The following is a 68,982-nucleotide window of genomic DNA, read 5'->3' as shown; positions in this document are numbered from 1 at the left end:
CCCTGCCAGTCGCTGTGAGAATAAAAGAAAGTTATGTTTTTTGTCAAGTATCAGGGGGTAGCCGTGTTAGTCTGTATCTACAAAAACAACAAGGAGTCACCTTAAAGACTAACAGATTTATTTGGGCATAAGCTTTCGTGGGTAAAAACCTCACTTCTTCAGATGCTGAAGAAGTGAGGTTTTTACCCACGAAAGCTTATGCCCAAATAAATCTGTTAGTCTTTAAGGTGCCACCAGACTCCTTGTTGTTTATGTTTTTTGTGGCATGCCTGCGTGAGGTCTGCCGGTCCCGCAGCTTCGGCAGTAATTCGGTGGTGGGTACGCCGAAGGCGCGGGACTGGTGGACCTCCCGCAGGCATGCCGCTGAATCCGCATTACCAGCGGACCTCCCGCAGGCATGCCGCCGAAGGCTGCCTGACTGCCGTGCTTGGGGTGACAAAATACATAGAGCTGCCCCTGGGTTTTAGCCCACCATGACAAATTTCCTGTAACCAAGGTGGAAGGCAAAACAAAGACAGAGTCACCTGCAGTTTGCTTTAGTCCTCGACCCACACGTGCAGGCAGCCTCTGAGGGACCTGCTGCTTCTCACCGTGGAGCTGTCAGACCCGTCAATGGCTGGGGGGTTAAACGGCCTGTGACCACAGCGTATCCTGTGGTAACTGAACCCTTCTGCAGGGTGGGGTCGACAGAACAAGGGCCGGGTTCCGTATCCAGGGGTCCCTCTTAACAACACAGCACAGAGCCGGCACGAGCCCCCACCCCGGGGGAGGGCTGTGCAGAAGGTGACGTTGGTCTCTCCATAGATAATACTAGCCAGGGAGAAGCATAATCTGGTGATTAGAACAGCAGAGGTTGGGAGCCAGGACTCCTGGGTTCTATCCCCAGCTCTGGGAGGGGAATGGGGTCTAGTGGTTAGAGCTGATGGGGTTGAAAGCCTGGAATGCTGGGTTCTCTCCCTGCCTTTGCCACTGACTGTTGGGGTGACTTTGAGTCACTCAGTTCACAGCCTTTGTGTCTCCATTTTTCCATCTATAAAATAAATTGTGATGCTTGTTTATAACTGCAGCCAGGTTCTCTGGGGTCCCGGGGCAGTGGGGGATGGGGAACTGCAGCTGGGATCTCTGGGTAGCCGGGGACGAGAGCCTGGGCAGCAGCCAGGTTCTGTACCCCAACTCTGTTTTCCTTTCAGGGCTCATCACAGCTGACTTGCCCCTCACCGCTCGGTTTGGGGGGGACATCACCCTGAGCTGCCTCTTCCCGTGGTGACATTGCTAAGTGACTAAGTCCCGTGATGAAATTTTCAAAAGTGTATGGATCCATTGGCCAGAGCTGGCTCCAGGCACCAGCCGAGCAAGCTGGTGCTTGGGGCGGCAGCTTGTAGGAGGCGGCATTCCGCCCAATCCTAGGGCAGCACGGCCGCTTTTTTTTTTGTTCCGCTCTGGCCGCTCCCCTTCTCTCTCTCCCCCTGCTCCCTCCCCCTCCCCCCCACATCTGCAACATAGGGAGTCCCCCTGCACCCTGGCTCTGGCCGCCCCGTTGTCGGTTTTTTTTGTTTTTTTTTGCTTGGGGGCGGCCAAAAAGCCAGAGCCGGCCCTGCCACTGGCCTTGCTTCAGAAAGACCCAGTGTGGATAGCTTTGAGGAAATTTCAGATGGAATAAAAATTATTAGGGAATTTAACTAGCCCTATGATCTTGACCAGCTTGTTGGGGAGAGACAGTGTTGTTGGAACACAAATGTCTCCAGGCTGATTGATTCATGGAGAAAGTGAAAAAGGAAGTGTTGTTTACTCCTTCACATAACACACTGACCAGGGATTATTAATGAAATTAATAGACAGCAAGTTTAAAACAAACAAAAGGAAATACTTCTTCAAACAATACATAGTCAACCTGTGGAACTCCTTGCCAGGGGATGTTGTAAAGGCCAAAAGTATAACTGGGTTCAAAAAAGAACTAGATCAGTTGCTGAAGGATAGGTCCATCAATGGCTATTAGCCAGGATGAGCAGGGATGCAACCCCATGCTCTGAAGTGACCCTAGCCTCTGTTTGCCAGAAGCTGGGAATGGGCGACAGGGGATGGATCACTTGATGATGACCTGTTAGGTTCACTCCCTCTGGGGCACTTGGCATTGGCCACTGTGGGAAGACAGGATACTGGGCTAGATGGACCTTTGGACTGACCGAGTATGGACGTTCTTATGGTCTAAGATTCTGCAGTCTAAGAAATCAAGTTGTATAATGTTGCAACTTTCCAGCTGCATATTTAAAGTTTGATCTAACTTCTCCGCCTGTGCCCGGAACACTGCAGGCTCAACTGGAGATGCAGACCGGCTCTCCAGTGTGACACTGCACCCCATATTCTTCATAGTGATATTAGTATGATCAAATTATATCATAATTATGATGTATTTTATGCAAGATAAGGCATGTGAGGTGTCATTGGAAAGGTTATGGTTTGCAGAATATGATTATCCTCTTTTTATGCATGTATCATTTTTGTATCTGAAGTTATGAATATTGACGGTATCTATTTCACATGTAGCTATTCCTGGGCAAAATGCTCAGTCTAGATGACTGGCTGGGAAGGGCCCATGCAGGTTAATGAGCCATTAGGAAGAATCAATAGGCCTTAGGAGAAGCTTATCTCCCACCTGCTGAGCCTTCCTGTAAGCGCTCCAAACAGCCAGTGGGGGATGGCTGCTGTGACTCTACAGGGACATGTGACCAGGTCACCTGGTGCTGGACTCCGTCTTGGGATGTCAGTATTTTTTCCACCGACCCGGTACCTCCCCATACTGTGTGGTAACCGGTCCCCTTTTCGACCAGACTTTCCAGTCGAAAACTGGGCACCTGGCAACCCTAGTTTGGATAGGCAAAGCGGTCTGCTCCCCGCAGCCTTCTACCCCTCAGTCCGGTTCCCACATCCAGCGTCGCTCCATTCTCCGAGACCTCACTTTCCAACTGCTCCCAAGGCCCTTGTTTGAAAGCTCCCGGGGTCCCCAGCTGGGGACTTTCCTTCCCCACCCCCAGCAAGCCCCCAGCCCACAGGTATGGCAGCACCGTCCAAAGGAATTAACACCCCCTTGTCCGATGCCGGCACCTGGAACCTCTGTACGGCCCCAGGCTGGTCTCTGGCAGCCGAATTTAGCTCAGATTGACTGAACTCCTTCCTTAGCATTGGTCTTGTCTAGCACCTACGGGCTCCAGGCACAGACCAGGCCCCGTGGTGCCAGGCACTGGAGAGACACCACAAAAGGACGGTTGCCCTTTAGCCAGCAACACAGTCACATACAATTAACCCAGCCGGCCCCATGTCCAGCATGCAGTGCTACAGTCTGAATGCACCAGACAGGATTATTATCCCTGCTCTGCAGGTGGGGAAACTGAGGCACATGGCATGCTGGATCTCCCAGAGTTCAGACCCCATGTAGGCAAGCGGCAAGATTTCCCCAGGCACCCTGCACCCAAGCCCTGCTGGAAACCGGGCCCTGTTTCATCGGTGTATCCCCAATGAAACCAAGGTCAGCGTGAGGTTTTGGGCGGCGGGGGGAGAACGTCGCCCTCCCAGCCAGGACGCTTTGCAAACAGGGGAGAAAAGCAACGTCTGGAATTGAGTGTTTTATGGGTCATTTATTGATGTGGGTCGTGAAACCTATCAGCAAAGGCAACAGCGTCCCCGCATTTCCCAAGGGCCTTTAGGCTGGGCCTAGCTGCGGTGAGACCCTGATCTGCACCTGCTGCATCTCCACTCTGGGTCGTCCTCTCCCTCACCCCTGCTCTCCCACTTCTTAGACTTTATGGCTTCAGGGGAATATTAGCTCATCTAATCTGATCTCCCATAGATCATAGACCGATGTAGCTCAGCGCTGCCAACCCAGCTCAGAAATCATGAGTCCGGCCTAAAAAAAACCATGAGATTGGCTTAAGATTGAAAACAAAAAAAACACTTTACTTTCTGGTTTCGGAGCCGTCGGAGTCACACTCAGGGCCAGGGCTCTGGCTTTTCCTTGTAACACTGGGTTAGAAACATTTTTTGTTACGAAAGGGGAGTGGAATATTTCAGGCAGCCGTTTCCCAGCCCTGCATGAGCCGTTCATCAACCTTTGCCAGGGCTGGGTGGGTGGCCGCCGGGCATCCAGAACTGCACCAGTGCCTCCATACCCAGCAAAACCACTCGGGTGCCCTAATGCTCGTTGGTAGCTGGCGTGATGGGGAGCAGGGGCTGGGCTGCGGTCCGCAGCCAGGCTGACAAGATCGTGAACAAACCTTGTGGAAGTGAGAGAGGCTCTGCTGCAGAAGATCAGCCCAGCGAGCCAGGCTCGAGGCAGAGCAGCAGCAGCGCTGAGGCCGAGTGGTGACACTGGGGCTGGAGCCGGAGCTGGGTGCGGTGAGCAGCTGGGGAGAGCGAGGGGGGATCCTGAGCAGTGGTCCCAGCACAGGGAGACACACCCAGCCAAGAGGCCTTGCAGGACAACTGGGAGGGGGATCATACCCCTGACAGGGGGTGACGCTGGGCAGAAGGGTCCTGCCACCCAGAGTCTGAGGGCGTGTGGCCACCACCAGAGCAAGTGTCCGAACCGCAGCATCAGCACAGCCAGGGCCTGGGCAGGGGCCTGGGACGTGTGAGGAACAGGCTGTGAACTTTCCTTACATCCCACAGACACTGGTTGTGGTGTCCCCGTGCCACAGAGCGGGGTGACGGGTTTTCCTTTCACCTTCTCATTTTTTCCTTAATTTTTAATTGGTTGCTATTTAATAAATTGTATTTGCTTTGAACTGTATGAAATGATCAGTGGGTCAGGGAAGCATCCAGAGCAGATAGAGCACCCCGGAGTGGGCACACCCTAGCCCCTGTCCTACGTGACCACGACAAGGTTGAGAGTTGAGCCCCCCAGGAATCCTGGGCCCAGCCTTGTTGGGTTACGAGGACTCTGACACACACAAGATGGAAGGGGAGTCCCAAGGTCAGGCAGGCCTCTGGGTAAAGGGAGAGGGAGCCAGTCCCACCAGGGTAGCATATAAGCCAGGAAAGTGCCCCACAATTGCGGGACCATTTCCCCGCTTACACAGGCTTGCATAGGCTGGGCTGGGGAGTGGCTTAAAACTGCTGTGATCCCTCTGTCCTCAGCCTGGGAAGAGAAAGCCAGGCCGTGTCCCAAGCATCCTGTCTGTGCTGGGAAATGCCCAGTGCAGGCAGGGAAAGGTGCAGCCCAACACTCCCCCGCTCTGAAGGGAGAGAGACGCGGGTCTCCAGGCAGAAAGGCGGGAGCTGGGAGCCGAGTGGGGTGGGTGCCCTGCTGGATCAGTGAGGAGAGATACGGGGGCAGTTGCCCCGAACTGTGACAATCAGGCATCACCCAGCTCCCCAGCAGGCCCAGCTGCGAAACGGGCAGGTGAATCCCTGATCCTATGGGAGTTGTCTCAGGCCTTGGCTACACTTGCAGATGTACAGCGCTGTGAGTTAAACCTGACTTCGTGCAGCTGAGTAGGGAAAGCGCTGCAGTCTGTCCACACTGACAGCTGCCCAGCGCACTGTCATGGCCACATTTGCAGCAATTGCAGCGCTATTGGGAGCGGTGCATTATGGGCAGCTATCCCACAGAGCACCTCTTCCCATTCTGGCGCCGTGGGTTCTGGGAAGGGGGCGTAAGTGCGGGGCATTCTGGGTCCTGTCCCAACGCCCCGTGATGCATCGCTTCACATCCCAGAAATCCCTTTGTTTCCGTCCACCTTTGGCGCCATCTTTCAACGGTTTCTGTGCAGCGCGATCTGTCTGCGGGAAATGGAGCCCGAACTGCTGAGGCGTATGCTGATGAGTCTCGCCAGCACGTCACGTTTGACTGTCGAACTATTCCTTAAGATCCAAAGTGACAGTGAGAGTGAGGAGTCCGACGATGCTATCGAGCCGCGTAACGCGTACGACACGAAATTGCTTGTGGCATTCACGGACATGCTTAGCACCGTGGAACGCCGCTTTTGGGCTCGGGAAACAAACACCGAGTGGTGGGATCACATCGTCATGGAAGTCTGGGATGACGAGCAGTGGCTGCAGAACTTTCGGATGAGAAAAGCCACTTTCATGGGACTGTGTGAGGAGCTCGCCCCCACCCTGTGGCGCAAGGACACGAGATTGAGAGCTGCCCTGCCAGTGGAGAAGCGGGTGGCTATTGCAATCTGGAAGCTGGCAACTCCAGACAGCTACTGGTCGGTCGCAAACCAGTTTGGAGTGGGAAAGTCGACCGTTGGAATCGTGTTGATGCAAGTTTGCAGGGCCATTAATCGCATCCTACTCAGAAGAACCGTGACTCTGGGTAACGTGCAGGACATAGTGGATGGCTTTGCACAAATGGGGTTCCCTAACTGTGGAGGGGCGATAGATGGGACGTACATTCCTATTCTGGCACCACCCCACCTAGGATCTGAGTATGTTAATCGGAAGGGGTATTTCTCTATGGTTCTCCAGGCGCTTGTGGATCACCGTGGGCGTTTCATTGACATTAACACAGGCTGGCCCAGAAAGGTGCATGACGCACACATCTTTCGGAACACTTGGCTGTTCAGGAAGATGCAGGCCGGGACTTTTTTCCCAGAGTGGAAGATCATGGTAGGGGAAGTTGAAATGCCCATTGTGATCCTTGGAGATCCCACTTACCCGTTAATGCCGTGGCTCATGAAACCCTACACAGGGAGCCTTGACAGCAGCAAGGAACAGTTCAACTACAGGCTGAGCCGGTGCTGAATGACTGTGGAGGGTGCCTTTGGCCATTTAAAGGGCCGCTGGCGATCTCTGTATGGGAAGCTGGACTTGGCCGAAAACAGCATCCCCGCGGTTATATCCACGTGCTGTGCCCTCCATAATATTTGTGAAGGGAAGGGTGAAAGCTTCACTCAGGCATGGACCTCCGAGGTTCAACACCTGGAGGCTGAACTTGCACAGCCAGAGAGCAGGGCTATTACAGGGGCCCAGCGCAGGGCTGCAAGGATTAGGGATGCCTTGAGGGAGCAATTTGAGGCTGAAAACCAGCAGTAATATCTGGTGCCCTGCACAGGAGTGAAGTGCAGTAATTCCAATCTTTAGGAATCAGTGTTTGCTAAGCAGACAAGCAGACTTGCAGTGCCTGTTTATTTCCTGGGCTAAGGTATCTTTTACTTTATGCAATAATAAAGAATGTTTTCAAAGCCAAAAAATCCATTTATTGAAAAGAAAATTCATTTATTGAAAAGAAACACAACTGCTTGGAAAACAGAAAGGGCAAGGGGGTGGGGTGGGGAACGGTACAATCACAGATTCGCGTATGTCCTGTCTGGTGTACTGTGCAGTGAGTGCTGCACTTCAGGACAGCTATACTGCATGGTGATGGGGGTTGAGTGCAGAGGGTAAGGGTCGTGGTTTTCAGGAGTGGGTGGTGAAGATACTGGTGTTGGAGGCAGCGGGTGGCGTGAAGAACACAGAAGTTGGGGAAAGTGGGTTGGAGGTGATAGTGGGGCACAACGGAAAGAGTTTTGGGACAAGGGCTATAGGGGGGGGTGGCGTTTGCGGTACTGCTCCTCTTTCTGCATGGCTATGAGCTCCTGGATAGCGTCTGCTTGGCGCTCCAGGATGCTTATGAGCCTATCAGTGCTTTGCTGCCGGTGCTCCGTGCTTTGCCGCCGGTGCGCTGCGTTTTCCTGGCGGATCCTGCTTTCTCTCTCCCTCCAGTTCTGTGCTTTCTCATTCTCTTTAATAGATTGCCGCATCACTTCTTGCAGCATGTCTTCTTTGCTTTTTCGTGGTCTCTTCCTGAGTCTTTGCAGTCTCTGAGCAGGCGATAAGAGGGACGGCTGAGGTCTCAAGGTTGATGCTGCTGTATAGGCAAAATGCAACATTTAACAGAGGCAGCATTGTTTATACCAGACAGAGTAATGATTCCCCCTGCACTTAAGGAGTAGAAAACACACAGGGTCTACACAATAGCATAATTTTCCCATCTGAAACAGAGCACACATATCCCACGGGAGCCTCAAAATGGTGAGTAAGGGGGACTGATTGTTTCAGGGCTGCCCTGTCCTCTGGGTTTCTGTGCCTTGGGGAGAGCCAACAGCTTCAGGGGGCACCTACACTGAACACTATCCCAACATTTTCCACAGGAGTTCGTCCTGGACGATATCTCGCTGCTGAGGGTGACCTGGGAAGCAAGGGAGGGTCTTCTACTGCAATGCGGCTTCCGCCCTGGCCCGGAACGCCCAGCCAGTGAGATCAGGAAACACATAGGGGATGGGGGAGGAGCAGGGCAGAGGGACCCCCAGACCCTCCAAGCAGGGGGCGGTACTCACTCCACATGGCCCCCCACACGGCCAGCAGGGACAGGAGGCAGCCAGGGCCTGGGTCATCGCACTGCAGAGGGGTGAGATCAGCTGGAAGAGACAAGGGCGGAGTCGCTCAGAAGAAGGAGCCAGGCTAAGCATCTGCCAGCAGCAGCTGGGACAGTGCCAGTGAGAGAAGGGGGACTGGGCTCTGCAATAGCTGCCCCCAACCCCCTCCCCCCAGATCCCCATAGACTCCCCCACCTTACCAGTCATCTGCCCCAGCCCCATATGCACCTTTCGGCCTCTCCAAAGAGTGTGTCAGTCCTATGGTTGGGAATGTGACTCTGTCGTGTAAGAGCCTATTGGACAATCTCCACCCAGCAGCCCTGCACCCTGCCTTCTCCCTCCCTTGGGGCAACAGTTTCGAACTTTGATACTTTGTTTCTGGTTTGGCTCCTCCCACCTCCTGCTGGCCCTACCCACACATCCTAGCAGCAATAATAAAATAAGAGAACGGGCACACCCTGACCCGAGAAGAGCTCGGTGCGGTTCCAGAAGGGATCTCTCCGGGCAGATCACCTGCCCCTCCAGCCCCCATGCCCGGACCGCCCAGCCAGTGAGAAGGGGAAACACACAGGGAATGGGGAGAGGAGCAGGGCAGATGGACCCCAGACCCCCCAGCAGGGGGCGGTACACACCCACGCGGCCAGCAGGGGCAGGGGGCAGCCAGGGCCTGGGGTCATCGCGCTACAGAGGTGCGAGATCAGCTGGAAGAGACAAGGGCGGAGTTGCTCAGAACAAGGGGGGTGACCCTGTTAGCAGGAGCCAGGCTAAGCATCTGCCAGCAGCAGCTGGGACAGTGCCAGTGAAGGGAGAGGGACCTGGCTCTGCAATAGCTGCCCCAAACCGCCTCCCCCCAGATCCCCATAGACTCCCCCCACCTTACCAGTCATCTGCCCCAGCCCCATATGCACCTGCCAGCTTTTCCAAGAGAATCCCAGCCCTTCCCCAGTGGCATCTCACACCCGACCCGCAGCCCTCCCGCCGTTATCCCAGCCCTGATCTCCCCCCTCCCCAGCTGGTGCCCCTCAGTCGTGACCCACGGCCCCCATTGCCCCAGCCATGGGCTCCCCCACACCTCTTGTGTGCCTCAGTTCTCCTCAGCCCATGCCACAGCCGCCACACGTGTGTGTCCTCCTAGCATAGGAGGCAGAAAGCAGCACAGTGGGTGAAGGCTGTTTACATTGACCCCTCCCGTCCTGTAAAGCAGGGCTGCCAGATTTAGAATACTAGAATCACGTCCTCGTCCTCTGCACTCCTGGCAGGACTAAGTATTACTAGACCACCCCCGACAGGGGTTTGTCCAACCTGCTCTTACAAATCGCCAATGACAGAGATTCCACAACCTCCCTAGGCAATTTATTCCAGTGCTTAACCACCCTGAGAGTTAGGAAGTTTTTCCTAATGTCCAACCTAAACCTCCCTTGCTGCAATTTAAGCCCATTGCTTCTTGTCCTAGCCCGGAGGCTAAGGAAAACTATTTTTCTCCCTCCTCCAAGTACATAAAAGGTTGTTACAAGAAAACTGTTATCATGTCGCCTCTCAGTCTTCTCGTCTCCAGACTAAATAAACCCAATTTTTTCAATATTCCCTTATAGGTCATGTTTTCTAGACTTTTAATCATTTTATTGCTCTTTTCTGGACCCTCTCCAATTTGTCCACATCTTTCCTGAAATGAATTTAAAAATGGCCATAGTGGGTCAGACCAAAGGTCCATCTAGCCCAGTATCCTGTCTTCTGACAGTGGCCAATGCCAGGTGTCCCAGAGGAAATGAACAGAACAGGTAATCATCAAGTGATCCATCCCCTATCACCCATTCCCAGATTCTGGCAAACAGAGGCTAGGGACACCACCCCTGCCCATCCTGACTAATAGCCATTGATGGACCTATCCTCCATGAATGTATCTAGTTCTTTTTTGAACGCTGTTATAGTCTTGGCCTTCACAACATCCTCTGACAAAGAGTTCTACAGGTTGACTATGTGTTGTGTGAAAAAATACTTCCTTTTGTTTGTTTTAAACCTGCTGCCTATTAATTTCATTTGGTGACCCCTAGTTCTTGTGTTATGAGAAGGAGTAAATAACACTTCCTTATTTACTTTCTCTACACCTGTCATAATTTTATAGACCTCAATCATATCCCCCTTAGTCATTTCTTTTCCAAGCTGGAAAGTCCCAGTCTTTTTAATCTCTCCTCATATGGAAGCCGTTCCATATGCCTAATCATTTTTTTTGCCCTTTTCTGAACCTTTTCCAATCCCAATATATCTTTTTCGAGATGGGGCGACCACATCTGCATGCAGTATACAAGATGTGGGCGTACCATGGATTTATATAGAGGCAATATGATATTTTCTGTCTTATTGTCTATCCCTTTCTTGATGATTCCCAACATTCTGTGGCATCCAGAACTGGACATAATACCCCAGTTGAGGCTGTATCAGCGCAGAGTAGAGCGGAAGAATTACTTCTTGGGTCTTGCTTACAATACTCCTGCTAATACATCCCAGAATTATGTTCAGGTTTTATTTTTTTTGTAACAGTGTTACACTGTTAACTCATATTTAGCTTGTGATCCATTATGACCCCCAGATCCCTTTCCACCATACTCATTCCTAGGCAATCATTTCCCATTTTGTATGTGTGCAGTAGATTGTTCCTTCCTAAGTGGAGTACTTTGCATTTGTCCTTATTTAATTTCATCCTATTTACTTCAGACCATTTTTAATTTTAATCCTATCCTCCAAAGCTCTTGCAACCCCTCCCATCTTGGTATCGTCCGCAAACGTTGTAAGTGTACAGTACTCTCTATGCCATGATCTAAATCATTGATGAAGATATTGAACAGAACTGGACCCAGAACTGATTCCTGTGGGATCCCACTCTTTATGTCCTTCCAGCATGACTCTAAGTCCCTAATAACTACTCTCTGGGAATGGCTTTCCACCCAGTTATACACCCACCTTATAGCAGTTCCATCTAGGTTGTATTTCCCCAGGCTATACATCTTTTAGCGACATGACTGTGTCGCTACAGCTGTGCCGTTAAAAGTCATGCAGTGTAGCAGCTGTTTGTCAGCTGTCCTGACAACAAAAAACTTGCACCCCCAACAAGCGGCGTTTGCGTTGTCGGCAGGAGAGCGCTCCTGCCAACAAAGCACTGTTCACACTGGTGCTTGTCGCTGGCAAAACTTTTGTCTTTCGGGGGTGGAGGGTTTAACACCTCTGAAAGACAAAAGTTTTGTCGTTCAGTTGCCAGTGTAGACATAGCCCTCATTTGTTTATGAGTTGGTCATGTGAGACCGTATCAAAAGCCTTACTAAAGTCAATATATACCACAATATATGCCCCAACCACAAGGCTTGTTATCCTGTCAAAGATAGCTATTAGGTTGGTTTGACACTGCATTTCTACTGCATTAATAGCCCAAAGTCACTTAAAAAACAGCCCCAAAGTAGCCCAATCTATTTATTGAAACAAAGTTTTCTTATTAACACATTGGTCTATACATCAAACAACAAATGAAAGCTTCCCTTAGATACCTAGTACAGATTTGATTAAAAAAAAAAAAAAGCTACAAGCCTCAAATCCAAAATCAACCCCCTAAGACTGGTACTTGTATCCCAGTCCAGGGGTGGCAGATGTTTCAAACAAAAAACAGCAAATAACAACGTTTAAAATAGTCCCAAAGTAGTTTTAAGAAATGTCAGCAAACGTGTGATTCATTCATCTCCACCCGGCAAAGCAATCGTGTCACCAAGCATTGATAAAATTTGCTTCTGTGTCATACTATGGTACCTCAGAACCACACACAACTGTTTGTTGGTTGTTATATCGGCACTTTCATCGGCCCCTCTTTCATTTTCGTCAGCCCCTCTGTCCTTCAAGTGGGAGGGCCAACAAAAACAGAAAAAAGAACAGGAGTACTTGTGGCACCTTAGAGACTAACAAATACAGAGTAATTTCAGATTTTCAAAGCTGTATATTTTGGAAATTTCGGATCTGCATTATATTTAGGGCCCTACCAAATTCACGTCCATGAAAAATGTGTCACGGACCATGAAATCTGGTCTCCTGCCGTGAAATCTTGTCTTTTGTGTGCTTTTACCCTCTACTATACAGATTTCAGGGAGGAGACCAGCCTTTCTCAAATTGGGGATCCTGACCCAAAAGGGAGTTGCTGGGGGGGTCGCGGTATTGTCATCCTTACTTCAGAGCTGGGCGGCTGGAGAGCGGCAGCTGTTGGCAGGGCGCCCAGCTATGAAAGCAGCACCACCGCCAGCAACTGCGCAGAAGTGAGGGTAGCAGTACTGCAACGCCCCCCACCCCCCCAATAACCTTGTGACCCCCCCCAACTCCTTTTTGGGTCAGGATCCCTACAATTACAACAGCTGGGAGCGGGGCCGAGGCGCGACCCCATCCGCTCTGCAGCACGAGGAGGGAGCTCCGCACCCCGCTGCCAAGCGCCCGCCCAGGGAAGCTCCGCGGGGCTCGCCCAAGCCGGGCCCCTGGGAGGGGAGAAGTTGGCTCCGCCCCCAGGCTCCGCCCAGCGCCCGGCCCCTGGGGAGGAGTCAGGGCGAGCCCCGCCCACCCGCGGATCGCGATCCAGCCTGGAGGAGACGCTACTTGGCGTCTTGCAAACTAACCAGCCGAGGGGCGGGGCACATTGCGTGGGCGGGGCCAGGAAGGGGCGGGGCAGCAGCTTGGAACGGTCGGGGCTGGGCTCCGACAAATGGGGGGAAAGTCCCCGCCCCACTTCTGCGTAGGAGACTGAGAAGGACCAGGAATCACGTGCTCCGCGCAAAGGCCAATGGGAGCTCCGTCCTCCTGGACCCGCCCCATGGTGGGGGACCTCCAAGCCACGCCCTCTTCCTGCCTAGGAAAGCGCCGGCCGCCCCACCGTTCCCGCGCGCCCTTCTGTCACGTCATAAACGCGCGCCGGAAATGGCGCGGGGCTAATCCCTCAGCGGCGCCTTTAGCGTCCCGCGCCGGAAGGTGCTTTACGTCATTGGCGTCCCGCCGGAAGCGGGTGTGTCGGGCCGCAGCGCGCTGCGGCGGAGGCTGAGCCCGGACCCCGCCATGGCGGCTCCGCCCGCCCCGCCCCCCGCCGGGGGGACCCCAGCCCCAGGACCCGGCCCCGCGGGGGGCGCCGCGGCTGCGGGGGGGCCCAAGAGTGGGGAGGAGCGACTGAAAGAGATGGAGGCGGAGATGGCGCTGTGAGCGCGGGGGGAGGGGACCGGGTCCGGGCCCTGGGGTGACCGTGGGGGGCCGGGAGGAGGTTTGGGGGGTGAGGTACAGCGGGGAGGGGAGGATTTGTGGGGAGACCAGGGTAAAAGGGGGCGAGGCCTGTGGGTGGGGAGACTTGGGGGCTGGGTTGCGGGGAAAGGCCGGGAGAGCCCGGGAAGGGGGTTTGGAATCGGGGGTGGGTGGGAAGAGGATAAAGGGGTTGGCAGGAAGCGGGTGGGGTATCTGGGAGGATGACTGGGGGAGGGAGCAGGAGGGTTCAGCTGAGGAATTAGGGCTGGCGGTGGTGGGCCTGTGATGAGCAGAGCCCAGGACAGAGGGGTGGCAGATCTGGAGCAGAAAGGGGCTGTAGGTCAGTAAAGACTTGGTGGGGGGGAGGTGGCCTGGGGGGAGATTGATGGGCAAAGGGATGGGAACTTTTTAGAGGGTTCAGGGAGGGGGGAGCAACTGGAATCCTTGGGGTGTCCTGGTGAGGGTGACAGGGAGCCCTTGGAAGGGAACGGGGAGCTGGGTGGAAGAAGGCTTTGGGTGGGCAGAGACCAGGGCAAAGCCCCTGCATCGAAGGAGATGTGGGCCTTGTGGCAGGAGGGGGACCTGAGGAACTGGGACCTGTGGGGGGCCCTCAAGGCAACGGCATGGAAAACTCTGGATGGTGGCAGGGAGGCCTCAATGTGCTTCCATTTGTCATCCCTCACTCTGTACAGGTTTGAGCAGGAGGTGCTGGGGGCCCCTGTCTCCCTGCCCTCCGGGGCCCCGGTGGTGGAGGCCGTCCCGGTAGCTCTGGCAGTGCCGGCCGTGTCCACGGTACCCCCCGTCCCAGTGATCCGGCCCATCATCGCCACTAACACCTACCAGCAGGTGAGGCGTCAGCTTATCCCTCACCATGGGGCATGAGCAGCATGTGGGTGATGCTGGGTGCCGCTGCATTCATTGGCCCAGAAACGCAATGAGGGAATGTAGTTTGGTGGCAGCTGAGTGGTTAAAACCAGAGATGCCCTGGGCACGTGCTGGCCACAGTCCTGACTTGGGCTCTCTGTGACTGCACTCCCCCGCCCCCCTCCCACCCCCCAATCAACACCCTGCCATCTCTGCTGTGTGACCATCTGCCTGTCTCATTAGGGGACAGTGTTGGCACTCATGACTAGGGAGTGAGTTGTCCGTCCCTCCCGGTTACTAGATGAAATATTCACAACCAAGGTACCTTTGCCCCCAGGTTAATAGATCAACATAGTGAGGTCCCTAATAGACCTCAGGGATCTCCGGCTGCTCTCCCTTATTGGCTTTTAGGGAGCTGTACATGGGTAGGATGCTTTTTGGGTGGTGGAGCAGATTATGGTGGAAATATCATTAAATGCAAAGCACCTCTCTCCACTGTGACATTCCCTTATTTGTGTTGGGGTAGCTCCTGGGGCCCTAGTCATCTTAGGCTGGGAAGGGTTCCATTTTTGTTGTTCAACATCGATTTCACTGTGCACTTGCAAATCCTGAAAAAATATTTCCTTCCATGATAATTAAAATTTACATGCAATGTAAGCAAAATGCTGCTTCAAAACGTACGAGTTTGATTTAAGGATATTTACTTTGTATATTTTGACATGTGATGTTGGCAATTTGGTTTTAATGGTTATAAACTCTTAGACTCTCAACATCTGCTGTCATTAAATTATTGTCTGACCTCCCACAATAACATCCCGCAACTGTGAAAATTTAAATGGATAGAAATTGGTGAAAAAATTCTTAAAAACATCAATATTAGCCTCTGAAAATTATTTTAAAAAATTCTGCCAAGTGTCCTCATAGACCAGGGCTCCCTGCTTGGTGCTGTACAAACACACAGTGAAAAAGACATTCCTTCCCCTGGAGATTTTACAATTATGCCTTGTTTATGCCTGGAACTATTTAGGAATAGTTGATCCTAATTATCTTCATGTGGGAACACTCATATCGGAATAAGGTCAGCCACATAGGGAGTTAATCAGGAATAGCTATTGCACTTTAAATTCACACCCTACCTCAGTGGTTTTCAACCTGTGGTCCGAAGACCCCTGGCGGGGGGTCTACAGACTGTCTAAAATTTCCAAAGGGGTCTGTGCCTCCAACATTTTTAGGGGATCACAAATGAGAAAAGGTTGAAAACCACTCCCTTATTCTAGGCTTATCTACACTGAGAAGTTAATTCAGATTAAGGGTGTCTTGTTCCTGTTTAGCTTAACCCAAACAAACCATTGGAACAAACTCACCAGGGCAGTGGCGGATTGTACATCTCTTGATGTCTCCAAATCCAGACTGGATGCCTTACTGGAGGAAGTTTTAGTCAAACCCACGTGATTGGGCTCAGTACAGTGGGAACTGTCTGAAATTTTCTGGCCTGTGTTATACAGGAGGTCAGACTTGATGATCTAATGCTCCCTTCTGGCCTTGGAATCTATGAAAACTGCTCTGCATGAAAAGCAGTAGCGACAGTTACCATGTCCTTCCTCTAACCATCTGTGGTCTAAATCCCAGGTTGGCAGGGGGTCACAGACGGAATGTAGCTGGGACCCCGTTCCCTAATGGGCTGTTCCCGGAGTGGGTGTCTGGCTCTCCATTTGCTCTCATTTCTGTGCGGGTGTCGTCCGTCTCCCCTGCCTGTCTGTGCTGATGGGTGTGGTGGTGTTAGAGGCCAGTGGTGTGACTGAGCTAAAACTAAATTAACCCTCCACTCCTATGCCAGGCTTGTGGGTCTCACTGCCTCAGCTGCCCTGTCAAATCCCACTGCTCGGCCTCTTTCCTGGTCCTGCTATGCCCTTTATCTAGCTGGTCCTTTCTGCAGCTGCACAGATGTTTCCTGGGGTGGTGGGGGCTGTGTTACCTGAGGCCCATTTGCCTCTGGACAGATGTTTCAGGGCAGGGGGTGTGAGGAGGGGTGGTATTCCTTCTGCACTGGCCCATGTGCCTCTCCCCCGGGATATTATAGAGGTCTGCATTGATTCATGTTTCCGTTCTGCTCCAGGTCCAGCAGAGCTTAGAAGCCCGAGCGGCTGCCGCAGCCACCGTCGTGGCCCCCATCGTGGCCCCCCCGGTACCGTTCGTGGGACCAGGTACATAGCGTGTCTCGGTGGCCTAGTGTCTGACTGCACGTGGCGCGTCTGAGATTCCAAAGCAATGTGTCTGTTCTTTCTCTTTGAGTGAACTTCAGCGCTGGCGAGAGGTGCCGGATCGACAGCCCTGAGAACCGAAGCCCCCTCTTCATCCGCAGGGCAGGTACAGCGACAGGACAAGAGTCCCCCCCCCATACCTCACCACCTGGAGTGGGGGCTCGGCCAGCCCGCGGCTCCTCTGCCACGGCTGCCGATGTGCTATTTGTGCCAGCTGAGTGTTGGGTTGGTTTGTTTGCAGGCATCGATATAGCTAGGAACTGACAGGAGACCCAGTAACTCCATTTCATACATGGGGCTACTGAACAAGCATCTTCTGGGGAGCAGCTTTATCATATATAGCAATAGGCCCATCTAACCCGGTATCCTGCCGCCCTGGATCAGAACTGTGGCCCCGTCTAATGTGGCATCCTCCCAGCTGTCTAGAACAAACCAGCAGGTCCTTCTAGTGAGGTATCCCGTCTACCCGGTCTCTTGACAAGTGGCCTACACCTGTTGCTGTAGAGGCTGGTGCAAGGTGCACCCCTAGTGGACAGTTATGGATCCGAAGAAGTGGGTTGTAGCCCACGAAAGCTTATGCTCTAATAAATTTGTTAGTCTCTAAGGTGCCACAAGTACTCCTGTTATAGTTATGGAATAATCTCTCAGGCAAAGTTTCTTCCTAACTCTAAAGAAGCCTAACATGCTTTATAAATGCTGTACACCACCCCAGAGGCAGCTGCATCTTAGCCCTGCACTATATAGGATCCCGAAGCCCTTTAGTGGCTGCATATACAGTAATCATTCACTCAGTGGTGAGATGCAACTGCCTGTATAAACTGCTGTGCCCCACCCTAGAGGCAGCTGCATCTCATCACTGAGTGAATGATTACTGTATATGCAGCCACTAAAGGGCTTCGGGATCCTTCAGCTGCAAAGGTGTAGAGAAGATGTCGTATTTGTTCTGTCGTATTTCTGTTGTCTGTGCTGACATCACAAGACGGGGTGAGAATGAATCCAGTTGAGCCAGGAGTCGGCTGTGACTCAGTTTGCCTCATGTTGTTGAAACGTTTGTGGATACCTGTTCTCCGGTCATGCTTGGGGGAGAGGACTCCGGCTCCCATCTTCCTTCACCCCAAATGCCTGATGTAACTCATGTGTTCGCTGTACAGAATCGGGATGGGTGTGGGTGGATATTAACAAGGCCCCTCCTCCAAAGGCAGCTGTCTAATCAGCCAGGATGCAATTTCCTCAGCGTAACGTGATTCGTGTGCATTGCTGCCCTACAGCCTGGCATCCAGAAGGGATTTTCCCCTAATGATCAATCCCAGAGCTAGAACACTTGGTCTGTTTGTAATACAGTAGCACCCCCAGCTGAGTTGTGCTGGGCGCTGAGTTGTGCCACAGCGAGAGACAGTCCCTGCCCCAGCTGAGATCAGGGTCCTATTGTGCCAGGCACTACCCAGACACACAGCGAGAGACAGTCCCTGCCCCAGCTGAGATCAGGGCCCCGTCGTGCCAGGCGCTGTCCAAACACAGCGAGAAACAGTCCCTGCCCCAGCTGAGATCAGGGTCCTGTCATGCCAGGCACTGCCCAGACACAGTGAGAGACAGTCCCTGCCCCGAAAAGCTCTTGATATAATTAGACAAGGCAAAGAAGGACCATTCTGGTTTTTCAGGTGAGGAAACTGAGACACCGAGAGTCAAAGTAACTTGTCACGCAGGGCGCGTGCGGCAGTGCTGGGAATTGAACCCAGCACTTGCAAGACCCAGCCTGGCGCCTTAACATAAAATTGTCCTTCTTGCCTTCTGCAGTTGTCCCTCCACAGAGGCCTCCGATCCTTCGACCAGCCTTTGTGCCTCACGTCCTGCAGAGATCTGGTAAGCTTCCCCCCACCAGCCCCGTCTTTACCCTAGTCTGACATGCCTGTATCCTCCCGGTGCTCTCCCTTTCAATCAGGAGACACCGAGTCTGAAATCGTATTTCAATAATAATTCCCTCCCGAGTTTTCCTGATAAGTAAGGTTCTATAAATCCTGAGGTTGGCAGTTTGTTTGCTCTGTTCTTTGCCAAGGGACAGGGGAGACCAGTTTCACTTCCTGGATTCTCCCCCGCTCAGGGGAAATGCTAAAACCCGAGCAGGAGGGGGAAGCCTGTTTTCTTGGTGACTTTTGCTGTTTGCTTGCTCCTTTCTTTGCACTTCCTAAAGTCTGGGGGTGAGGTGGTTGGTTTCACTTCCTGTTGGGTAAGTTTCACTTCCTGGACTTCCCTCCGTCCTTGAATCAGGGGCTAGTCCCAGAATGAAGCCATGGGGGAAATCCTATTGTCATAGAAATGGAAAACCTGTTTATCTGTCTTTCTCTTAGCTGGTGCTCCCAGGCCCCTGGCGATGCGTCCGCCTCACCACCCAGCCATGGTGGGGCCCCCCATGCCCGGTCCCCAGGGCCCACAGATGATGATGGGACCCCCCATGCAGAGGCCTCCTGGCCCACTCATGGGGCCCATAGGGCCGATGAGAACTGGCCCACCGGTGAGTGCGTTTCCTTCAGCAATGGGGTGTGAGGGAGGGACAGGAGCCAATGGGGAGTGGCGGTTGGCTCTCACCTGCCAGGGTGGAGGGTGTCTGTGGCTGTACTGTGGGATCAGATCTGGAGCGAAGTTGGGTTGAGGCTGGTCAGCACTTGGAGGAGAGGCAAACGGGAATGATAGATGCTGCAGGAAGCTGTGTGTGTGGCGGGGGGCTCTCCTTTTGCACTCGGTGCTGGTCCCAGCGTGGCACTAGGGGGCACTGTGCTGCAGGGAGCCAGGTGGGGGCACTCCTCCCAGGCACTCAGGGCTGGCCCCAGTATGCCACTAGGGGGCACTGTGCTGTAGGGAGCGGGGTGGAGGTGCTCTCCCCTGGCAGTCAAGGCTGGCCCCAGTGTGGCACTAGGGGGCGCTATGCTGCAGGGAGCATGGTGGAGGGCTCAGTAGAGGGGGCGCTCTCCCCTCACAGTCAGTGCTGGCTGACCCTGTTACAGGACACTCTGCATTTGTTGTGTGGCTGCTCACCAGCTGCTATGTCCCCCAGAGGCAGCTGCATTTCAGCACTGGGGGTGTCGCCAGATTCGGGGTGGGGGCCGGGGGGCTGGACAGAGACCGGCCGGGGAGCCATTGTCTGCATTAGCCCCTTTAATGGCCCCGCTGTTGCTGCTGTCTAGGTGGGACCCGGGGTCCCCATCGGCCCGATCACTCCTCTGATGTCGGTTCCCCGCCCCCCCGTCGTGGCAGCTCCGAAGATAAACCCCATGGTGATCCAGGCAGCCCCCACGGTGTACTCCGCACCACCGGTGAAAAAGCAGGAGGTATGGGGGGGGGGGCAGGGGCAGAGCTCTCTGCCACTCAACCTCCATTGGTGCTTGAAAGGAAGGCATTAAATCCCACCCCCACCCCAAACACACCTCGCTGGGCCATCCCAACCCGGGGGGGCTTCCTTCCTTCCTTCCTTCCCCCAGTTTGTGGCTCTGCTCTTGCCCTGAAACATGAGGGTCAGGAGCTCTGATCCTTGGCAGTCTTGTATGGGGTTGTTAAATGTCGAATGCCCCTTTAAAACATACCAAGCTGCTTGCCACAATGTCCCTGTGGCTGGGAGACGTCCTGGAAGGGCTCTGATGCTGGCCAGGTTGGGAGGGAATGCGGGGAGTTGGGTGTGGCTGGCGCCTGCCCCACCGCTGCAGTAGGGGTGGAGGGGTCTTGCGGGATGGACTTTAATGTCCCCCAGGATTCCATCCGTATAGTACCCTTCGGATTTCACCCACTGCATCGATGTTTGGAGGATTAGTGTGGGGGACACGGAGAACTCCCAGTACATGTCCCAGTGGCAGGGAGTTCCGCAGGTTAACACCAGTGATTTTGTGTTAACCCCATTAACTGCCCCAGTGGCAGGAAGTCCCATGGGCTAGCTCCGGTGTCCTGTTGGTTAATTCCTTTATAGTACCCTGTCCTGCCTGGATATTCAGTTAACTCAGGGCTTCAGGCTGACCTCCCATGGGATTCATGGGGCAGGGAGTCTCATGGGCTAACACACAGCCCCTCCCCTTGGGCTGGATTAATGAGGTGGGGAGTTCCCCAGGCTAATCCCTCTGCAGTCGCATGGCCCCTGGTGCTAGTCTCCCTGTACCTGCAGGAGGAGCTGCGGGAGCAGCCCCCACCAGTCGTGGTGGAGGAGAAGGAGCCAGGGGGGCTGGAGGAGGCTGTGATTGGCCCCAGCATGCCCGAGGTGGAGCCTGTGATGCCAGAGGCCAGGGTGCTGCCTGCGCTGCGTGGGCCTGAACTGGGGCCCATACGGGGGCGGAGGCCCCGGGGCCCCGAACCCGGATTTCCATCAATGGAGGTAAGGGGACGTCTTTCTCTGGCCGGAGGGGATCAGGGGAGGGGTATATGCAGGAGTGGGGGGACAACAGGAGGGCTGGGGTAGGGGATGTCATGGGGTGGTTGTGGGGGGACACGGGGGGGGGGGGAGTCTGGGCTGGAGTGGGGAGAACCATGGGAGGGCTGGGGGTGGGGTCTCTCCAGGGATGCCAGAGGTGCCAATGGGTAAGGAGGGTCCTGTGCCAAGGTGGGGGGCTGCTCCTATAGGGGGTCTGGAGGGAATGGAGAGCACGGGGACGGCTGCTCCAGGTTCTGCCCTGAGGGATGGTGCTGACCATTGGCCTCCCCAGCCCGTGGTGGAGCCTGTGGTCGAGGACAAGAAGAAAACGAGGCAGGAAAAGCTGAAGCGCTGCATCCGCACGGCGGCCGGGAGCTGCTGGGAGGACTCCAGCCTGCTGGAGTGGGACTCAGGTGAGTGGGGGGCAGGGTCCTGATCAGCTGGAGGGGGAGGGAATCCCAGGTGGCTGGGATAGGGAGGAGAGGGATTGAACCGGAGTGGGGTGCAGGCGAATCCCAGGATATTATTGGAGTTAATTTGTGGGACTCCCTGCTGCAGGGGGATGACGTTGAGGCTTGACCTCTGGGACTCCCTGCCACTGGATATTGCTGGGGGTTGACCTGGCAGGCTCATTCCATGCAGCAGATGCTGAGCTCTGTGGCAGAGGATTGCCATGATCACAGGCAGGGGTCAGGCGGTTCCTATGGCCCTGCCCCACTCTCACCCGCCCCCCCCCCCCCCGCCCCTCCCATCCCAGATGACTTCCGGATCTTCTGCGGGGACCTGGGCAACGAGGTGAACGACGACATCCTGGCCCGGGCCTTCAGCCGCTACCCGTCCTTCCTCAAGGCCAAGGTGATCCGGGACAAGCGCACCGGCAAGACCAAGGGCTACGGGTTCGTCAGCTTCAAGGACCCCAATGACTACGTCCGCGCCATGCGCGAGATGAACGGTGAGGGGAGGCGGGGGAGGGGTTAGGCCGTCGCGCCACTGACGGGCGGGGGGCAGGTTACCCCGTCGTGCTCCAATGGGCTTGGCTGCCCTTTGACCCTGCTGCCGCCCCCAGCGTGCATCTTGGGGAGAGGGGAGGGAGTGGGCTGAGGTGGCCCGAAGGCGGCTTGCGGGGGCAGGGCCTGGCGGGCGCTGCAAGCTATGGGACAGCTCAGCCCCACATAGAGCCCTGGGGATTGGCCTGGGGGCAGCACCCAGCCTGGCAAGGGGAGGGACCTGAGGGTGTGTGAAGAGCCCCTCTGGGGAGCAAGGTGCAGCCAGATGTGTCCCCTCCCCCCTGTTCTGGGAGCCCCTGCTGCCCCCATCTACTGACCCCCTGCCCCCATCTGTGCCCCCCGGCAGGTAAATACGTGGGCAGCCGCCCCATCAAGCTGCGCAAGAGCATGTGGAAGGATCGCAACATCGATGTGGTGCGCAAGAAACAGAAAGAGAAGAAGAAACTTGGACTGAGATAGCCGGGGGGGGCCTTGCCCCCTGCCAGCCCAGGCCCCCTAGCCCAGGGGCCCCAGCTGACACCGCCTGCCCTGGGGCGATGGTGCTGGGGCACGGTGGCTGGGCACCCCCTTCTGTCTGTCTTGTATGATAGCTCCTGGCCCAGGGCAGCTTCCTCCATGGACTCTCCAGTGCCCCCTCGGGTGCTGCCGGGGGTAGCGGTGCCCATGGGGGGCAGGCATGTGTGTAACGCTCCCCACAGGGCCGGGGGCTCTACCCTAATAAATGTTCATTTTTCTTTTGTACTTACAAGCCCAAGGGCTGGGGTTTCCTAGCTGTTTCTCCCTGGGGCGTGCTCCCCAGGCCCGTACCGCCTCCTGCTGGAGGGGTGGAGCTCAGGGCTGGGGGTGGGGCTAGAGCCTCATTCTTTTCCCTCCAACCCAGGGCAGGGGTGGCGCTCTGGCTGGGGGGCAGAAGGAGAGGGGGTTACTGCCAGCACTGCGGGCACCAAGCTGTTCCCCCACAGATCTGAATAATTCTGGTCCATGCCCATCAATCCCACCCTGCAGCCCACTGCTAGCCCAGCTCTGGGCTCTCCCCGCCCCAAGCTCTGCCAGTGCCCCCTAAACCTGACCCGCAGCCCCTGCTAACCCAGCTCTGCCAGTGCCCCTCAATCCTGGCCCAATAGCCCCCTGCTGGGCCAGCCCTGGACTGCCCCCCAAAGTCCAGCCAGTGCCCCTCAATCCTGACCCACCAATGGAGGGCTGGCTGAGCGCTGGATCTCGGGCTCTCACCTGGTAAGGCAGCCCAGGTATGTGTAATCCAGGGGTGGGCAAACTACAGCCTGCGGGCTGTGTCTGGCCTCTCAGACCCTTTAATCCGGACCTCGAGCTTCCATCGCGGACCAGGGTTGGCGGCTTGTCCCGCTCCACGCAGCTCCCGGGAGCCAGCGGCATGTCCCCCCTCTGGCTCCTACGTGTAGGGGCAGCCAGGGGGTTCCGCACTGGCTCTGCCATTCCTATTGGCCGGGAACCGCAGCCAATGGACGGGGCAGTGTGCAAAGCCCCCTGGTCAGCGCCCCCTCCCATACTCCCAACCCCTCTGCTCCACCCCCAGCCTGTACCCCCTCCCACACCACAACCCCCTGCCTCAGCCCGAACCCCTCTGTTCTTCCCACACTCCCAACCCCCTGCCTCAGCCTGAACCCCTCTGTTCTTCCCGCACTCCCAACCCCTCAGCCCTGGCCTGGAGCCCCCTCCTGCACCCTGAACCCCTCATTTCTGGCCCCACCCTGGAAGCTGAACCCCCAGCCCAAATCCCTCATCCCCCCCAATCTCAACCTCCAGCCCAGAGCCCTCTCCTACACCCTGAACTCTTTTCTGGCCCCACCCCAGCGCCCACACCCCCTCTGCACCCCAACCCCCAATTTCATGAGCATTCATGGCCTGCCATACAATTTCTGTACCCAGATGTGGCCCTCAGGCCAAAAGGTTTGCCTATCCCTGGTGTAACCCCTCTGCAGTGTCTCCACCAGGGGGCAGTAGCTCTGTGCAGCTGGAAGGTAGGTGCAGATTGGAGTTGTGGTGGCAGGCTGTAGCGCCACCTGCTGGCAGATGCTGGCCGGGTGCCCCTGTACATGGGAGCTTGTCTGTGTTCTTCCCTGGAGCCAATCTCAGCCCCCCTCCCTTGCTCTAACAACTCGACCCCACTCCCCTCCCAGCGCTGGGGATAGAACCCAGGTGTCCTGGCCTGGTCTCAGCCCCCATTCAGCCAGGCACCCCGCCTGCACATGCTCCCTGTCCAGCCTCAGCCGGCACAGAGGCCCCGGTCTGGGAGGATGGGTGGCAGGAAGCTATGAGCGCTGATACCCCCTCTCCCCACACATGGGGGGGCAGGATTGGTCGGACAGCGCAGGGGCAGCTGTATTCTTTGGGGGAAGGGGTAGGGGGGAGTGGAGGTCTGTGCCCCTACTTAGCTCCCCCCCCCTTTTCCCCTGGGAGCAGCCAGCGCCCCCTGCTGGAGAGAGTCAGCTCGGAGGGGCTCCAAGCCCTGAGGCTGCTGCAGCTGAGGGAGATTCTCCTGGAGCTTATGTGTGCAGTAGAACGAGCCCCTGCTAGTCTGTCCCCCCTCCACTGCCAGCCCCCCTCCCCTCCCTTTGCTAGGCCTCCCCAGCCCCCTCCCCACTGCTAGTCCCTTTCCCTACCCCCTATTAGGCCTCCCCAGCCAATCTCCCCAACATCCCAGGGCCTCACCCCCCCTGCCAGCCCCCTCCCCGAATCACCCTGCAGGCACAAACAGTGTCACACGTAACAACACAACCTTTAATACCTGGGGTGAGGGAGGAGGCATATTACAGTCGCTGTCAGCCCCATGGAGCTGGGGGTGGGAGGTGGGGTGTCACGGATACAATCCCCCGCAGAGCAGCGGCGCTACAGCGTATCCGCACACCGTTCCCCCAGGGTGGGGGGCTGCTACCATGAGACCCATGGGTCCTGCCTACAGGGAGGTTGGGATGAGGGGATGAATGGGGCAGGCACCTGGTTGGGATTCCTGATCCAGCCCTGCATATCCAGAGGCAATAGCCGGTTTCCACCCCTCCATAGGCACCCCCCACACAACAGGCGCCCCCTAGTGTCTAGAGGTAACAGCTGGTGCCAGTTACAACAGGCATCCACACTCAACGGGCTCCCCCTGCTGTGACCAAAGACAACAACCAGCCTCCACTCCTGACAGATGTCCACGCTCGACGGCCAGCCGCTTCACCCAAAAGGTGTTCTCAGCCAGCCAGCCCTGCCCCCCAACAGGCATCCCACAGTGTTTAACGAGCACCTGTTGTGGGAGCCAGGCTGGGAGGGGAGGCATCTGCTCAAGGCAGGACTGGGGGCGGGGGGTGTTCTGCCTGCTGGGAGGGACAACTGCAGGTTAATCCCTCATTTAAAAAACCCTGCACCCTACGGGCTGTCCCCCAGGGCCCTGCCCAGTCCAGAGCACAAGGAGTCCAGCCACAGTGGGGAGCCCCTGGCCCCCCCAAATCCTCAGGTGTCGGGGGGCACCCCACTATCGGGGCAGGGGAGGGAAGGGAAGGGGGAGGTCTTTCCAGGCACTGGTTGGGTGGGAGGCAGCAACAGGGCTGGGGACAGGCAGCAGAAGGATCCCACAAGGCTATCCATGTTTGGGGGGACCCCACCCGTGGCTAGTAGGCATTTAGGGAGCCCCCATGTGCCACGGCACCCCCTTCCTCCCCGTAGCTAGTAGACGGAGTTCAGGTGGCCGCTGGCAGGCTGGAGCACCCCTGTGGCTAGCAGAAGGAGTTCAGGTGGCCAGCAGCGGGCCGGGCGCCCCCCGTGGCTAGCAGAAGGAGTTCAGGTGGCCAGCAGCGGGCCAAGCGCCCCCCGTGGCTAGTAGGAGTTCAGGTGGCCAGCAGCGAGCCGCCCCCCCCCCCCCCCCCCCGTGGCTAGTAGAAGGAGTTCAGGTGGCCGCCGGCAGGCCAGGCGCCCCCCATGGCTAGTAGAAGTTCAGGTGGCCAGCGGCGGGCCAAGCACCCCCCATGGCTAGTAGAAGGAGTTCAGGTGGCCAGCGGCGGGCCAAGCACCCCCCATGGCTAGTAGAAGGAGTTCAGGTGGCCAGCGGCGGGCCAAGCACCCCCCATGGCTAGCAGAAGGAGTTCAGGTGGCCAGCAGCGGGCCAAGCGCCCCCCGTGGCTAGTAGAAGGAGTTCAGGTGGCCGGCGGCGGGCCGGGCGCCCCCCGTGGCTAGTAGAAGGAGTTCAGGTGGCCGGCGGTGGGCCGGGGCACGGGCGAGCTCTGGTAGAGGTTCCCCGAGCCGGCGTTCCAGTAGGGTGAGGGGGCCCCGAAGAAGCCGGCGGAGGAGACGGGCAGCTGGGCGGCGTGGCTGAGGCCGAAGCCCACCTTCTGTTGGTGGTAGGAGGGCAGGTAGGACATGTCGGCCGGGTGGTACTTGTAGAGGGGCCCCTCACCCGGGTGGTTCTGCTGGGCCTGGCTGATGCCCTGGAAGTCGAACTTGTAGGCGTAACGTTTACCGTGCACCTTGGTCATGATGCTCTTGTCGTAGTAGTAGCGCAGGGCCCGGCTCAGCTTGTCGTAGTTCATGTTGGGCTTGCTCTTGCGCTCGCCCCAGCGCCGCGCCACCTCGTCCGGGTCCGTCATCTTGAACTCCCCGTTGGTGCCCTCCCACGTGATGCACCCGGCGTTGCTGCTGTCCGACAGCAGCTCCAGCAGGAACTGCCACAGCTGGATCTGGCCACTGCCTGCCGGGCGGGGAGACGGATTTGTTACCGACGGGGCTCTGCTTTACACCCTGGTTTGTTATTGTAGGGTCTTTTCTGGCTGGTTATTGTAGGGTCTGCTGGGTGCACTGGTTTGTTAATGGAGGAGCTCTGCTTTGCCCCAAGAAGGAGGGCCCTGGTTTGTTATTGTAAGGGGTCAAACCCTGGGCAATGGTTTGTTACTGTAGGCCCTACTGTGTGCACTGGCTTGTTATATGAGGTTATTTCCTGGTTTGTTATTGTAGGGTCTCTAACCCCCTAGATCCCACTCCCCTCCCAGAGCCAGGGACAAAACGTAGGAGTCCTAACTCCCGCCCCTCTCCCAACCCCAGGCCCCTGCTGCTCTAACCCCCTAGCTCCCACTCCCCTGCCAGAGCCAGGAATAGAACCCAGGAGTCCTGGCTCCCAGCCCTCCACGTCTCTAGCCATTACCTAGAACCTCACCCCATCCCAAGCTGTAATAGGTGCCCAGACCCACCTGGGTTTGCCAAGCGGCTGCTGGTGGGTCCCAGGACCTGGTATGGATCTGGGGGGTGAAAAGGGAGTCAGGGGGGTTAGTTTTGGGGGGCGTCTGAGACACCCCCCTTGCTCCCCGCTGGGACCCATTCCACCCCAACCCCCACCATGGAACCCAGGAGTCCTGACTCCCAGCCCCTCATCTAACCCTCTGACCCCCCAGTTCCCCTTGACCATCATTCCCAAATGGGCTTCACACCGAATCCTCAGTTGCCCCCAATCCAATCAGACCCCGCCAGGGCCCAACCCCAAACTCTCCATGAGCTGGAGATCTACGCACCCCTAAACCTCGCCCTGTTTGGGGGCCGACATACCCCTCAAAATGAATTCAGTGCCCCTCTCCATGGCTTTGTGGCACTCCCTGGCCTAGTGGTGTGGGGCAGGGGGCCATCCATGGGGCAGAGAGGGGCCTAGCTACTGGGGCGATCTCCCCCCACTCCCCAAGCAGAGGCACCCACCTGTTACAATCCGTGGGGAGTCACTCGTCCGATTCACCCCCTGGATCTGGGGGGGGGACCCTGGAGGGTGGGGGGAGAAATGTGGGGGGAGAGCGTTAGGGGAGGGGAAGGAGCCCCGGGATTCAGCCCCCACGCGGAGCCACGCCCCGGGTTGGATTCAGGGGTTGTTAGCCAGCCATGGGGCAGTGCCCCTCGGGGATACGCGGGCGGGGGGACATGATGGTACCTTTGGGGCCTCCGCTGAGGGAGCCGCTCCAGCTGCTTCGCCTGATTTCCTCATAGGGGGACTCTGCAGGCCAATAGCGGGGGGGGGGGGGGGGGGCGGAGGAAAACAGCCCATTAGTAGTGGGGGAGGGGGGAACCGCTGCTGGAGGGGACAAGCCCTGCTCTGTGTCTGGTCCCAGCCCCCCTCCTTTCTAACCACTAGACCTCACTCCCTGCCCAGAGCTGGAAGAGAACCCAGGAGTCCAGGCTCCCAGCCCCCTCCCCTTTCTAACCGCTAGACCTCACTCCTCTCCGACAACTAGGGAGCAAACCCAGCAGTCCTGGCTCACAGCCCCCCCCCCAACCACTACTTCCCATTCCCCCCCCCCAAAGCTGGGATAATAGAACTCAGGAGTCCCTACCCCTCCTAACCACTAGTCCCCATTCCCCACCCAGAACACCCAGAACTGGGATAGAACCCAGGAGTCCTGGCTCCCAGCCCATGGGGGAGTGGCAGGGCTGGGGTTCGCAGACTCACCTGTTTTCACTTGCACGCGTGGTGGAGGTGCGGGGGGCTGGGGGGTAACAGCCGGGGCAGCCGGGTAGGTGAATGTCGGGCTGCCTGTGGGGGTAGACAGGAGAGCACTGGTCAGAGCTGGGTGGGGCAGAGGGGCCCACAGATGGGCGGGGCTCCTGCACTAGGGGGTGTGGTTTATGGTGATGGGCGGGGCTCCCCGGTTTGGGGATGAGGTTCCCATGTCTGGGAGCCTAGGTCCTGTGTCTGAGGATAGGGCTCCCAGCCAGGTATGGACATCCTGGTGCTAGGGGGCTCCCTGTCTGTGCGGAGGCAGGGCTCCCTATCTGTGGGTGGGGCTCCCTGTCAGTGGGTGGGTTCCTTGTTGGTGGAAAGGCAGGGCACCCTGTTGGTGGGTGGGGCTCCCTGTCAGTGGGCGGGGTTCCCTGTCAGTGGGTGGGTTCCTTGTTGGTGGAAAGGCAGGGCACCCTGACAGTGGGTGGGGCTCCCTGTCGGTGGGCAGGTTCCTTGTTGGTGGGAAGGTGGGGCTCCCTGACAGTGGGCGGGACTCCCTGTCGGTGGGAAAGCGGGGCTCCCTGTCGGTGGGCAGGGGGTTCCTTGTTGGTGGGAAGGCGGGGCTCCCTGACAGTGGGCGGGGCTTCCTGTCGGTGGGAAGGCGGGGCTCCCTGTCGGTGGGTGGGGCTCCCTGTCAGTGGGTGGGTTCCTTGTTGGTGGAAAGGAGGGGCACCCTGTTGGTGGGTGGGGCTCCCTGTCAGTGGGCGGGGTTCCCTGTCAGTGGGTGGGTTCCTTGTTGGTGGGAAGGAGGGGCTCCCTGACAGTGGGCGGGGCTTCCTGTCGGTGGGTGGGGTTCCCTGTCAGTGGGTGGGTTCCTTGTTGGTGGAAAGGCGGGGCACCCTGTTGGTGCGTGGGGCTCCCTGTCAGTGGGTGGGTTCCTTGTTGGTGGGAAGGAGGGGCTCCCTGTTGGTGGGCGGGGCTCCCTGTCAGTGGGTGGGTTCCTTGTTGGTGGGAAGGTGGGGCTCCCTGACAGTGGGCGGGGCTCCCTGTCGGTGGGAAAGCGGGGCTCCCTGTCGGTGGGCAGGGGGTTCCTTGTTGGTGGGAAGGCGGGGCTCCCTGACAGTGGGCGGGGCTTCCTGTCGGTGGGAAGGCGGGGCTCCCTGTCGGTGGGTGGGGCTCCCTGTCAGTGGGCGGGGTTCCCTGTCAGTGGGTGGGTTCCTTGTTTGTGGGAAGGAGGGGCTCCCTGTCGGTGGGCGGGGCTCCCTGTCGGTGGGTGGGGTTCCCTGTCAGTGGGTGGGTTCCTTGTTGGTGGAAAGGCGGGGCACCCTGTTGGTGCGTGGGGCTCCCTGTCAGTGGGCGGGGTTCCCTGTCAGTGGGTGGGTTCCTTGTTGGTGGGAAGGAGGGGCTCCCTGTTGGTGCGTGGGGCTCCCTGTCAGTGGGCGGGGTTCCCTGTCAGTGGGTGGGTTCCTTGTTGGTGGGAAGGAGGGGCTCCCTGTCGGTGGGCGGGGCTCCCTGTCAGTGGGCGGGTTCCTTGTTGGTGGAAAGGAGGGGCACCCTCTTGGTGGGCGGGGCTCCCTCTTGGTGGGCGGGGCTCCGTGGGGTATGGCCGTACTCTGCCGCAGGTAGGCCAGGTGAGACAGCAGCACGTCGGCGTTGTAGGGTGAGGTGAGGCGCAGGAAATCCTCCTTGCCCATCTTGCACAGCTCCTTGCCGTCCACGTGCTGGAACAGGCCCACGTCCACCTCCTCCAGCCCGTACTCCTTCACTGCCCAGTCCAGCCACTGTCGCACGTGGTCCTGGGTCCACACGCCAGGGTCTGCAGGAGACAGACAGACACGCGGAGTCCAGCCGGCCCAGACACCTGCGTTCCCAGAGTACAGCTACCCATAGAGGGGGAGTCCCGCCGGCCCGAATGCCTGGGTCCCTGGGGTACAGTTGCCCTCCCAGACCACAGCACACGCACACAGGAGTGAGGAAAGAGTCCAGCCAGCCCTGACACTAGGTTCCAGAGGAACAGCAACTCACTCTGAGCCTCGCTGGCCCTGGACGCCTGGGTTCTTGGGCTGCAGCTACCCGCCCAGAAACGCGCCATGGTGAGGAGCCAGCCGGCCCGGACATTTGGGTTCCTGGGAGCCATTTACCAACCCTGCCCCAAACTAGGAAATAAGAGACCCCTGGCTCTGGGCCCCGGGGCAGGGGAGGGGGCAGGGGCTGGGCTACAGTGAAGGGCCATCGGGGGATACGCGGAGCAGGGAGGGCGCACTCACCCGCTGGGACGATAACCCTCTTCTCCTCGCTGGGGGGGTTGGCTGGGGGGCTGCTCCGCTGGTCGCTGTAGCTGGCTGAGTAGGGGATGGGGTGTGGGTCGCTCCCGGATTTGCTGCGTCTGGATACACTGCAGTCCACGGGGGACTGTCTGCAGGGCGACAGGGGGGAGTGAGGACTGGATCTGATCACAAGAGGCCTGAGTTTGGCCGGTCTCAGACCCGTTGTGTAGGGGGAGAAGGGCTGGGCTAGCAGGGGGCTGCAGATTGGGAGTGAGGGGCACCAGCAGGGTGGTGGGGAGCCTGGGGCTGGGCTAGCAGGGGCTGCGGGTTGGGAGTGAGGGGCACCAGCAGGGCTGTGTGTTGACCTGTCCTACCCCGCCCGTGGCGCTGAGGCCGGCTGGGCTCGTAGCGCAGCCCCTGGCGCTGACCGAGGTTTCCTGGGGATGGGACGAGGGAAGTGAGTCGTTTCCTGCGGGCGCCGGTGCAGCCCAGCTCGGGGGTGGGGCTGGGCTGGGTCCTTCTGCTGGGCCACGGGCGCAAGAACCTCCCCGTCCGCAGCCTGGCTCCATGGGCCAGTTCCCACAGCCCCAGTGGCAGGGAGTCCCACAGGCTAACCCCACTAATCCCTGGTAGCAGGGAGTCCCGCAGGTTAACCCCACTAATACCCGGTGGCAGGGAGTCCCGCAGGTTAACCCCAGCCGCCTGACCTGGAGCAGTTGACATTCTCATTCTCCCTCTTCACAGTGTGCCCCCTGCTGGTCTGACTGGACCAGTCCGGCTCCCCCAGCGCCGACCTCTCCTTGCCGTTGTACTCCTCGGCAGAGGGCACCTCTGTCTTCATGAGGTGGGGAGGGCCGTAGGAGGGGTCGAATATGGACTGGTCCTCGCTCACCACGGAAAGTGCCTCCTGCAGGGGGGACACATGGCGGGGTTAGAGTGCCCCACGCCACTCCCTGCAGCACAGTGCCCCCTACTGAACCCCCCCACCCCACTCCCTGCAGCACAACGCCCCCTGCTGAGCCCACCCCACGCCACTCCCTGCAGCACAGCGCCCCCTATTGACCCCCCCACCCCACGCCCTGCAGCACAGCGCCCCCTGCTGAGCCCCCAACTCCGCTCCCTGCAGCACGGCGCATCCTGCTGAGCCCCCCACCCCACTCCCTGCAGCACGGCGCCCCCTGCTGAACCCCCCCACACCACTCCCTGCAGCACGGCACCCCCTACTGAACCCTCCACGCCACTCCCTGCAGCACAGTGCCCCCTGCTGAGCCCCCCACCCCACTCCATGCAGCCCAGCGCCCCCTACTGAACCCCCCCACCCCACTCCCTGCAGCACAACGCCCCCTGCTGAGCCCACCCCACGCCACGCCCTGCAGCACAGTGCCCCCTGCTGAGCCCCCAACTCCGCTCCCTGCAGCACGGCGCCCCCTGCTGAACCCCCCCACACCAATCCCTGCAGCGCAGCGCCCGCTGCTGAGCCCCCCACCCCACTCCCTGCAGCACAGCGCCCCCTGCTGAGCCCCCACCCTGCTCCCTGCAGCACAGTGCCCCCTGCTGAGCCCCCGCCCCGCTCCCTGCAGCACAGCGCCCCCTGCTGAGCCCCCACCCTGCACCCCACAGCATGGCACCCCCTGCTGAGCCCCCACCCTGCACCCCACAACATGGCTATGCTGCGCTGGGGCATCAGGGCCAGCCCTGATTGCCAGGGTGCCCTGGTGTTATTCTGCCCCCAGCAGGGTGGTGTCTGTCCCCAGCCGTTAGTCCTGGGGGGAGGGGACGTTTCCTGTTTGCCGGCGCCCGAGCGTGGTTGCCGGCAGGTGACAGTTCAGTGGCCCTATGCAGCTTCCTGCCTGGCCTGGCCCTGCCTGGGCTGCAAACCCCCACCCCCACCCCAGGACTGGGGCCGAAGGAACCTCGTCCGCCCTGGGGCAGCTGCAGCCGAGCTTGGCCGTGTGACACACCAAGGCCAGGTACAGTTACACGGACACACATGCTGCACCCACACACACGCCAATGAGGCATGCACCGAGACAATCCCAGAGAGACAATCACACACACACCCCGACACCCAGAGAGACAATCACACACACAAAATCCCAGACACATACACACATATAATCACGCACAGTGACAATCCCTCCCAAAACACACACACACAATCTCACACACCCACACACACATGCACTTGTGCAGCCCTAGACAGCTATAAATGGTCCGTACACATATCATAGAATCTCAGGGTTGGAAGGGACCTCAGGAGGTCATCTAGTCCAACCCCCTGCTCAAAGCAGGACCAATCCCCAACATATGCCAATATCCAGGCTGACACACTTGCACAGTGCATGCAAAACCATGTGCAACGTGTACAGTCAGCCACATCCAAGGTGCTTGTGAAAATGTACAGTCAGAGACACACACATACATAAGGCACCGAAATGCGTGTGGGGGTACAGTTGGCTGCACCTGTGGCTATGTCCCATTGTATCTATTTGACTGATGGAGAAACTGAGACATGGGGTGGGGGGAGGTAACTTGTCCAAAGTCACATAATCCATGGCAGATTCAGGAACAGGACTCAGGAGTCCCAGGTCCCAGCCCCCTCCCCTCCCAGAGTTGGGGATAGACAGAACCCAGGAGTCCTGGCTTCCAGCCCCCTCTCTAAGCACAAGACCTTCCCCAAGCTGGGGATAGAACCCAGGAGTCCTGGCGCCTAGCCTCCCCGCACTCCACGGGGGCTTGAGCATGGCTGTGACACTGGGATTCCTGGGCAGTCAGAAGTGGAGACAGCCCAGGCAGGGAGGGGCTATGCAGCCTCAGCGCATTGTAGCCAAAGGAGCAGAGAAGGGCCATGAAGTCTGGCCAGAGGTCAGAGAAGGAGCCTGCAGGTAGCCCCCTGGGAAAGCAGAAGTACAGGCAGAAAACACAGGCAGGGAAAGTGCTAACACCCATGGAGGTACAGACAGGGCATCACAGGGACAGACAGGTGCAGAGGTGACAGCAGCAAACAGGGAGGGCATCTCAGGATCGAGCATAAAATACAGGCAGGGAGTCACAGATACAGGCAGAGCAGCAGCGGTACAGGCAGAAGGCACAGGCAGGGAATCACAGATACAGGCAGAGCAGCAGTGGTACAGGCAGAAGGCACAGGCAGGGAATCACAGATACAGGCAGAGCAGCAGTGGTACAGGCAGAAGGCACAGGCAGGGAATCACAGATACAGGCAGAGCAGCAGCGGTACAGGCAGAAGGCACAGGCAGGGAATCACAGATACAGGCAGAGCAGCAGCGGTACAGGCAGAAGGCACAGGCAGGGAATCACAGATACAGGCAGAGCAGCAGCGGTACAGGCAGAAGGCACAGGCAGGGAATCACAGATACAGGAAGAGCAGCAGTGGTACAGGCAGAAGGCACAGGCAGGGAATCACAGATACAGGCAGAGCAGCAGTGGTACAGGCAGAAGGCACAGGCAGGGAATCACAGATACAGGAAGAGCAGCAGTGGTACAGGCAGAAGGCACAGGCAGGGAATCACAGATACAGGCAGAGCAGCAGTGGTACAGGCAGAAGGCACAGGCAGGGAATCACAGATACAGGCAGAGCAGCAGTGGTACAGGCAGAAGGCACAGGCAGGGAATCACAGATACAGGAAGAGCAGCAGTGGTACAGGCAGAAGGCACAGGCAGGGAATCACAGATACAGGAAGAGCAGCAGTGGTACAGGCAGAAGGCACAGGCAGGGAATCACAGATACAGGCAGAAAAGAGCAGGCAGGGAGTCCCGGGTACAGGCAGGGAAGCAGAGGAGTGGAGGTCCCACACAGGTTCATAGCTCAATCTCTCCCCTCCCCCCGCCTTGGGTTATATGCACCATCTGTAGCTAGCAAAGCCCCAAGCTGCGAGGTTTCCCCCTCCCCTTCCGACACACACACCGCTTGCAGCGCCCCCTGCTGGAGGATGATAGAAGTGGGCACTGCAAGCTCCACCGCCCCCCTCTTGCAGCGCCCCCTGTTGGCGAGGGCGGTGGGAGCTGCAGGAATCTCAGGATGGCCCAGGCACCAGGGGAACCCCTCCCAAGCCCAGCCTGACTGAACTGACACTGACTCCCCCCCTCCCCCGCTAAGTGCGCCCCTTCTGCAGGGCTGGGGGGGCTCTGAGCTGAGCTGCCTCTAGGTTCCCCCCCCCCCCCACACACACACACAGTTGCACGCTGGGTGTGGGCTCTTTGCACAGAAAGCAGAAGTCTCGGGGGAGCTGGGCTGATCTTTGTTTGCAGCCGGAGCTGCTGCACTGAAGATGTTATCGGGCGCCCAAGCATGAGGGGGAGGGGGGCCTGGCTGCGGTTACTCCCTTGCCGTGCCCGCCCGCCCCCGAGGCTGCTGCTCTGCACAGGGCTGTGCGGAGTTTGCATGCAGCATTCCTTCTTGCAAAGGCGGGTAGGAGCTGTGAGGGGCAAGGGGGGGCTCCAGGGAAGGGAGGAAAACCCACCCGGAGCAGGCACGCCAGAGGGTGCCCCACGCGGGGCGAGGTGCGCGGCCCCGAGGTTGCATGAGCGGCACAATGCCCACGCGACGTGGCGTGGAAGTGCCTGCGTGGCACCAGATGCGGTGCCCAAGGGTGGTGCCAGCGGGGTGCCAGCCCTGCAGTGCTGAATGGAGGGGATGCAGTACATTGCAGGGTGGCATCCCACGTGGCACAAGCCATTCGTCGTGGGGTGCCATGGAGGGGCCACTGATGATGCCCGAGCTGCGCAGGAATCCAGAAGGCCACCGGGGCACATGGTACCATGCAGATGGCCCATGGGGCACAGGGGGCATGGCATGGCATGTGCATGAATGGCATAAAGCACACGTAGGGGGCTCCAAGCAAGGCCTGCTTGCATACCAGCTGGCACAGGGCACAGCAGAGGTGCCGGGGTGGCATACAAAGGGCAGGTGGGGTACGTTTCACAAGCTTTGGGTGCCCATCTGGGGTGAGGCGGCCTGCGGACGCAGATGCCCATGCGTGGAACCATCTGCCTGTGCCCAAAGCAGGGGCCATGTCGTGCAGCACAGAGCATGACGGAGGGGCCCCATATTGTGCACGCACAAGCAGTGGAATCGTGGCCCCCGCATTGCACGACGGATGCGGCACGTGCCCCACAAGCCCTTGTGTGCACAAAGACAGCCCTCCCAGCAACAGAGGCGCCATCCACCACAACCAATGCAAATGTGGCCCCATTGCACAAGGGATGTGCCAGCTGCATCACAGTCAGTGTATGCCCAAGGATGCGCCGCACGTATCACAACCGGAGCGGGCACAATCCATGCAATTGCACACTGATTGCAAGGCCATGCCACATGCATCACAATCAGAGAATTGCATGATCAGTGCAATTGTCAGCCATTGCACGATGGATGTGCCAGTTGCATCACAATCAGAGCATGCACGAGTGTACTTGCACAGTCATTGCACGGCAGCTGTGCCGTGTGCATCAAAATCAGAACATGCATCATCAGTGCAATTGCACACCGATTGCATGATGGGTGTGGCACGTGCATCACAATCAGAACATGCACAAGCAGTGCAATTGCATACCCAATGCATAAGAGCTGTGCTGCGTGCATCACAAATGCAGCATGCACAATCAGTGCAATTGCCCGACAGCTGCGCTACAGTCAGTGCATGATGACCAGTGCAATCACAGCCCCGTGGCACCAGGTAGATGCAATGTTGGAAACCCCACACACCATGGAGGGTCCCATGTGACTCAAACCACAGGGGAAGAGGCACTGCGGTGCCTGGTGAGGGGTGCAAATACCTTGTTGGCTACACACCGTGCCCATGTAATTGAGGGAGACACAAGCACGGCAAGGGGACACGGGTTACCCTGTGCCACGTGTGCCCGGGAGGGGGGAAGCCAGGTACCATACCCTGAGGCAGCGGGCACAAGCCACTTGGCTCGGCACAAGGTGCTGGGGGCGCCTTGCATCACCACCCTAACCCTGTACAGCATGGAGTGACCGGACGCTATAGATCCATCCCCATATGAACCCCTCTATCCATCTCTATGGGCTGGATGGGCCCAGGGCTCTGATATGGGGGGCAGGGAGGGGATGGGATACCGGAGTAGATGGGCCCATGGGTCTGACCCAGTGCGGGATATTGGGGTAGATGGGCCCATGGGTCTGACCCAGGGGAGGATACTGGGATAGATGGGCCCAGGGGTCTGAATGGGGCGGGATACCAGGGTAGAGGGGCCTGTGGGTCTGACCCAGGGCAGGATACCGGGGTAGAGGGGCCCGTGGGTCTGACCCAGGGCAGGATACCGGGGTAGAGGGACCCGTGGATGTGACCCAGGGCGGGATACCGGGGTAGAGGGGCCCGTGGGTCTGACCCAGGGCGGGATGCTGGGGTAGAGGGGCCCGTGGGTCTGACCCAGGGCAGGATACCGGGGTAGAGGGGCCCGTGGATGTGACCCAGGGCGGGATACCGGGGTAGAGGGGCCCGTGGGTCTGACCCAGGGCGGGATGCTGGGGTAGATGGGCCCATGGGTCTGACCCAGTGCGGGATATTGGGGTAGATGGGCCCATGGGTCTGACCCAGGGGAGGATACTGGGATAGATGGGCCCAGGGCTCTGATTGGGGCGGGATACCAGGGTAGAGGGGCCCGTGGATGTGACCCAGGGCGGGATACTGGGGTAGAGGGGCCCGTGGGTCTGACCGAGGGCAGGATACCGGGGTAGAGGGACCCGTGGATGTGACCCAGGGCGGGATACCGGGGTAGAGGGGCCCGTGGGTCTGACCCAGGGCGGGATGCTGGGGTAGATGGGCCCATGGGTCTGATGCAGGGCAGGATACCGGGGTAGAGGGGCCCGTGGGTCTGACCCAGGGCAGGATACCGGGGTAGAGGGGCCCGTGGATGTGACCCAGGACGGGATACCGGGGTAGAGGGGCCCGTGGGTCTGACCCAGGGCGGGATGCTGGGGTAGATGGGCCCGTGGGTCTGATCTGGCAGGGGGTGGGGGTGGGGCTGTGTGTAGTGCGCTGGGCTGCGTTGGGCAGCAGCACAGGAAGCCGAGGCAGGAAGCCTGAGGCTACGAAGCCGGAAGCCTCTTAGGCTCCTGATAAGGCCACCTGATGGGGAGTGAGGCTCTGGCCTGGGCTGCTTTAAATAGCTCCCCATCCGGCCAGACAATGGGCTGGGGGCTGGGGCACCGGTTTGCGGGGTGGGGGGGTGCCCTCCTGCACACACAGCTATTCATTCCCCTCCAGCTCCCACCCAGGGCCAGGGCAGAACCCAGGAATCCTGTCTCCCAACTCGCCCTCCCCCTGCTCTAACCACTAGACCCCACTCCCCTCCCACAGCCGGCGGGAGAACCCAGGAATCCTGGCTCCCAACTCGCCCTCCTCCCCTGCTCCAGGACACTGTGTGGGAGGAAGGCAGGTCTTGTGGGGAAGATGCTGAATTCTATGCCCAGCTCTCCCACAGACTCCCTAAGTCACCTTGTGCCTGTTGCTACATCACTCCATGCCTCAGTTTCCCCCATACGCTGAGAATGACCCTCCCTTTGTGTTTGTACGGCGTGCACAGCAGGCCGCACCGTCCTGCAAATGAAACACCCAACCTTTCCACACCTCGCACGACTTCATTTGCTGTCACCTGGAAACTAAAATACAGCGAGATGTAACCCCCCTCCCACGCACACACACACACACACACAGAGGCAGATACACAGAGCCAGGGAGAGGGAGGGAGACAGGCCGATATATACACACACAGACACAAAGACAGACAGACACACACAGGCAGAAACCCCCCTCTCCCCGCATCGTCCCCAGAACCACGGAACAGCCCAGGAAGCCAAGGAGAAGGGAGTCCGTGTAATAAGGGAGTGGCACAGACTGTGCGGTTTCCATTTCAGATCCACCCCACCCCACCCCCGTGTGATAAGCGGGTTTTGCCCTGATAACAGCCCAGACGCTGAATCTGGACTTGGGGAGAAACTGGCAGAGATGTCAAAAGTTGCGTGAAAGCAAATCATGTCTGCTGGGAGCTGGTTGGATGGGGGGAATTTGTGTGCTGTCAGTTAGCAATCTGTACTCTGCTCTAGGAGGGAGGGCTAGTGATGGGGGAGGAGGGCTGGGACCCAAGCCTCCTGGGTTCTATCCCTGACTTGGGGACGGGGGGGCCTACCGGTTAGCAGAGGAGGGATTCCTGGGTAGGGTTGCCAACCCTCCAGGATTGGCTTGGAGTCTCCAGGAATTAAAGATTAATCTTTAATTAGAGATATCATGTGATGAAATCTCCAGGACTACAACCAACCAAAATTGGCAACCCCTACCCCTGGGTTCTATCCCCATCTTGGAGGGGGGGGTGTCTAGTGGTTGGGGGGGTGGCTGGGAGTCAAAACTCCTGGGTTCTATCCCCCACCCTGGGAGGAGGGGTCTAGTGGTTAGAATGGGCAGGGGGCTGGGAGCCAGGACTTCTGGGTTCTGTCCCCAGCCCTGGGAGTGGGGATCCAATGGGTTAGAACAGGGGGTCTGGGAGCCAGGACTAATCCCTGACCTACCATGTCATCTTGGCTGCTTCTCTGGGCCTCAGTTTCTACTCCTGCCCTTTATCTGTTCAGACCGTGAGGTCCTTAGGCAGGGCCTGTCTCTCGCTGTGTCTGGGCAGTGCCTGGCCCAACAGGGCCCTGATCTCAGCCGGGCAGGACCTGTCTCTCCCTTAGGATGACCAGACAGCAAATGTGAAAAATCGGGACGGGGGGTGGGGGGTAATAGGAGCCTATATAAGAAAAAGACCCAAAAATCGGGACTGTCCCTATAAAATCGGGACATCTGGTCATCCTACCCCCCCTGCCTGTCTGTGCAGCACCCGGGTCAGAAAGAGCCAATTGGGCACATTTGCCTCGGCATCTGCAGGCTCCAGGCCGATCCCCAGGAAACTGCCCCAGCAAAGCCCCAGAGCACCCTGCAAATCAGACAATTCCCCTGGGCGCGGCCAAGATGCCGCTGGCCAAGGAGACGACGGGCCCCCACTGTCATTGCCAAGGCTTCTAATTCCCCACAGCCCAGTCGCGGCCTGGCTGGTTAAAACACCCTCTCGCCGGACGGTGCTTAAAGTGGCCTGAGAACCGGGTCTGGGGGATCTAGCATCCTCCGGGTGCAGCAGCTTTCGTCCAACAGGCCCAGACCTTCCCAGGCATTTCAGTGCCTCACTGCCACTGATTTCCAGGAATGACGGTGGATCAATATTAATAGACCTGGTGATTTCCTTGCTGGCTCTGGGACACCCTCCCCTTGCAGCCCCCTTTTTGCTCCCCACTGTACAAAACGGCTTTAAGCTCCGTCTCTCCCTACTGAGGAACAAATGTAGTATCCGAGCACGATCCCAAAGAGCTAGAATCCTGGAGACCATCAAAGTGGCTCTGAGCCCTAGAAAGGCCTGCCCTGCCCCTCGGATAAAGATGCAACGCCGCCTCCAAAATCCAGCGGGGGCTCGGCCACGGATCTTGTTCCCTTGATACCAACAGGTTTTCGGTTTGATGCAGTGCACAAGATTCCCAGCTTCCCAGGCCAGCCATGGGCCTGTCAGCGGAGCTGCTGGGTAACACATAACACTAATCCACCTGCCCCGAAAGCTGTGTGCGAGGAGAACCCGCCTGGCTCGGAAGGGAGTGAGTGAAAAAAATAACCAGCAAGAGAGAGAGAGAGAGAAAAGAATGTGAAAGGCAGTGAAAGAAATAAAGGGAGAGAAAAAATGGTAGAACATAAAGGAAAGAAAGAAAGAGCATGAAAGGTAGAAGGGGAAAAAAGCAAAAGAAAGCAAGAACATGCAAGCTAGAGAAGGAAAGGAACGAAAAAGAATGAATGAACGAACATGAGTGCTAGAGAAAGCTAGAATGGGACAGTGACAGAAAGGACAGACTGACCTGTTAAGCAAGGTTGCACCCCAGAATCTCCAAGTTGGGGGCACAGGCCCCCCCATTTCCATCCTGGCCTGAGATCCTTTCTGCCCTGCTTTGGGGGGACCATCCATAGGTGCCCCATGGCACCCCCATGTTCCATGGAGGGGGCGAGTCCCCCATTTCCTCCCTTCGGGACGCGTCTCCCAGATCCTGACCCCCTTCCCGCACGCTCCTGGGAACGGGGGCAGGGGGAGGTGTGTGCCTTTGTGGGGCTCTGGCTGAGCAGTGTCGTGGGTGTCTCTCTCTGGGGCGGTTTGGTTTGGGTTATTTAAGCTCAGCGACATCGACCGCCACGAACGGGAAGGAAGAGGAAATTTTTTGTACCAGAAGGAAAGAGCGGAGGGGGGGGGGGGCGTTTGTGGAGCCGGGGCGCGCACCAGAGAGAGGAACTGAACGCAGCCCAGCGTGAGCCCAGCACCAGCTGGAGCCAAGACACCCGTACCTGGAGGAGCATCTCCAGAACCTACCTTGATGGTGCCGTCCATCGCTGCTCCCGCACGGAGCTCCCCGCCTAGACCTCCATGGGCGAGGAGAGGTGGTGCATTGGCAAAGGGGGCCGGATGAGCGGGGCTCTGTGTGTGTGTGTGTGTGTGTGTGTGTCTGTATGTGTGTGTGTGCGTCTAATTTTGGGAAGTGAAGTCACTAACCGCCGGGGCTGGTTTCCTATTGGTGTGACCGATTTTTGCAAAGCTATTTTTTTTGGTCTTCTTCTTTTGGCGCTAGGGCTGGGTGGCTTTCTGCGCTGCTGTTGAAAAGCAGCGGCACAAGGGGCTCGGGGAGGAGAATCGGGGAGCGGGGGGCGGAAGGGTGCACGGGGGGGTCACAGGGATAAGAATCACATTTAGCCCTTGCATAGCAATGGCGGTGCAACGCCTTTAGTATTCAGGACTATTGATCTGTACAACAGCAGCACCCAAAGAGACCGGGGCAGAATCAAGGCCCCCGTTGTGCTGGGGGCTGCACAGACACAGAGACAGGCCCTGCCCCAGCTGAGATCAGGGCCCTGTTGGGCCAGGCGCAGCGAGAGACAGGCCCTGCCCCAAAGAGTTTACAGGCTCCATACCCAAAAAGTTGGGAGGAGAAACAGAGGCCCAGTGTCACACAGCAGCACTGAGAATAGAACCCAGGCGTCCTGGCTCCTCCTGCTCTAACCAGTAGCCCCCACTCCCCTCCCAGAGCCTGGATAGAACCCAGGCGTCCTGGCTCCTCCTACTCTAACCAGTAGGCCCCACTCCCCTCCCAGAGCCTGGATGGAACCCAAGTGTCCTGGGTCCTCCTACTTTAATCAGTAGCCCCCACTCCCCTCCCAGAGCCTGGATAGAACCCAGGCGTCCTGGCTCCTCCTACTCTAACCAGTAGGCCCCACTCCCCTCCCAGAGCCTGGATAGAACCCAGGTGTCCTGGCTCCCAAAAAGGGCGGGAGTGGGGTCTAGTGGTTAGAGGAAGGGAAGCTGGGCATCAGGACTCCTGGGTTCCATTCCCAGCTCTGGGTTAAAGTGGGGTCTGGTACGTTAGCACAGCTGTGGCTGGGAGCCAGGACTCCTGGGTTCTTCCCATCCCCCCCTTAACCATCTCGCACAGCAGGAGGGGGCTGGGCAGGAAGTGGTGATGGGGTGAAAACTACCAAGAAATGCAAATCCTCGAAGGAGCCTGTGCCAGGAACCGGGTGGTGCAGAAACCATGGCCCCCTCCCCACCTCTTATCCCCCCTTGACTGGTATTGGATCGTGCCCCCTGGGCTGCCAATCCACCCCCTACGGGTCCCGGGGGGCAGAGAATAGCCACAGCGCAGGGCGGGCCGCCCACACCCCCAATCCATCCCCTACGGCCCCTGGGGGACAGGGAATAGCCACAGTGCAGGGTGGCCTGGCCACACCCCCAATCTGTCCCCTATAGGCCCTGGGGGGCAGAGAATAGACACGGTCCTGGGCACCCCATCCAATGGAAGTGTTAAGTGTCACAGTGACCCAAGGTGTGTGTATAGGAGGGGAATGGGGTGTGTGTGTGTACGGATTTGTGCATGTGTTTGTGTATGTCTCGGGTTCTGCAGCGTTTGTGTGTGTGGGCGGGTGTTTGTGTAGCTGTGGGGGGGTTGTGTGTGTGGCTGTGCAGGTGTGTGTGTTCGTGTGGCTGGATTTGTGCATGTGTTTGCATCTTTAGCGGTTGTGCAAGTGTGTGGCTGGATTTGTGTGGGTGTTTGTGTATGTTAGTAATAATGTGTGTGTGGCTGGATTCATGCATGTGTTTGTGTATGTTTGCAATCGTTTGTGTGTGTGCATGCTCTGCTGCCCTCTGCCAGCAGCAGTGACAACCGCTTCTCCATGTGTCACAGCCCCCATACCGTCAACCCCGGTGGCGATTCCACCATCCTACAAGGGCTGGCTGGCCTGACCCTTCGCCCGTCTGCGGAGTGTGGTGGGGGCTGCAGCTCACCCCCTGTGGCGCAGGAGGGCGCAGGTGTGTGGCGCTGGGCTCAGATGCACCTGGAGGGCAGCTCGGGTGGGGCGGGGCAGGGCCTGTGGTTTCCGTTCTGCATTGCCTGGTGCTGGGCCGTTGCACAAGCCCCAGCCACGCCGCACAGTGTGCCCCGAGAGGGAGTGGGGGGCCAAGCAGATGATCCAGCACCAGGGGGGAGAGGATATGTGGTTGGGGGGAGGGAAGGCCTTGGGCTGCACTGGGGGAGTGCAGAGCAGGGGTGACACCCCAAAAACCTGCAGCGAAGGGATGGACAGATGGAGGGGGTGGGGTAGGTGGATAGAGGAGGCAGCGAGGCAAAAACCTAAAAGAGGAGGGGGGGGGTCTGGTGGTTGTGCGGTGGGGGGCTGGTGGTCAGAATTGCTGGGTTTTATCCCCAGCCCTGGGAAGAGAGTGGGGTCTAATGTTTGGAGTGGAGGGGGGAGGGGCGAGCCAGGACTCCTGGGTTCTCTCCCTGGCTCTGACTCTCTCTTGTGCAATCCCTCGGCAGTTACCCAACCCGCCAGCGTGTGGGAGCGAGGGGGTGGGGCCGGGTTGCGACAGGGCCCAGAGTCCCGTGCCGCCCCTTTGTTCCTCAACCAGGGGCAGGGTGGGGGATGGCCTGGGAGACCCGCCAAGAAAGGTGCTTCCGGTGGGTTTGTGTGTGGGTCACGCTGCCCCCTGCTGGATAGACCGTTCTACATCAGACCCATGGGCCCCTTTAGCCCAGTCTCAGCCCGGGTCAGCCCCTGGGAGCCCATCCCCCTCTGTCGCCACGGCTATGTCTGTTGGTCTGTTGGAAAGGTCCATTCCCATTGGTAGCTGTCCAGTGACAGTGAGTTCCACGGGCCTCGGCACGTGCTGTGCGGGGCAGGAGGACCTTGTGTTGGGAGCAGTGGGAGTGAACTGTGTGTGGTTGTGTCTCTGAGCACGATTGTGAATATTCCGGTGTGTGTGTGTGGCTGGGGATGTGATTGTTTCTCTTTGAGGGGTGGGCTAATGTGTGCCCCAAGTGCGTCGTATGTGAGTGTCTGGGATTGTGTGAGTCCCTTTGTGCGTCAGCGTGTGTGACTGGCTGTGTGGATTTGTGTGTGGTAGCTGTGGTCTGTGTGTGTGTGTGTGAGACCTGCTGCAGGATACAAAGTCCTGCAAAAGCATTTCCTACCAGTTAGCCCAGCAACACGCTGACACTGATACAAACACAGTGTCTCGCACGCACGCGCACACACACACAGCAGGGCTCAGCCCCTCCAGCAGGGGGCAGCAGGGACACACACATCTCCCTAGGGCCAGCTTGGATGAGTTCCCATCCCGACCCGGCACGGTGCTGGTGCCCCCACACGGGGGTGGGCAGGGAAGGGAAGGCACTGATGTGATGGATTTGGAAGGAAGCACTTCAGGAAAATCAGTCAAGGCCCTTAGCCGAGCTGGGACACAGACACAGTTACCCCTGCACCACCCTGGGAGGGGAGTGGGGTCTAGTGGTCAGAGCGGGGTGGGGGCTGGGTGCCAGGACCCCTGGGTTCTATCCCTGGCTCTGGGAGCAGAGGAGGGGGGGGCTAGAGGTTAGAGCAGGGGGACTGGGAGCCAGGACTCCTGGGTTCCATAGTGGCAGCGGTTTTTTCCTGTGTCTCCCTCCCTAGAGATCCCAGCCCCGCCCCCTAGAGGAATCTGAGCAGGGGTGGGGGGGAGGTTGCCCTGCCACTTCAGAGTCATGATTCGATCCCCTCCCCCCCCCACCACGTCAGAAAGTAGGAGCCCCTCCCCACATGTGGAGGAAGCTAGTGAGTTTCTTGGGGGTCTCTGGCAGAGGTGACAGCACCCACCAGACACCCCCTCCTGGCTGCAAGGAGACCCCCCTGCACCCTCCTGGACAGCCCCCTGCTACGAGCGGCCCAGGGGCGCCCAGCCAGGGTCAGGAGGTGAGATGGGGCCACAGTGGCAGGAATGGGGCAGAACTGGGGGCTGGCTACACGGGGGGAAAACCAGGCTGCTCTGTTAAATATTTCCAAGGTTATCGCTGAATACAGGTTTTGGGAATGACTTGAGGGAAATATTTTGTTTCCAAACAGACTCCATATACCAAACGATGGTGCTAATACGCTCCCCCTGCGCCGCTCCCCCATCACCATCTAAGCATCTTCCTAATCCGCAGGGTAGTTCCCCTCTCGGGCGAGGGTGGGAAGCGCCGCCAGCCCCATTTCCCGGACAGGAGAACTGAGGCCCAGAGAGACTGAGTGATGTGCCCGAGAGCACCCGTTCCCGGGAGGCTGGGCCCGGATTCTTTTTCTTAAGGAAGTTTCTGCCCTCCCGCCTCCCCGGTCTGGCCTGCTCCCGGGTCGCTGGGTGGTGCAGGGGCGGGGCCGAGGGGGAAGGGGCGGGCCGAGGGCGGGGCCTTGGAGGAAGAAGCGGCGCGGGGGCAGGGTCCTGGGGAGAAGGGGCGGTGCGAGGGCGGGGCCTGGGGGGAAGGGGCAGTGCGGTGGGGGGATTAGAGGGAAGGGGCGGTGCGAGGGCGGGGACCCGGGGGGAAGGGGCAGCGTGGCGGTGGGGACTCCGACTCGGGGAAGACGCGGCGCGGGGGTGGAAGCTCGGGGAGAAGGGGCGGTGCGGGGGCGGTGCGAGGGTGGGGCCTTGTGGAAAGGGGCGGTGTAGGGGTGGGGATTAGAGGGCGGGGGCAGCGTGGCCGTGGGGACTCGGGGAAAGAGGCGGCGCGAGGGCGGAGTCTTGGGGAAGGGGCGGTGCAGAGGCGGGCCCTAGAGGGGAGGGGCAATCCGGGAGCAGGGATTGGGGGAAGGGGCGAGTGAGGGCGGGGGATTGGGGGAAAGGGGCGGGGTGGGGACGGGGCCTTGGGGGAAGGGGCGGGGCAGGGCCAGGCTTTCAGGAAGAAGGGGAAGCACAAGGGCGGGAACTCGGGGGAAGAGGCGGTGCGGGATTGGGGAATAGGGAAAAGGGGCGGTGCGGGGGCGGGGATTCGGGGGAAGAGGCAGCGTGAGCGCGGGGGTCGGGGAGAAAGTGAAGCGCAAGGGGGGGAATTTAGGAGAAAGGGCGGTGCGAGGGCGGGGCCTCAGGGAAAGGGGCGGTGCAGGGGCGGGCCCTAGAGTGAAGGGGCAATCTGGGAGCAGGGATTGGGGGAAGAGGCGAGTGAGGGCAGGGGATTGGGGCAAAGGGGCGGGGTGGGGGCGGGGCCTTGGAGGAATGGGCGGGGCTTAGGGGGAGGGGCAACGTGGGAGCGGGGATTCGGGGAAGGCGTGAGGGCGGGGACTAGGAGGGAAGGGCGGTGTGAGGGCGGGGCATCGGGAAAGGGGCGATGCGGGGACGGGGATTAGGGGGAATGGGCGGAGCGAGGGCGGGGCCTGCAGCTGAAGGCGAAGCGTGAGGGAGGGGGCTCGGAGGAAGGGGGGGCGGCCACGTTCCGGCGCTGGTGCCCCCCCACCCCCATTTTTAGGGACCGGAAATCCCATCGCCCCTGCACACCCCCCGCCCCCAGAAAACTCCCCTTGATGCACAGCCCGGCTCTCGCTGCCCGGCTCCCTGCGCTGAGCGCAGCCGCTGGGGGGAGCGCAGGGCAGGGCCGGTGCGGGCCCGGGGGCTGGATCAGTGGCGGAGGGACGCGCCCCCAGGGCTGGTTCCGAGAGCGGGGCTCCGGCAGCACGGGGCACACAGCGTCTGTTGCAGGCAGGGCGAGGAGTTGACACCGACGGGAGGCGTCACACGTCAGTGGGCGGGGTTATGCAGATCAGCGGTGTCTGGCGGCAACACAGACCAGCTGGCTGATCCCAAGGAAGCGGGCGGAGAGAATTCTCTGTGTGGGAGCAGAATTCGGTGTGGAGAGTTGGTGCTTTGAGTGAGTGTATCGGAGTCACTTCGGGGCAGCGATTGGCACGTAGCTAGGAAGGTATGAAAGCAGGTCCTGGTAACATTGAAAGAAATGGGAGCGCGAGGGGGGCGCGCTGTTCCGAAGAAAGGTATCGCTTCCCGGCTCTTTGAGCTCTGGTCAAGTGTAGTATCTGTTCTTATCAGTTTAATATCTGATATGTTCTCGATGTGAGAACTTTATATTAAATGGATTTTTGGAACAAGGAGTTGGACTAGGAGCTTGCTTCTTCCACTCCATGCATCAACCTGGTATTGCAGTACTTCCAGGTATGGTGCGCCTCCCTCTGGGGAGAACATGGTGGTTCAAAAAATAGAAAAAAAAAGGTTTTGGGTTGTTTCGATGCTCATACCGTTCAACTGTGTTTTCTATCGCTTTATCTGTTTTTCTTTTTCCCTGATTGGGGTTTACCTGCTTTGGCAGCTGTTCGTTTCATTTTTATTCTACTGTTTCATAAAATTTTGAGAAAGTTGGTTCTCAGGCGTTATGGAAGTGTGGGCTTTGGGTCAGTGTCTCTCAGTAGTGTTGTCACAAGAGAGAGTTCTTCCATTCCTTTCCCCTTGTGAAAATATTCCCGTTGTCACGCAGGGAGCAGGATGAGATCACATGGAGGAGAGAGGACTGTTCCAGGAGCTCCAGTATGGAACCAGTCCAGATCCAAACAAAACCCATGGAGTTATCTCCCTAGCAACAATCCTTTGCAATCGTATTTGTCTCTCTACTCAGGGTAAGAAATTAGTTATCTCCCTAAAACAAGCAGGCAGTTTCAAATGCAGTATTTGTGTAATTTGCATGCCTCAATAATGTTTTATGTATTATGCTGCTTATACGCTGTCGAATATTTAAGTGGACAAGGATAAATCCTCTTCATAAAGTGTTACTTAGAATATCAGGGTTGGAAAGGACCTCAGGAGGTCACCTAGTCCAACCCCCTGCATCGTTATTGGGAAGTCCTTTGCTGGCAACATTTACAGCGCTGACTCTCAGTCCTCTTCTAAGGGCTTGATCTTGTTTTACTGAAGTCAGTGGGAGTTTTACCACTTGTTTTGCTTGGATCTGGACTGGTTCCGTACTGGAGCTCCTGGAACAGTCCTCTCTCCTCCATGTGATCTCATCCTGCTCCCTGCGTGACAACGGGAATATTTTATGATTCTAAGTAACACTTTATGAAGAGGAATGGGCGGGGCTTAGGGGTGGGGCACCTACCTCGTGTGGGTAGGTGCTGGGGCTCAGTGGGGCACTTACCCGGCATCAGGAGCAGCAGCTGGGCAACTGGGGGACTCCCACACTTCCATAACGCCTGAGAACCAGCCTTTTCAAAATTTTATGAAACAGTAGAATAAAAATGAAACAAACAGCTGCCAAAGCAGGTAAACCCCAATCAGGAAAAAAGAAAAACCGATAAAGTGATAGAAAACACAGTTGAACGGTATGAGCATCGAAACAACCCAAAACCTTTTTTTTTTTCTATTTTTAGAACCACCATGTTCTCCCCAGAGGGAGGCGCACCATACCTGGAAATACTGCAATACCAGGTTGATGCATGGAGTGGATGGAGCAAGCTCCTAATCCAACTCCCTGTTCCAAAAATCCGTTTCATATAAAGTTCTCACATCGAGAACATATCAGATATTAAACTGATAAGAACAGATTTAAATTTTTATTAGAGAATATTTAAAAATAAACGGTACAAAAGATTTGAAGAGTCAGTTGTCGATCATTGGGGGAACATACAGAGTATGGGGGGGATGTTGTTATGTCAGGGTTGGCAGCACACATAATACATACAGACTGTGATGTCTCCAATGGGGGGGTAAGCGGTGGGCGAGATCAAGACACAGTTGGTAAGCGGTGAGGGTCAATCATCCACATAGGGGGTACCAATAGTCATGGGTACGAGTAGGTGGGCTGGGTAATGGTGATGGGGCGACCCTCACGTGGTGGGATTCAGTTAGGTTGGGTAGGATCGGGGTTCAGCGAAAGAGGCCCAGCGGGGGGGAGGGGTTAATAGGTCCCTTCCCCCTTGCGGGTGGGCGAGGTCTCCCCGGCTCACTCTTGGCATTGGCGGTGGCCGGTGAGGTTGGGTGGGTTCAGGGCTCAAGGGATAAGGCCCATCGGGGGGGGGGGTATATAAGCCCCTTTCCCCTTGCGGGTGGGCGAGGTCCCACCGGCTCACTCTCGTTATCGGCGGTGGCCGGTGGGGTTGGGCTGGTTCAGGGCTCGGGGGGGATATGGGTCCCTTCCCCCTTGCGGGTGGGCGAGGTCTCCCCGGCTCACTCACTGAGTTGACGGTGGCCGGTGAGGTTGGGTGGGTTCGGGGCTCCGGGGGTAGGGTCCCGTAGGAGGGGGTTTAAAGGTCCCTTCCCCCTTGCGGGTGGGTGAAGTCTCCCTGGCTCATTCTCGGCATTGGAACTGGCCGGTGGGGTTGGGGCTCAGGGGGTAAGGTCCCTTCCCCCTTGTAGGTGGGTGGGGTCCCCCCGGCTCGCTCTCGGAATTGGCGGCGGCCGGTGAGGTTGGGTGGGTTCGGGGCTCAGGCCCAGTGGGGGGGGGGGGGGGGAGGGTTAGTGAGTCCCTTCTCCCTTGCAGGTGGGCGAGGTCTGGTCGGCTCACTCCTGGTATTGGCGGTGGCCGGTGATGTGTTCCGTGTAGATGTCCCGGGACCAACGGATAGTGTCTGAGACCATTAGGCGTCTCATGAGCCGTGCGTAGTGACGGCCCACTCCACAGGTCTTCAGCACTCGCTCATTGCACGGGTCCCAGGCACCCAGGGCCCCGACAAGCAGAGCGTCTGTGTGTACCTCGTAGCCCTTTGACCGCAGGGCGTCAGCCAGGGGGGCGTATTTTTCAAGCTTGCGGGCTCGGGCTACACGGAAGGCCGGGGTCCTGTTCTCGAACGGAATCGTTACGTCGACCAGGATGATCTTTTTACCGACCTCGTCCGTGACGACGATGTCTGGGCGCAGCGGGCTGTCGGTGCCGGGGACGGTGCGGTTAACGGTGACTTCCCCCAGGCGCGGGTCGATGGCCTTCACCAGGCGGTCCTGGGCGGCGTTGTGTCGCAGTTGCCAGGCTCTGGCGTGGGGCTTGCAACTGCATAGGACGTGGGGCAGGGTTTCGGCGACGTACCCGCACTTCCTGCAGCGCTTGTCCCGGTTCCCGTGGCGGATGGCACCGTTGAGGGGGACGCAATTCAGCCGGGCGCGGTGTATGAACCGCCAGTCGGCGAACCGGGTGAAGCTGCCCGTGGGGAGGAAGTGGTTGCTGGAGTCCCACTTGCTGGTTACTTCGAAGGCCTTACCCTGGTCCGGTTTTTTCTTCAGGGTGTCCACGTAGAGCGCGTGGACGGCGGCCTTCAGGGATCTCTCCAGCACGCCTCTGGCTCCGGGGGCGACGATGGTGTTGTCCTCCGTTCCGATCCGCGGTATCAGGACTCCCAGCTCCTGACGTTCCTCGTTCCATTCCCAGCGGCAGCCCAGTCGCTTCCCCAGGCGGTGTGTGGCATTGCGGGCGCGGGACCATAGTGAAGCGAAGTCGCCCCTGTCCCGGGCGAAGTCGCCGTCCAGGGAGCCGCTCAGATAGGTGGCCACATCTCGGTCGGAGGGAGGTCTGCCGATACGTTTCTCGGTGGCGGCGCGCAGGGCGGTCGTTGCAACGTTCTTCACCTTGGTGTCCGGGCACGTCAGGAGGCGGAAGGCGTGCGTGATGACCGCGATGTCACATAGGTCTCCCATACGGGGGACGCCGGCACCACCGTGCCTGTGCTGGATGTAGATGAGCTCGTTGCTGGCTCTCCGGGGCAGGGACAGCCATTCCTTGACCAGCCGCCGGATGGTGTTGTCCGCCTTGTTGAGGGGCACCTTTGCCACGGCGGATCCCCTCAGGACGAAGGCGATGCGGGGGATCAGGAAGGTGTTGAGGGCGTTGATCTTCTGCCACGGCGCCAGCAGGGATGTGTCGATCTTGGTGGCATCCTGCAGGATCTCCCGGATGGTGTCCTCGGGGGTCTGCCGGACGCGGAAGCCTGTCGGCGTGCCGAGGTGCTGGTACGCCTGCCCCTCCGCCAGGGGAACGACGGACTCGCCCTGGATGAGGAACTCCGTCATCAGTACCGGGTCCCTCTTGCTCCCGTCAACATGGAGGGACGCGCACTTCTTGGCATTGAAGCGGAGTCCCGTCCAGTCCGCGGCTCTCCCGATGGTGTCGAGCATGCCCTGGAGCCTCTCGGGGTCATCCGCGATCAGGACCAGGTCATCCGCGTAGGCCAAGACGCTCACCCTCTCGCCGTGCAGGTCGAAGCCGTCGGTGCCGTCGGAGATCGCCCGCAGGAGCGGCTCCATGGCGAGGTTGAAGACGATCGGGCTGAGGGGGCAACCCTGCTTCACGCCGCTGTGGATCGGTATCTCGGCGGTCTCCCCTTCTACCGAGCGGATGGTGGTGCTGCAGCCCTCGTACAGTTCCCGGATCAGGTGGAGAAAGGCCTCCGGCATCCCAAACTCCTGGAGTGTGTCGAAGATGTGGTGGTGGGGGATGGACCCGAAGGCGTTGGCCAGGTCGAGCCACGCTATCGCGCACTGCTTCCGCGTTCTCCTGGTCGTCTGGATGACGGTCTGGAGCAAGAAGTTGTGCTCGTAGCACCCCTCCGATGGCATGAAGCCCTTCTGGGCGGGGCTGATGGCTCCCCCGGTCGTCGCCCACTCCGTGATCCTGGCTGCCAGGCAGCTGGCGTATAGTTTGTACATGGTGGAGCAGAGGGAGATGGGTCTCCAGTTGCTGGGGTCGTCTCGCTCGCCCTTCTTGTGAATCAAGACGGTCATGGCCTTCTTCCAGGAGGTGGGAGATCGGCCAAATCGCTTGCACAAGTTGAAGATGCTGGATAGTACGAGGCAGCCAGGGTCCCGCTTCTTTAGGAGGCTGTAGGGGATGCTGTCTTTTCCAGGCGCAGTGTTCTTGGTTCTGGAGAGCCTGGCCGTCACCTCTTTGGGGGTGAAGTCGGCCTCCAGGTCGTCGGCATCGGTAATGCGGGGCAGGGGGCGGAGGCACTCCGGTCGCTGAGCGTCGTTCCTGGGCACGCCGCCAAACACTCCGTGGAAGTAGTTGTAGAGGCGCTCGGGCGGGATCGTGCAGTAAGACGGGGGCCCGTCGAGGACCTCTCTTACAGCTTTGAGGCGGTTCGTCCGGTACAGCTTCTGGATCCTTGAAGCCGCTGCCGGGTCGAAACGGCGGCCGGTGTTCCTCCTTCCAACTCCCCTAGTGTTGGTGTCACGGTGCGGGGCGGGCCGTCTGGGGGCAGGCCGGGTGGTCTCCTGGTTCGGTGTCCTCCTGAAGGCAATTTCTGCGGACAGCTCGCGGGTGAGCCTGTCAATGAGAGGGTCGAATTCCGTGAAGGAAGCTGCCGCTTGGAGCTCCTTGATCCAGGCGGCCTGCCAAGGCGTGGCTGGCCTAGTCTTCGGCCGCTGGTCCTCGGGCTCCTCGGTCGGCGTGGGCAGCGAGTTTGTCGCATGGTCGGCGGGTTGTCTCGCTTGTGGATAGGGGGAACCCTCGGTTGGGTCCCGGGGCGTAGTCGCTGGTGGGGTAGAGTCGCCACCGGTTGTTGGTGGAAACTGGACCGGGTCAATGGGTGCAGGGGTGGTGCCAGGTCTTCCGTGTGCGGCTGTCATCTGGGGGGTTGTCATGGAAGCGTGCGATCTCCTGGTGGCAGGGATCGGCCTGGCGGCCTCTGGGGCCGTACCGGTCCGCCCGACGATGGGGGTCTGGTGCTGCGGCCTGGTTGTGGCGTTGGCTCCTCTGGCAGCAGCGGTTTGCGGAGCGAGCTGGCGGGTGGACCCCGTATCCTCGGCGGGTGGGGTTCGCGGTGCAGGTTGAGGAGTCGCGTTGGCTCTACCTGCGGTAGGTGCCCGTAGGGTGGCCTGAGGGCCGGCGTCGGTTCCGCGGGAGGCAGGAGTACGGGCGGCCACGCGTGGCGGGGCGCTGACCCTTCTTGGGATGGGGTTGTGCTGGTTGGGCGTCGGGAGGGCACTGAGACGCCTCAGCTCAGAGAGCTTCCGGGCTACCTGGGTGGATGTGAAAGGTGTCCAGCTGGCAGGGGATCGGTCGACGTTGCCCGCTGCGGGGGGTGCCGTCGCAATGGTGGAGCCCTGGTTCAATGGCTTGAGGGCTGGAGTGGGTTTTGAGGTAGCGGCTGGCGGGGGCGCCCCGTTTCCTCGCGGCGCAGGAGCAGCGGGCCGGGGCACAGCTGTACGGGCTCTCTTGCAGCTGGCCTGGTGTGCCTTGCATCTTTTCTGGGATTCGAAGGGCAGGTCGCAGAGGGCGCAGCGAAAGGTGGTGGATTTGCCGTGGTATCTCTTTAGGTGCCTGGTGACTCCTCCAAGGAGGTGGAAATGTCGGGGCGGCAAGCAGATGGGGCAGATGAGCGCATCAGCGGCAAGGGGGTATTTCAGGTAGATGGTGTCATCGTCTGCCCCCTGTGGGGCGGGGGTCCCAGCGGTAGTAGAGGTTTCTCCGGTAGAGGTGTCCCGCTGGGGGTCGGGGGGGGTCATCTCTCAGCGGCGGGGACTGCTGGGGAGCAGGGGGCGTGTCCGGGAACCGCAGGAGAACAGGGGAGGCATCTTGTGGTGGCTGGGGCGTAGTGTAGAGTTCCCTTGACAGCAGGGGGGCATTAGGGGGAGTGTTCAGGGTTGGGGGGTCCCCCGGTGGCTGGAGCAGCTGGTGGACAGCGGGGGAGTCACTCGGCAGCTGGAGTGCCAGGTGGTGGGCAGGCAGGTGTGACAATGCGGTTCTGGCGGAACCCAACTGAGAGTGCCAACTCAGGACAAATTGCTCAAACAGGGCAGTTACAGCCCAAGGCTGGGGTTTTCCCACCTCTAAGGCAAACCAAACCAACCAGACTAAGAGGACTTCGGTCTCACCCCACTGGCTAACCGCAAGTCTCATAAGCAATCTCCTTGGACACTCCAGTTTCCCAGATTACCACCAGTGCCACTCGTTATGGGGACAAATGGTTATGAAAACCAAGACCCCAGTAAAAGAAAAAGGTTCTCCTGATCCCAAAGGACCAAGCCCCAGACCCAGGTCAATATACAAATCAGATCTTACCCACAAATCACGCTGTTGCCAATCCTTTAGAATCTAAAATCTAAAGGTTTATTAATAAAAGGAAAAAGATAGGGATGGGAGTTAGAATTGGTTAAATGGAATCAATTACATACAGTAATGGCAAAGTTCTTGGTTCAGGCTTGCAGCAGCGATAGAATAAACTGCAGGTTCCAATCAAGTCTCTGGAGTACATCCCCCACTGGAATGGGTCCTCAGTCCTTTGTTCAAAGCTTCAGCTTGTAGCAAAGTTCCTCCAGAGGTGTGAAGCAGGATTGAAGACCCAATGGAGATGAGGCATTAGCCTTATATAGTCTTTTCCAGGTGTAAGAACACCCCTTTGTTCTTACTGTGGAAAATTACAGCAGAATGGAGTCTGGAGTCACATGGGCCAGTCCCTGCATACTTTGCTGAGTCTCAAGGCATATTTGCCTTTTCTCAATGAGTCCATTGTATAGCTGATGGTTCTTAATGGGCCATCAAGCAGGCTAGGCAGAGCTAACACCAGCTTGTCTGGGATGTCACCCAGAAGCATAGCATAAGTTTGCAACACAGACAGTATAGAGCCAATATTCATAACTTCAACTATAACACTGATACACACATATAGACAGCATAATTATAACCAGTAATCCATAACCTTGTCTTAGACACCCCATTTGACCCCCTTTATACAAGATTTGGGTGCCACTACAGGACCTTGGTTGCAACAATGATCTATATGGTCCCAGATTATATCAATAACGTCACACCCCCAACGCAAAATTGATGCAGGAAGGGATGACACAAACATCACTGACTGCATCCCAAGAGCTCCCCATCCTTGGGTCTGTCTCACTACAGCTAGCATTGGGTTAGAAGTTATACCAATGTATAACAGAAATGGTTTATCAAAGTCATGTTCAATAACATGATTGAACCTCTTTACAAACTCAAGGTAAAACTTAGTTAGAACAATAGTGGATTGGATCTGCTCTTGCAGCATGGTTCCTGAATGTCTCATGTGATTTTGCCACGAGCTAAAGAAAACAGCTACTTTACTCATACAAGCTTTGGCAAATATTTGGAACCCAATTAACATCAAGTCAATGTAGATATTAAGGTTGTTTACAGTACAGGAATTTTGGCCTTTAGCCATGAAAGCAATATGGTAGTGCGCCTCGGTTTCCCTTTTTATACAGCACATTAGGTCTGGAATGTCTTTTCCCCTGTAAAAAGTTCCAATACTGTTTACAGGCATTAACTGTGAAACACCATTATAACAAGGCCTTTTAACATAAAGTGTGTTCTCATGTATTCCTTTTAACCTGTTCAATGGATTTTCCAAAAGATTAGGCACATTGTACATTTTTACAGTTTGTGGTAATAGCAACACATTTGTTACAAAAATTACCATTAGCAATAATAACAAATTCATTGCAAGTGTCCATTTACAATCATGTTTGTCATGGCACATCTTTGGCTTAATACCATTGGAGTTTGGGCAATTTAGGGTTAACCTGTGGCTTCCCTTTGCAAAATTTAGTTTTCTCTTTCCTCCTTGTCCTGCAGGATCAAACCCTGATTTCTTTTGCTTAACAGAATTCACTGGCTGATGGGGTGGGCTCTTTGTGCTAACAGCTATTAGCAAGTCCTTCCTCTCCCAGCCAGGCAAGTAATTTGCATTACCACAGACAGGAGCCAGTCCACCAGTTTTCATATTCTTAACTGCTATCATTTCCAAGGCTGGACTCTGTCTTAAAGAGATACCACACAAATCCAAAGAGTCTGAGGGTGAGAGTTTGCTTGATCTCCCCTGCATCCTCAAGCATTTGGCCATAAAACTGTTCTGCTCTGAAACACCAGTAACCAAATCTGTCCTCAGACCCTGAAGCACCAACTGCTTACTTAACGAATTAGCATGGAGACAGTCCTGTCCCAACCCCATTGTCTTCCCAACAAGATGGCCACACACAGCCACCTGGTTATAGGGCAGCTTAACTTTCTTAACAGCTCTTACTTCATCTGAGACCTTCTCAAAGCTACCCACACTGGATCTTTCAAAAGGAAAGTCAGGGGATCCATTCACAACAGAAAATTTCTGGCTGTTAGGAACTGAAACTTCCTTGATTAAATCACTCTCACACCCTTCAGTTGCAGTGAACTGCTTGCACAGATTACCATGAGGATTCCTTTCCCCAGGAGCTTTTCTAAGCAGCAAATTTCCCCTCACAGAGATGTTGCCCTTACCCTCTTCACCTAGGGCTTGCTCTAAAGGAACACTTTCCTGAGCAACAACAGACTCTGTCTGGGTCTTACTTACATTTAGGATCACCTTTGGCCCATCAGGCAGATTTCTACACAATCCCCTTTCAGGCAAACCCATAGACTCATTAGATGAAAGGTCAGAAGCATTCTCCTTTCCTTTGCCACACACAAGCTTAGGCATTTTGTCCTTTTTGCTACAAGTTGTTAAACTGTCCGTAGGTACCACAACCAAATTACCTTTCTGCTCTCCTTGTGCCCTGGCTAGGGTATCACTCTGATTAGACAGAGTTGTTACCCCCTTCTCCAACCACACATGAGCAACAGGCAAGATACAAGCACTAGAATTGTCTGGTCTCTGGGATTTTGCTAAGACACTAACTGGATGCAACCTAGTTACAGTGCCATTCTCCCCAGCAGACACAAACTTAGGACCATTCCCTTCCTGGGCTTTAGTTGAATCCAGAACCAAATCTGAGGCAACTGAATTACTCTCAACCATCACAGGCTGAAAGGCACCTTCTGTCTGCTCCACAGACAAAAAAGAGTTGGAGACACATTTTCCTCTACTAGACACACAGTTTGGGATTTCATTTCCCTTGTCCCAGCACACCGGGCTGTTCACAGACAACTGCTTGGAGACTGGGGTAGCTTCCTCCATAGGCAAGTCAATACCCCTGACAGACACAGGCACATTTCCTTCACTGTCACTATTCTTTACACAGGAAACAGGTAAGGTATGGGGACACTCATCTTCCACTCTCCCTGCCTTCCCAAACTGCTGACTAGATAAAGCCATCAGCTCACAAGACTGCTAGGCTCATCCAAAATCTCCTCTCCCTTCGCTTGATCTAATTCCAGATTTACTTTTGAGACATTAGATAGACATTCAGAAACTTCATTCACAGCCAAACAGCTACTTTCCAAAGACAAACTTTTGGAGAAACCCTCCATAGGCACAACCTTAGGATCAATCCTCTCCTGTGCCTGGTTTGTGTTAACTTGACTGACCATAGCTTTAATATCATTCCCAATCATAATATCCTTAGGGAGTGTGTCTTTTACTCCCACAACCATGGTGCCCTCAAATCCCTTCCATTTCAGGTGGATTTTAGCCAAAGGCACCCTGACAAAATACTCAGAAAAGGCTACAACAGTCACATCTTCACCTGGCAAATAATCTTCCTTCCTGACAAGACTTGCTTTAACCAAAGTGATATCTGCTGCGGTGTCCCTCCATGCCATACACCTTACTCCATTCACTTCTGCACTGCTAATAAACTCTGCATTATTTCCCCCATAGTTAGCTTTAATGTGAGTTTTAAGGTCAAATTCTTTAGAGACCACAGAAACAGCATTTGCACACAGGGCACCAATGCTGGGCTCTGTGTAGCTTGCCTGTGAGTTTATAACAACAGGGTTAGCATTTGCCGTGGCATTTGGGGTTGCTGGTTTTGGGCTGCCCTTCAGTGTTGGGCAGTCTGGTCTCACGTGGCCCAGCATACCACAGTGATAGCACGTAACCTGTTCCGTCCTGGGATGTGAGTTCCTACCCTCCGGGCCCCCTTGAACTCCTTTAGAAGAGTCAGGTTTACTTTTAAATCCTTCCCTCCTCTTGAACTGGGGAGAATGGTGATTAGTTTTCCCCGGGGTTTTACACCCTTCTCGAGCCCTGTTTTGGGTATGGGCATCCGCAATCTCTGCTGCCCGTAGGACTGACTCAGGGTCCCTATCACACACAGCTGCTCTCACATTGTCAGGCACAATGTTTAAGAACTGTTCCAAAGTTATTAAATCCAGCAGTTTTTCAAAACTCCCACGCGCCTTGGCTCCCACAACCCACTTTTTAACAAAACCCATCAGCTTATGAGCACATTCTACAAAAGTACAATCCTTAGACATTTTAAACTCTCTAAACTTAACTCTGTAAGATTCAGGAGTAACCTTGAACCGCCTTAACACAGAATCCTTAAACCGCTCATAATCTAAGGCTTCTTGTTCCCCCAAGTCATTAAATACCTCCCTGGCTTTTCCAGTCAGTCTGGTCAGCAGGACAGGCATTCGCTGACCCTCGGGGATCTGGTACAGATTGCAGAGGCGTTCAAAGGTAGATAAAAACTCCTCTATATCCTCAGTATCGTTGTCAATGGGACACATCCTTTCCCAGTTTTTCTCATGGCGGGGGGGAAGTGGAGTACCAGGTGGGGATGACTTTCTCCGCTCTTCCATTACTCGGAGCTGAAGTCTGGCCGTCTCCTGTTCCATCTTGTGAGTCTCCTGTTCCATCCTGCGAGTCTCCTGTTCAGCAGCGAGCAGCTCTAGACGCCCCTTACGAGCTCTCTCTTCTCTCTCATCTGCCTCCTTCTCTAATTGTGCTATTTTTTGCTTCTCCAGCAATCGAAGATCTGCTAGCTTCTGTTCATGCTCAAATTGCAGTTTACTTGTCACCTTTTGCATCCTAATTTTTTCTGCATCTTCTGTAGCCTCAGGTAAGGGCTGTGCTCTTGCCCCCTGATCACTGGCTATTAACAGATTTCTCAGTTCTTGATTTGTAGCTTTCTTTCTAAAGCTTATCCTCTTTTCTGAACACAAATTTTCCAGGGCTTTTTTGCCAAGTCCCTCATATGCTCTTTGCTCAGCCATTGCAGCAGCTCTTTAACCAACAAAACTCTCAATCCCAAAATTCAAATTTGGATAGCGTGGGGTTCTGACCCAAAGCTTAATTGACCTGGTTCTGTGGATCCTGCCGACTACGCCACTGTGACAATGCGGTTCTGGCAGAACCCAACTGAGAGTGCCAACTCAGGACAAATTGCTCAAACAGGGCAGTTACAGCCCAAGGCTGGGGTTTTCCCACCTCTAAGGCAAACCAAACCAACCAGACTAAGAGGACTTCGGTCTCACCCCACTGGCTAACCGCAAGTCTCATAAGCAATCTCCTTGGACACTCCAGTTTCCCAGATTACCACCAGTGCCACTCGTTATGGGGACAAATGGTTATGAAAACCAAGACCCCAGTAAAAGAAAAAGGTTCTCCTGATCCCAAAGGACCAAGCCCCAGACCCAGGTCAATATACAAATCAGATCTTACCCACAAATCACGCTGTTGCCAATCCTTTAGAATCTAAAATCTAAAGGTTTATTAATAAAAGGAAAAAGATAGGGATGGGAGTTAGAATTGGTTAAATGGAATCAATTACATACAGTAATGGCAAAGTTCTTGGTTCAGGCTTGCAGCAGCGATAGAATAAACTGCAGGTTCCAATCAAGTCTCTGGAGTACATCCCCCGCTGGGATGGGTCCTCAGTCCTTTGTTCAAAGCTTCAGCTTGTAGCAAAGTTCCTCCAGAGGTGTGAAGCAGGATTGAAGACCCAATGGAGATGAGGCTGTCAAGGCTGTATCCCCACTTTGAACTTTAGGGTACAAATGTAGGGGCCTGCATGAAAACTTTTAAGCTTATCTACCAGTTTAGCTCTGGTCCGCTGCCACCATCTTAAGAATTCCCTCCCTGGGAAGCCTTGAGAAACCTTTCACCAATTCCCTGGTGAATACAGATCCAAACTCCTTGGATCTTAAACAAGGAGAAATTGACCCTTCCCCCCTCCTTCCTTTCACCAACTCCTGGTGAATACAGATCCAAACCCCCTTTGGATCTTAAAACAAGGAGAAATTAATCAGGTTTTTAAAAAGAAGGCTTTTAATTAAAGCAAAAGGTAAAAAATTATCTCTGCAAAATCAGTATGGAAAATAACTTTACAGGGTAATTAAACTTAAAGAGCTCAGAGGAATCCCCTCTGTTTTAGGTTCAAAGTATAGCAAACAAGATAAGCACTCTAGTAAAAGGTACATTTACAAGTTAAGAAAACAAAGTAAATCTAAGACGCCTTGCCTGGCTTTTACTTACAATTTTGAAATAAGAGAGACTTGTTTAGAAAGATGGGGAGAACCTGGATTGATGTCTGGTCCCTTTCAGTCCCAAGAGCGAACAACCCCTTAAACAAAGGACACACACAAAAGCCTTTCCCCCCCCAAGATTTGAAAGTATCTTGTCCCCTTATTGGTCCTTGGGGTCAGGTGTCAGCCAGGTTACCCGAGCTTCTTAACCCTTTACAGGTAAAAGGATTTGGAGTCTCTGGCTAGGAGGGATTCCATAGCACTGTACACAGGAGAGCTGTCACCCTTCCCTTTATAGTTATGACACGCCCCCCAAATCACAGATAGTGTTGGACGTTCGGTTCCACACTGGCTGTGATTTCTTTCTGGAGCTTTAGGAGAAAACAGAGTTAATAAAACACATGTACCTTTAGACATACTACTGATTATATAAAAACTAACAATATGTTTTATTTTAAGAACAATTGTTAACCAGTTAACTCTGGGAAACTTTCCCGGGAGAGTGCATTAGCCACTTTGTTAGAAGCTCCCGAAATGTGTTGTATTTCAAAATCAAAATCTTGGAGAGCTAAACTTCACCGAAGAAGTTTTTTGTTATTTCCCTTGGCGGTATGAAGCCACTGTAGCGCAGCATGGTCTGTTTGTAGTTGGAACCGCCGTCCCCAAACATATGGGCATAGCTTTTCCAGCGCGTACACAATGGCGTAGCATTCCTTTTTGCTGATTGACCAGTGGCTTTCCCTCTCAGACAGTTTCTTGCTGAGAAACACAACAGGATGGAATTCTTGATCCGGTCCTTTCTGCATTAAAACTGCTCCCACGCCTCGCTCGGACGCATTTGTGGTTACTAGGAACGGTTTGTCAAAGTCTGGGGCCCTTAGCACAGGGTCAGACATGAGTGTTGCCTTAAGCTGGTTAAAGGCCTTTTGACACTTATTAGTTCACTGAACTGCATTTGGCTGGTTTTTTTTGGTTAGGTCTGTTAGCGGGGCGGCGATTTGGCTGTAGTGTGGTACAAATCGCCTATAATATCCGGCCAAGCCTAAGAAGGATTGGACCTGTTTCTTTGACTTTGGAACTGGCCACTTTTGGATAGCATCCACTTTGGCCTGTAGGGGATTTATAGTTCCTTGACCCACCTGGTGCCCCAGGTACGTCACTCTGTTTTGGCCTATTTGACACTTTTTAGCCTTAACAGTTAGTTCTGCCTGCCGGATGCGCTCGAAGACTTTTTTTAGGTGCTCCAGGTGTTTTGTCCATGAATCAGAAAAAATGGCCACATCATCGAGGTAGGCAACTGCAGATTCTCCCAGTCCCGCTAGGAGACCATCTACGAGTCTTTGGAAGGTGGCGGGTGCATTTCGCAACCCGAAAGGAAGTACATTGAATTCATACACCCCTGCCTGGGTGACGAAGGCTGACCTTTCCTTAGCGGGTTCATCTAGTGGTACTTGCCAGTACCCTTTGGTTAAGTCTAAAGTAGAGATGAATTGGGCATGTCCCAATTTTTCCAATAGCTCATCTGTGCGTGGCATTGGATAGTTGTCAGGACGAGTTACAGCATTTAGCTTACGGTAGTCCACACAAAAGCGTATTTCCCCATCTGGTTTGGGAACTAGAACCACTGGAGATGCCCATGCACTGGTAGAGGGGCGGATTATACCCATCTGTAGCATGTCCTGGATCTCCCTTTGTATAGCCGCTTGGGCATGAAGTGGCTCCCGGTAGGGTGGGGTTCTAATTGGGTGACCATTACCTGTGTCAATGGAGTGGTATGCCCGTTCGGTCCGTCCTGGAGTGGCTGAGAAAATCGGTGCAAAGCTTGTGCACAGCTCCTTTATCTGCTGTCGCTGCAGACGTCCCAGGGTCGTGGAGAGGTTCACCTCTTCCACGCCACCATTCCTTTTTCCTTCATAGTAGACACCTGCAGGCCACTTCGCGTCATCAGTTTCCTGGGCTGTAAACTGGCAGACGTTTAATTCTCTAGAATAAAAGGGCTTAAGAGAATTAACATGGTATACCTTAGGCTTTATGTTGGAGGTGGGGGAGGCTATGAGATAGTTAACAGCTCCTAGGCGCTCCTGGACCGTGAATGGTCCTTCCCACGACGCTTCCATTTTATGGGCCTGGAGCGCCTTTAAGACCATGACTTGGTCTCCTACTTTGAAGGACCGTTCTCTGGAATGTTTATCATACCAGGCCTTTTGCTCTTCCTGAGCATCCTTTAGGTTTTTTTTAGCAAGGGCTAAAGAGTGTCGGAGGGTGTTTTGTAGGTTGCTTACAAAGTCTAGAATGTTAGTTCCTGGAGAAGGCGTAAACCCCTCCCATTGCTGCTTCACCAACTGTAATGGCCCCTTAACCTCGCGGCCATACACAAGTTCAAATGGTGAAAACCCTAAACTGGGATGTGGTACAGCCCTGTAGGCAAAAAGCAACTGCTGCAACACTAGGTCCCAATCATTGGAGTGTTCATTTACGAATTTACGTATCATGGCCCCCAAAGTTCCATTAAACCTCTCCACCAGACCATTGGTTTGATGGTGATGAGGGGTGGCAACCAAGTGATTCACCCCATGAGCTTCCCACAGGTTTTTCATGTTCCCTGCCAGGAAATTAGTTTCCGAATCTGTAAGGATGTCGGAGGGCCAACCTACCCTGGCAAAAATGTCTGCTAATGCCTGGCACACACTTTTAGCCTTGGTGTTGCTTAAGGGTACAGCTTCCGGCCATCGGGTAGCAAAATCCATGAAAGTCAGTACGTACTGCTTTCCTCTGGGTGTCTTCTTTGGGAAAGGACCCAGAATATCCACAGCTACTCGCTGAAATGGGACCTTAATTATGGGTAGTGGCTGGAGAGGGGCTTTAACCTGGTCTTGGGGCTTTCCCACTCGTTGGCACACCTCACAAGCCCGGACATAATTAGCAACGTCCTTGCCCATTCCCTCCCAGTGGAAGGACTTCCCCAACCGGTCTTTGGTTCTGTTCACCCCAGAATGGCCACTGGGATGATCATGGGCTAAGCTCAAGAGTTTTACCCGATACTTAGTGGGAACTACCAGCTGTCTTTGAGGATGCCAGTCTTCCTGGTGCCCACCAGAAAGAGTCTCCTTGTATAAAAGTCCTTTTTCTACAACAAACCGGGATCGGTTAGAAGAGCTGAGAGGCGGTGGGGTGCTCCGTGCCGCTGCCCAAGCTTTTTGAAGGCTGTCATCTGCTTCCTGCTCGGCCTGGAACTGTTCCCTTGATGCTGGAGACATCAGTTCCTCCTTGGACTGTGGACTGGGGCTTGGTCCCTCTGGAAGCGATGCAGGTGCTGGGGCTTTTTTCATTGACTGTGAACCGCTGTCCGCTGGTGCACTATGTGGTATTTTAGGCTCTGGCTGAGCCTCTTGGGTAGGGTTATCTGCTGCTTCCGCCAGTTTAGGCTCGCTGGTGCCCTCTGGCATTGGAGTTGTAGACGGGGTTGCAAGTGCTGGACTCAGTGCTGGCAATGGTTCTGGTGCTGGTTGCGTTGCCAGTTCCGGTTCTGGGACTGGCTTTGGCTGGGTCTCTGGGATTGGATCCACTACGGCTGTTGCAGTCGTTGGCAGGGGATCCGGTTCCACCACCTGTGTTTGGGTCTCCGGTAACACAGACGGGGCTCTGGTGGACGGCTCAGGAACAGGGATGGGGGTGAAAGCTTGCTTAGCCTGGCTGCGGGTGACTATTCCCACCCTCTTGGCTAGCTTCACATGGTTGGCCAAGTCTTCCCCCAGCAGCATGGGAATGGGATAATTGTCATAGACTGCAAAAGTCCACATTCCTGACCAGCCCTTGTACTGGACATGCAACTGGGCTGTAGGCAAGGTTACAGACTGTGACACGAAGGGTTGAATTGTCACTGTAGCCTCAGGGTTGATGAGTTTGGGGTCCACTAGGGATTGGTGGATAGTTGACACTTGTGCCCCAGTGTCCCTCCAAGCGATAACCTTCTTTCCGCCCACTCTCAAGGTTTCCCTTCGCTCCGAGGGTATGAGAGAGGCATCTGGGTCTGGGGTTTTTTGGTGTGATTGGGGTGTAATGAACTGTAATCGGTTGGGGTTCTTGGGGCAGTGAGCCTTTATATGCCCCAGTTCATTACATTTAAAACATCGCCCTGCTAAGGTATCACCGGGGCGATGTTGGTTGATGGAGACTGGTGTGGTGGGGTGAGAAGGCGTCTGGGGTTTCCCTTGGGATGTGGGTGGGGCCTTGGGTTGTCCCCGGTGATAAGGTTTTGTTTCGGCTTGCCCCTTCTGATATTCACTCCAACTACTACTAGCTTTTTTCTTTTTTGTCACCTCCACCCATTTGGCTCCAATCTCCCCCGCCTCGGTTACAGTTTTGGGCTTCCCATCTAGGATGTACCTTTCTATTTCCTCAGGAACACCCTCTAAAAACTGCTCCATTTTTACTAGGGAAAGCAAATCTTCCAGAGATTTAACATTTGCTCCTGATACCCAGGCATCACAATTTTTCCCAATGTGGTAGGCATGTCGGGTAAATGACACATCAGGTTTCCACCTTAGGGCTCTGAACCGCCGACGGGCATGCTCGGGTGTTAGCCCCATTCTGAGTCTGGCCTTGTTTTTAAAAAGTTCATAACTGTTCATGTGTTCCTTAGGCATTTCAGCCGCCACCTCTGCTAAGGGTCCACTGAGCTGCGGCCTCAGCTCTACCATGTACTGGGTTGGAGGGATGTCGTATCCAAGGCAGGCCCTTTCAAAATTTTCTAAGAAGGCCTCAGTATCATCGCCTGCCTTGTAGGTGGGGAATTTTCTGGGATGGGAAGTGGTACTTGGAGAGGAATTGTTAGGATGGTCTGATGCATCCTGCTTAGCACTTGCTGCTTCCAGTTCATGCTTCCTTTCTTTTTCTCTCGCCTCCTCTTTGGCTTTTTCCAGCTCCATCTCTCTTTTGTGGGCCTCCTCTTCAAGTTTTTTAATTTGAAGCAGTCTTTGATGTTTTCTTTCATTTTCTTCTGCTTCTAGTTTGGCCAGTTTTATTTTGTTAGCTGCTTCTTTGGTAGTCATTTTCCTGTTTTCTTGTGCTGGGTCACACCCTCTGCAGTTGACTGAAACTGGGATGTATTTAGCTCAGGCTCCTGCTGAGTGCTGCTGAGTTAACAGAGACTTTCTAACTAGCTACTTCCGAGGATGTAAAAAGAAAAAAAAACAATTCAGCTTGTAAATTACCTTTACTAGATCAAAGTTTGCTCACTTATTTGAACACTTCTCTTAACAAAGGACCTTGTTAAAAAAACTTAACACCTCTGCCTTCAGGCAAGGAGAGATAAGATATGCATCTACCTTCAGCTCTGCTCTCCAAGCAGCTAGAAGGGAAAAAAAAATCTCTTACTGGCTTTTGGGTTTAAAACGATCCCACCGCTGTGCCACCATGTCAAGGCTGTATCCCCACTTTGAACTTTAGGGTACAAATGTAGGGGCCTGCATGAAAACTTTTAAGCTTATCTACCAGCTTAGCTCTGGTCCGCTGCCACCATCTTAAGAATTCCCTCCCTGGGAAGCCTTGAGAAACCTTTCACCAATTCCCTGGTGAATACAGATCCAAACTCCTTGGATCTTAAACAAGGAGAAATTGACCCTTCCCCCCTCCTTCCTTTCACCAACTCCTGGTGAATACAGATCCAAACCCCCTTTGGATCTTAAAACAAGGAGAAATCAATCAGGTTCTTAAAAAGAAGGCTTTTAATTAAAGCAAAAGGTAAAAATCATCTCTGCAAAATCAGTATGGAAAATAACTTTACAGGGTAATCAAACTTAAAGAGCTCAGAGGAATCCCCTCTGTCTTAGGTTCAAAGTATAGCAAACAAGATAAGCACTCTAGTAAAAGGTACATTTACAAGTTGAGAAAAACAAAGTAAATCTAAGACGCCTTGCCTGGCTTTTACTTACAATTTTGAAATAAGAGAGACTTGTTTAGAAAGATGGGGAGAACCTGGATTGATGTCTGGTCCCTCTCAGTCCCAAGAGCGAACAACCCCTTAAACAAAGGACACACACAAAAGCCTTTCCCCCCCCCAAGTTTTGAAAGTATCTTGTCCCCTTATTGGTCCTTGGGGTCAGGTGTCAGCCAGGTTACCCGAGCTTCTTAACCCTTTACAGGTAAAAGGATTTGGAGTCTCTGGCTAGGAGGGATTCCATAGCACTGTACACAGGAGAGCTGTCACCCTTCCCTTTATAGTTATGACAGAGGCATTAGCCTTATATAGTCTTTTCCAGGTGTAAGAACACCCCTTTGTTCTTACTGTGGAAAATTACAGCAGAATGGAGTCTGGAGTCACATGGGCCAGTCCCTGCATACTTTGCTGAGTCTCAAGGCATATTTGCCTTTTCTCAATGAGTCCATTGTATAGCTGATGGTTCTTAATGGGCCATCAAGCAGGCTAGGCAGAGCTAACACCAGCTTGTCTGGGATGTCACCCAGAAGCATAGCATAAGTTTGCAACACAGACAGTATAGAGCCAATATTCATAACTTCAACTATAACACTGATACACACATATAGACAGCATAATTATAACCAGTAATCCATAACCTTGTCTTAGACACCCCATTTGACCCCCTTTATACAAGATTTGGGTGCCACTACAGGACCTTGGTTGCAACAATGATCTATATGGTCCCAGATTATATCAATAACGTCACACCCCCAACGCAAAATTGATGCAGGAAGGGATGACACAAACATCACTGACGGCATCCCAAGAGCTCCCCATCCTTGGGTCTGTCTCACTACAGCTAGCATTGGGTTAGAAGTTATACCAATGTATAACAGAAATGGTTTATCAAAGTCATGTTCAATAACATGATTGAACCTTGTCATAACTATAAAAGGAAGGGTAACAGCTCTCTGTGTACAGTACTAAAATCCCTCCTGGTCAGAGACTCCAAAATCCTTTTACCTGTAAAGGGTTAAGAAGCTTGTGGATAGGGGGAACCCTCGGTTGGGTCCCGGGGCGTAGTCGCTGGTGGGGTAGAATCGCCACCGGTTGTTGGTGGAAACTGGACCGGGTCAATGGGTGCAGGGGTGGTGCCAGGTCTTCCGTGTGCGGCTGTCATCTGGGGGGTTGTCATGGAAGCGTGCGATCTTCTGGCGGCAGGGATTGGCCTGGCGGCCTCTGGGGCCGTACCGGTCCGCCCGACGATGGGGGTCTGGTGCTGCGGCCTGGTTGTGGCGTTGGCTCCTCTGGCAGCAGCGGTTTGCGGAGTGAGCTGGTGGGTGGACCCCGTATCCTCGGCGGGTGGGGTTCGCAGTGCAGGTTGAGGAGTCGCGTTGGCTCTACCTGCGGTTGGTGCCCGTAGAGTGGCCTGAGGGCCGGCGTCGGTTCCGCGGGAGGCAGGATTTCGGGCGGCCACGCGTGGCGGGGCATTGACCCTTCTTGGGATGGGGTTGTGCTGGTTGGGCGTCGGGAGGGCACTGAGACGCCTCAGCTCAGAGAGCTTCTGGGCTACCTGGGTGGATGTGAAAGGTGTCCAGCTGGCAGGGGCTCGGTCGACGTTGCCCGCTGCGGGGGGTGCCGTCTCAATGGTGGAGCCCTGGTTCAATGGCTTGAGGGCTGGAGTGGGTTTTGAGGTAGCGGCTGGCGGGGGCGCCCCGTTTCCTTGCGGCGCAGGAGCAGCGGGCCGGGGCACAGCTGTACGGGCTCTCTTGCAGCTGGCCTGGTGTGCCTTGCATCTTTTCTGGGATTCGAAGGGCAGGTCGCAGAGGGCGCAGCGAAAGGCGGTGGATTTGCCGTGGTATCTCTTTAGGTGCCTGGTGACTCCTCCAAGGAGGTGGAAATGTCGGGGCGGCAAGCAGATGGGGCAGATGAGCGCATCAGCGGCAAGGGGGTATTTCAGGTAGATGGTGTCATCGTCTGCCCCCTGTGGGGCGGGGGTCCCAGCGGTAGTAGAGGTTTCTCCGGTAGAGGTGTCCCGCTGGGGGTCGGGGGGGGTCATCTCTCAGCGGCGGGGACTGCTGGGGAGCAGGGGGCGTGTCCGGGAACCGCAGGAGAACAGGGGAGGCATCTCGTGGTGGCTGGGGCATAGTGTAGAGTTCCCTTGACAGCAGGGGGGCATTAGGGGGAGTGTTCAGGGTTGGGGGGTCCCCCGGTGGCTGGAGCAGCTGGTGGACAGCGGGGGAGTCACTCGGCAGCTGGAGTGCCAGGTGTTGGGCAGGCAGGTGTGACAATGCGGTTCTGGCGGAACCCAACTGAGAGTGCCAACTCAGGACAAATTGCTCAAACACGGCAGTTACAGCCCAAGGCTGGGGTTTTCCCACCTCTAAGGCAAACCAAACCAACCAGACTAAGAGGACTTCGGTCTCACCCCACTGGCTAACCGCAAGTCTCATAAGCAATCTCCTTGGACACTCCAGTTTCCCAGATTACCACCAGTGCCACTCGTTATGGGGACAAATGGTTATGAAAACCAAGACCCCAGTAAAAGAAAAAGGTTCTCCTGATCCCAAAGGACCAAGCCCCAGACCCAGGTCAATATACAAATCAGATCTTACCCACAAATCACGCTGTTGCCAATCCTTTAGAATCTAAAATCTAAAGGTTTATTAATAAAAGGAAAAAGATAGGGATGGGAGTTAGAATTGGTTAAATGGAATCAATTACATACAGTAATGGCAAAGTTCT

General features: G+C 56.2%; 2 protein-coding genes and 2 non-coding genes across 4 annotated transcripts; 2 read left to right on the top strand and 2 right to left on the bottom strand.

Annotated features, from left to right (window-relative positions):
• The first annotated feature begins 13,427 nt into the window (after positions 1–13,427).
• RBM42 (RNA binding motif protein 42) lies at positions 13,428–22,586 on the top strand. Its single transcript, XM_065420323.1, has 11 exons — positions 13,428–13,564; positions 14,297–14,450; positions 16,585–16,672; positions 16,761–16,835; positions 18,524–18,589; positions 19,075–19,238; positions 19,909–20,052; positions 20,874–21,080; positions 21,409–21,529; positions 21,874–22,068; positions 22,470–22,586. Exons 1-11 carry the CDS (start codon positions 13,428–13,430, stop codon positions 22,580–22,582), a joined length of 1,464 nt encoding a protein of 487 aa, XP_065276395.1. The 3' UTR covers positions 22,583–22,586.
• Positions 22,587–26,310: 3,724 nt separating this feature from the next.
• On the bottom strand, positions 26,311–41,349 carry LOC135892388 (retroviral integration site protein Fli-1 homolog). The gene is made up of 9 exons (XM_065420157.1): positions 41,231–41,349; positions 31,525–31,724; positions 30,818–30,966; positions 30,163–30,366; positions 28,560–28,643; positions 28,044–28,106; positions 27,818–27,877; positions 27,322–27,369; positions 26,311–26,825 (listed from the first exon to the last, which is right to left on the bottom strand). Exons 1-9 carry the CDS (start codon positions 41,246–41,248, stop codon positions 26,311–26,313), a joined length of 1,341 nt encoding a protein of 446 aa, XP_065276229.1. The 5' UTR covers positions 41,249–41,349.
• A 5,834-nt stretch (positions 41,350–47,183) lies between these two features.
• LOC135892858 (U2 spliceosomal RNA) lies at positions 47,184–47,375 on the top strand. Its single transcript, XR_010562312.1, has one exon. It is a non-coding gene; the product is annotated as a U2 spliceosomal RNA (small nuclear RNA).
• Positions 47,376–48,588: 1,213 nt separating this feature from the next.
• Positions 48,589–48,774, bottom strand: LOC135892850 (U2 spliceosomal RNA). The gene has a single exon (XR_010562305.1). It is a non-coding gene; the product is annotated as a U2 spliceosomal RNA (small nuclear RNA).
• Positions 48,775–68,982: the final 20,208 nt, after the last annotated feature.

Source organism: Emys orbicularis, chromosome 20 (assembly GCF_028017835.1).
Source record: "Emys orbicularis isolate rEmyOrb1 chromosome 20, rEmyOrb1.hap1, whole genome shotgun sequence".
Taxonomy (NCBI): domain Eukaryota; kingdom Metazoa; phylum Chordata; order Testudines; family Emydidae; genus Emys; species Emys orbicularis.
Note: the sequence above shows the minus strand (reverse complement) of the source record. Positions and strands in the feature narration are given on the sequence as shown.

What these genes read in the sequence shown, in the direction of transcription:
- RBM42 (XM_065420323.1), top strand. Translation starts at nt 13,428, where the DNA reads ATGGCGGCTCCGCCCGCCCCGCCCCCCGCCGGGGGGACCCCAGCCCCA. An exon ending in CCACTAACACCTACCAGCAG is followed by an intron (nt 14,451 to 16,584) that starts GTGAGGCGTCAG and finishes GTTCTGCTCCAG; the next exon opens with GTCCAGCAGAGCTTAGAAGC. An exon ending in GGTACCGTTCGTGGGACCAG is followed by an intron (nt 16,673 to 16,760) that starts GTACATAGCGTG and finishes TTTCTCTTTGAG; the next exon opens with TGAACTTCAGCGCTGGCGAG.
- LOC135892388 (XM_065420157.1), bottom strand. An exon ending in GAGAATGTCAACTGCTCCAG is followed by an intron (nt 30,967 to 31,524) that starts GTCAGGCGGCTG and finishes GTCGCCCTGCAG; the next exon opens with ACAGTCCCCCGTGGACTGCA. An exon ending in CCTCAGCGGAGGCCCCAAAG is followed by an intron (nt 27,878 to 28,043) that starts GTACCATCATGT and finishes CCCACCCTCCAG; the next exon opens with GGTCCCCCCCCCAGATCCAG.